The sequence below is a fragment of the Cricetulus griseus genome, chromosome 9 (assembly GCF_003668045.3).
Source record: "Cricetulus griseus strain 17A/GY chromosome 9, alternate assembly CriGri-PICRH-1.0, whole genome shotgun sequence".
Classification (NCBI taxonomy): Eukaryota; Metazoa; Chordata; class Mammalia; order Rodentia; family Cricetidae; genus Cricetulus; species Cricetulus griseus.
Genome location: NC_048602.1, coordinates 19046725 through 19104791, shown reverse-complemented (window position 1 = coordinate 19104791; position 58067 = coordinate 19046725). Strand labels below are relative to the sequence as shown.

At 45.8% G+C, this 58067-nt stretch overlaps 2 protein-coding genes across 2 annotated transcripts; one reads left to right on the top strand and one right to left on the bottom strand.

Moving 5' to 3' along the window:
- The first annotated feature begins 9274 nt into the window (after positions 1-9274).
- Positions 9275-30463, top strand: Ppp2r1a (protein phosphatase 2 scaffold subunit Aalpha). The gene is made up of 15 exons (XM_027398700.1): positions 9275-9433; positions 15562-15652; positions 18525-18625; positions 19605-19837; positions 20536-20683; positions 20787-20942; positions 22778-22892; positions 22998-23068; positions 23491-23625; positions 25245-25418; positions 25744-25804; positions 26422-26576; positions 27718-27860; positions 29790-29881; positions 30006-30463. The coding sequence occupies exons 1-15, from the start codon at positions 9356-9358 to the stop codon at positions 30020-30022; spliced, it is 1770 nt and encodes a 589-aa protein (XP_027254501.1). The 5' UTR covers positions 9275-9355; the 3' UTR covers positions 30023-30463.
- An 18468-nt stretch (positions 30464-48931) lies between these two features.
- LOC100773736 (vomeronasal type-1 receptor 4-like) lies at positions 48932-49855 on the bottom strand. Its single transcript, XM_027398654.2, is given in 2 exon segments — positions 48932-49456; positions 49459-49855. Coding segments are annotated over 2 exon segments (903 nt in total). The 5' UTR covers positions 49838-49855; the 3' UTR covers position 48932.
- Positions 49856-58067: the final 8212 nt, after the last annotated feature.

Here is a 58067-nt window from a genome sequence, read left to right as displayed (position 1 = left end):
TTTCATTAATCTAGTTGTAATTTTGTGTTATCTATATCTATTGAAAAAATCCAAATGAATATAGCAAAGACTATTTGACCTTTTAAAAATTTTAATGATTAGGGGCCTGGGGATGGCTCAGGGGGTTAAGACCACTGGCTGCTCTTCCAGAAGATCCAGGTTCAGTTCTCAGCACTCACACAGCCTCTCACAACTGTCTGTAACTTCTGTTACAGGGGATCTGTACTCCTTAGGCACTGTACACACAAGCCAAGCAGTACACAGACATACTTGCAGTCAAAACACATATACATGAAATAAAAATAAACGGTTATTTTAAAATGTTAATGATTGAATAGAGATCACTTACTATGCTACTTGTCAGGTGTTACCTGTTGTGAATATGGCTCAAGGTGGGACCTTGGCGGATAGTGGGACAAACACACCAGGCAGACATTACTTGGAAAGCTTTATTGAAGGAAGGGAAGGGAGTGGGACAGGGAAGGGAAAGAAAGGAGAGAAAAAGAGAGAGACAGAGACAGAGACAGAGAAAGAGACAGTGACCCGCCTCCTCAGAGAACGGGGGGGGGGGGAAGAGAGGGAAAGTAGGCGGAGCATGTCTCTTAAAGGGACTTTTGCACCCTGCATACACAGCCAGGGTACTGCCTGCCATGAGTAGAGAGGTGATGCACTGTGCACTCCTCGGAGAGGATCACAGGTTTCCCAGATGAGCTTCTGCATGCAAACCTCAGCCTTGGTTTGTTTCCCTGAGAAGATGAGCCATGAGCTGTGACACTCCCAACCAACCCATGCTACCCCACCTTATTTCTTTCAAGTGTTCTACACACCTTTCCCACAATCATACCTGCATATTCCATAAGGGTCCGGGAGCAGGACAGTTCAATGGTCCATGCCTATCACAGGAGGCCTATTGTGTGATCATTTTCCTGGGGAGACACTACATATATCCCTTATCACCCAAGACAGGGAAACCATGACAAACTAAAGTAATTATTCTACCAATGGCCAACTTGGTGAATCAGTGAGATTTTATTGGAGTTAGCTACAGAGTCCAGGGTTACTTTCAAGAGAAGGAATGAATCAAATGAAGCTCTGTCACCAAAAATCCCACCTCGATAGGGGTGGCATCTCAACAAAGCTACAGTCTTGGAGCTTCTGCACAGCTTGTAGGCACCTCCCCGGGTTACAATGTCTGGCATGGGTTGGTCTGGTCAGAGTCAATTCCCTCAGCAGATTTATAAGGCTTCTCTAACCCTGAGGCGGAACAGCAGTAAACCTTGTCAAGACTGTTTACTTCTAGAGTATCAAGAGTTTCCCAGGTACTACACTGAGCCAATGTTTCAACTCAGAGGAAATTGCTACACAAGGTCTCTCAAATGCATGGTGGCTTACTGTTCCTAAATTCCATTACACGGTATCCTCTGACACGTCCATAGTGTCTGTAACTGTGCAGGACAGGAGCCATGCCACAGGAACAGCCCGTGGTCTAGTGTCTATGGAATTATCACCATGTACCCATTAGCAAATCCTCATAACCAACACTGCTCCTCCTGCATCTCCTGCCGTCTGCTGCTTGCTGAGACACATTGCAGACTGATCTACAACTGACTGGAGAACTGTCCCAGGTACTGATTTATCTGCATACACTCTTCCCTATATTTTTATAATCATTATCAATTTTACATGAATATGAAAACAGATGTGGTAACTTATTATAAGTTCTCTGGTAGTGAATAACATCACCTCCCCTCTCAAAACAAAACAAAAATAAAAACAAACAGGAAAAAAAAAGTAGTTTAGACAAAAAAAAAAAAGCCAAACCAAGCGAGAAAGCACACAGACACATGGAGTCTTTTTTCTTTTTTCTTTTTTTTTTTTTTTTTTTTGGTCAGTCACTCCTTGCCATGGGTCCTTCATTGGAGCACAGTGTGGTTGACATAGGCAGTAACACTCCATCAGAGAAGACTGGTTTTCCCCTTCTCAGCAGGTATCAGTTGCAAGTGACTCTTTAGCTAGGGGCTGTGACTTGGTGTCACTCTCCTTCCTCCATTCTGGGCCTCTGTGTGGTTTGAACCTGTGCAGGTCTTTTGGGTGCCGTCACAGTCTCTGTGAGTTCAAGTGTGCATCAGCCCTGTTGTCTCTGGGAGTTCATGTGTGCATCAGTCTTATTGTCTCTGGGAGTTCATGTATGCATCAGTCCTGTTGTCTCTGGGAGTTCATGTGTGCATCAGTCTTGTCTCTGGGAGTTCATGTGTGCATCAGTCTTGTTGTCTCTAGGAGTTCATGTGTGTATCAGTCCTGTTGTATCAGGAGGACACTGTTTCCTCAGAGTTAACCACTGCCTGTATTTATTACAGTCTTTCTGCCTTTCCTAGTGTTTTTTCCACATAGATCCCTGAGCCTTTATCAGAGGAGTTTGATAGACATCCCATTTAGAGCCAGAGAGATGGCTCAGCAGTTAAGAGCACTGACTGCTCTTCCAGAGGCCCTCCATTCAATTCCCAGCACTCACATGGCAGCTCCCAACAGTCTGTAATTCCAAGATCTGACATCTTCACACAGACATACAAGCAAAACACCAATGCACATAAAAGTAAATAGATACGTTATTTTTTAAAAAAAGACATCCCATCCCCATGCGAAGAACTGAGTGCTTCAAAACCTCTCACTTTCTGCACATTGTCCAGTTATGTGTCTCTGTGTTAAATGCCATCTACTGCAAAAAGAAATGTCACTGCTTAAGGTTGAGTAGTACACTAATCTGAGTCCCAGCCAGGGACTGACTGGCAGAGGCATTCTGAGGACAGCTGTAGAAAATGACATCCTCCACTAGGAGTAAAGTTCAGGATAACCAACCTGCAATCCACAGCCCCAGAGAGGCTAGATAGCAATGAAGGCGCAAGGGGGGATGCATGGATTGCCCTGGGAAGGGGAAATAGAAAAGATCTCCTTGGTAAACTGGAGGCAAGGTGCGGAGAATGGGGGAGGGGAATTTGAGAGAGCAGGTTGGGCAGGCTGGGTACAGGAGGTGGATTAGGGTGGAGCTGAGCAGGAGAGTAACAAAAGAGACACCTTGATGGGGGGGGGGCATTTGGGGGTTAGGGAGAAACCTGGTGCCAGGGAAACTCCCAGAACTCCACAAAGACGACCCCATCTCAGGGTGCCCGAACTGGCCATCTACTCTAATTAGACCAGTGACTACCCTAATTGTTGTCAGAGAGCCTTTACCCAGTAACTGATGGAAGCAGAGGCAGAGTCAAGCACTGGGTGGAGCTCTGGAAATTCTCCTGAAGAAAGCGGGAAGAGACTGTATGAGCCAGGGAGGTCAAGGTCATGATGAAGGAACCCAAAGAGACAGCTGGCCTGAGACTCTGAACCAACAGTTAGGGAGCGACCTAGGCCCTACTCATGTGTGTTACAGTTGTGCAGCTTGGTCTGTTTGTAAGGTTCCTAGCAGTGAGATCAGGACCTGTCCCAGGCACTTAGGTGACTTTGGGGAACCTGTTCCCCATGCTGGATTAACTCGCCCCGCCTTGATGCAGGGGGATGGGCTCGGTCCTACCTCAACTTTTTGTGCCTTGCTTTGTTCAAGCCCATGGGAGGCCTGCCCCTCTCTGAATGGCAATGGAGGAGGAGTGGATGGGGAAGGAGGTAGATGGGGGGGTGGGGAGCAACAGGAGAACAGAGAATGGAAACTGGTTGGTATGTAAAATAAATGTTAATTAAATAAAATTTAAAAATTAAAAAGTATCTAGGAATAAACCTAAAAAATGAAAGGGAGGGAAGGAGGGAGGGAGGGAGGAGGGAGGGAGGGAGGGAGGGAGGGAGGGAGAGAAAACAACATCCTCACACTGGGGTGACATGGAAGAAAACAAGGAAGTTACCCCTGGAGAGCCCAAGCTGAACAAGCAGGATATTCTCTTCCTACCCGACCCCACTTACAGGTTCTCAGGTGGGCCAGATTGCTTTTTGAATAAGCAGCCAAGGATAAGCTTTAAGTTCTGATCCCATGTCTGTCTGTCTCTCCTGCTCTGGGATTGCAGGTGCCCACAACCACACTCAATTTTATATGGTGCTGAGGTTTCATAGATAGTTTTTTATGAACTTGAAAAAAATCTAGATAAATCTGGGAAGTGGGAGTGTCAGCTGATAAATTCCCTCCATCAGAATGGTCTGTGGAAATCTGTTGGGCATTTTCTAGATCAGTGATTGATTTAGGAGGGCCCAGCCCACTGTGAATAGAGCCACCAGTGAGCAGGTGGGCACAAGCTGTGTAAGAAAGGAATCAATCCAGCAGAAGTAAGCCAATAAGCACTACTCCTCCATGCATCCCATTTCAAGCTCCTGCCTTGGTTTCACTCAGTGACAGACTGTAACCTGTAAGCCAAATAATAAAACCTTTCCTTCCCATGTTAGTTTTGGTTGGAGTGGTCTATCAGTAACAGAAAGCTCACTAGTTAGGGCCTCGTGTGTGTTATGCAAACACACTAGTAACTGAGTTACATTCCTCGTCTATGGTCTTTACCTTTTAATGTTCTTTTGTAATTGTTTTTTTGTTTGTTTTTTCTGACAGGTGAAGATAATTAAAGGGTAAAGGGGTGTTACCAATCCTCATTGTCCTCTCACTAAGCAAGTCACAGAGTACTATTATTCATGGGTATTACTGTTATTCATGGATACTATTATTATTCATACGTATTTTGATTCATAGATACAATGGGCTTCTTCCATCCAACTAATGAAGGTTTGTGTTCTTTCTCTATCATTCATTTGGTGTGTGTGTGTGTGTGTGTGTGTGTAGGGTGTAGCTAATGCTCTCTTTCCTGGGAGAAACTCATAGATTGACTTATGATTCTCAAACTCAATTGAATTTCATCCACTGCTCCTTTACTGTGACAAAGATGAAAGGAAGAACAAAAGAAAAAAAGGAAACGAGGGAGGGAGGGAGGGAGGAAGGTGAAAGCCAGACTTTAACCTTTCTTTTCTTTCTTTTTATTTTTCTCATATGGAGCTTTGAACCCAGGCACATGAACATTCTAGGAGTACACAGAGACTGGAAGTTCTGAACAAAAGAGTGCTCCTCACTCCCTCCCCTACCCTTCCCTTCCCAAGCTTATTTATTCTGTAGAAGGATGCTAGGATGATGCTTGACATTTCCCTGAAAGTCTGAACCCAGAGTGTTTTATACAAATGCTATGAAGAAAGATGCAAAATTGGACTATCATCTGTACTGTCAAGGTGTCCTGTTCTGCTACTTGTATCTCTGATTTTCTGAACTGGTGGTTAAGAGAACAAATTCTTCTCTAGAGAGTAAAAATGCAGACGCTCCATCCCACGTGGTAAAAATAGTCAGAGAACCATGCATTGAAGGGCTGAGAATGTGGTTCAGTTGGTAGAGTGCTAGCCTTGTGTATATGAGTCCTGGGTTCCATCCCCAGTGCCACATCAATTGGGTATGGTGTTGCATGCTTGTAATCTCAACGCTCTAGACGTAGGGGAATCAGGAGTTCAAGTCCAGCCTTGACTACAAAGTGAGTAGTTTCATACAATGAAACCTGTCTCAGAGAGAAACAAGTATACAAACAAGCAAAAGAAACAGGTCACAGTTCATCCAGTAGCTGATGGAAACAGAAGCAGACACCTACAGCTAAACACTGAGCAGAACTCTGGAATCCAGGTGCAGAGGAGGACTGATGAGCAAAGTGGTCAAGACCAGGCTGGCAAAAACTACAGAAACAGCTGACCTGAACAAGGGCTTGCTCGTGGACCCCAGACTGATAGCTGGAAAACCAGCATAGGACTGTTCCAGACCCCCTGAAGGAGGAAGTCAGTTTAGAGGTCTGGACAATCTATAGGGCCACTGGTAGTGGATCAGTATTTACCCCTAGTACACGAATGGACTTTGGGAGCCCACTCTGCGTAGAGGGATACTCTCTCAGCCTAGATACACTGGGGAGGGTCTAGGCCCTGCTCCAAATGATATGACAGACTTTTGAAGATCCCCCATGGAAGGCCCCGCCCTTCCTGGGGAGCAGAAAGGGGTTGGAATAGGGGGTCGGTAGGGGTCAGGGGAGGAGGGGAGGGGGAGGGAACTGAGATTGACATGTAAAAGAAGATTGTTTATAATTTAAATAAAAAAAGAAAGAAAGAAACAGGTCACAGTATCCACCTTCAGTTCAGCCGTGAGCATTTAGAATCCTAGGAATGGACTGGCAGTTCTCTGGTATTTGAGGAGCCCTCCTGACTGCACTGGACTATGAAACAACGAGATGAGCTGCATTCCAGAGGAGAGGCCCAGGTTTGCATCACAGGGACAAAACAGTACAGAGAGTTCTTCTGGTAGGAGGGACAGAATAAAAGAGGGAGGCCTTAGTCTACATCTTACCATCTGCAAGTCCCACTACACACCTGAAGGCAACTCAGTCTCCTCTCCTCCACACCTCCAGTCTTGCCCTCCATCCTGTCATCACATCAAATACACACACCTGAAACTCTATTTCATCCCAAGCTACTCTGCACTGTCCGGAGAATGATATGCGGTAGCTGTGCTTTGGCTATGAATGTGTGAGTGCTCTGTGTGTAGCTGGCAATGTAAAAGAATACACAGCGGGGCTGGAGTGACCGCTCAGCAGTTAAGAGCACCGATGCTCTTACAGAGGACACCAGAGTTCAGTTTCCAGGACGTCAAGCCCCTCACAGCCATCTGTAACTACAGCTCCAGGGCAGGTGATGCCTTCTCATGGTCTCCATGGGCACCTGCACGCATGTATCATATACATACACAGGAATAAAGATAAAAAATAAATCTTTGCATATATATATATTAAAATATTCTTTTTTTTCTTTCTCCACTACCCTTTTCTTTTTTGTACTGAAACTAGGGCATTGTGTATCCTAAGCAAGCATTCTACCACTGAGCTACAGCCCCAGCCCTCAAGTGGGACTTTTCTTAAGGACAGAAGAACCAAGAACACATAGCTGGGTGTGGTGGTACATGTACTTGGGAGGCATATTTCTGTGAGTTCGTCCAACCCTATCTACACAGTGAGTTCCAGGCCAACAAGAGGTACACTATGAAATTCTGTCTCAAAAGCAAAACAAAACATAAACGTGTTAAGCTAGAACTGGGAGGCTGACTAATAATTCTACTGACCACTTGAAAGTACTAATCATATGCTTTCTACCTAATACGCAGAGCCTGCAATTATATAACATACATTTCCATTACTCATTGTATATATTTTGTTGGGTCCAGATGGTCTTCAATTCCTTTCTCAAGCATGAACCCTGACAGAGATGTGGTCTCCTGACTGAAAAACTGTAGGCATGAGATAAAGCCTAGGAGGAATGTGCACTGGGGCAAAAGAAGTCAAGGGCAGGGAAATGGGAAAGAAAGAATTCAGATGATTCAGCCAAAGAGACTGTTTCTCAAACTCGGCTTGCAATCTCCAGGTGCTAGTTAAACAACATATAAACAGCAATGGGGAAAAAAAATAAGAATTGCTCATTCTGGAAGTGAACCCAGGCTCTTGTGTCTCTGTCTCCCATCACCTTCTTTCCAGGACCCTGAAATGCCCAGGTGTGTTGACCATTGTCAGGAGCCAGCTCCGGTCAAATATAAAAAGTCCTTCTTTACAGAGGCTTGGACAGGAGACACCTGCCCTGGCCGGAGAGCAATTGACATTTATTCCTCCCCCCACTTCCTCTTTCTCTGCTTCCTCCTTTCTCTTTAAAAATCCCATTATTATCAATAAAATTTAGACCTTGACAAGACCACTGCTTGGTCTCGCTTCTTCTTTCTCGACCATTATTTTCAGGCTTGGTCCACCTCGAACCCACGAATTACCGGAGCCCCCCTGGCCGGGGCAGACCATGGCATAACTGTTTAACATATAGTTTCTAAATGTAATAATATCCTAAAATATAATCGTTAATCATATATAATTATGTATTTGTGACACATATGTCCCCAAATTCAGATCTATCTTTATATCAATGTCACTAGAAATTAAGGATTTTCAGCAGAAGAGATAAGGAGTACAAACAGAAAATCAAAATACTGCTAAGTGAAAACCTCAGTTTTTAATTCGGATTCTCACGATTTACATAAATTGATTAAGCATGCCAGTAAGAACTCATCGACATCTAAAAACGCCTATTCACACTAACCCCTGACAAGCCCAGTACCGGTTATCCTCTGGTAGTAACAAACACAACTTACGCGCCCCCACCCCATCTTGTGACTATAAAGGCATCCAGGATTTCCTAAAATGTCTAACCCAAGACAGTTCAAGAGGAGAGACTGGAAAAGCATCGCTAGATACGAAGGGAGACGACACAGGAAAGGGGAGAGGTTTCTACACAGATCATTCAACTCGGGAGGGACGCCTCGTCCACACAGCAGCGTTAGGGGCCACCTCTCCATACCTCCCCCGGGCTTCCCAGTTCTCGTGCCTCCACTCAGGGCCAGACAGAGACACACTTGGATCCCAAGGCACATCACGGATTACCAATGCCCACTCTCTCCGGAAGGGCGTTTTCTGTTTTAATTGTCTCTCTATTCTGAGAAGAGGGAGGGGGGAGGCAGGGAAGGGAAAAGCAAATTTAAAAAAAAATTACAAAAATAACCATGGGTCGCTAAGAGAAGATAATCTTCACAAGGCTGCAGCCAACCCTGCACCTTGCTCCCTCTCAAACGTGCATTTTTCAGTCTTAAGGGGACGTGACTGTGAGAATTCATAGGAGCCGGTAAGGGGGCGGGGGTGGGGGGGGTCCCAGCGCTGGGCGTACACCCGCAAATACCTTCCGGCTCGCTGACTTCTAACCAAAGAACTACATGTTCCTCAGCCGGATAGCAAGGGCTCGCCCAGTCCGCCCCGACCAGCCTGTCCTCCACTACGTCACTCACCGCTCTCCACACCCCACCTTACGCTCTCTCCGCACCGCCCCGCAGAGCCGCACCCCCGCCCCCCGCACCTCCCACCCTCGCTCCTCATTGGCTCAGAGCCCCGCTCGTTTCCGCGGTTGCCAGCGGTAACGCGAGGCGGGCACAATTTCGGTCGCTAAGACGCCCCACTTCCGCTTCCGATCGCCCGGCGGAAAGCCCAGCCCGCTTCGCCCCGACCAATGGAGCGTGGGAGGTAGGCGGGACTTGGTTGGTGTGGACCAAACAGACGCGACCCGGGGCGGCCAATGGGGGTGGGACGGCCCCTGTAGCGTGGCCCGGGAGCCCCCACGCCCTCTCGCGTCCTTCTCTCTCCCCACCCGCTCCCCCGCCCAACACGGCGCCGCCCCGCCCGATCCTGGATTCCGCCCGGCGCTGGCCGCAGCTTGACGGAGACGCCGGGGAGCCAAGATGGCAGCTGCCGACGGCGACGACTCGCTCTACCCCATCGCGGTGCTCATAGACGAGCTCCGCAATGAGGACGTCCAGGTGCGCCCGGGGCGCCCTGCCCTTAGAGCTGGGTCGTGGGGGGGAGACCGGGGACCTGCGGGGCGGCGGCGGAATGCGGGACGGACGGGGAGACAGAGAGATGGCTCCGGCTGCTCCGGGAGTGGCGGAAGGCAGCGGCGGCCAATCAGCAGCCGCGTCTCATCGTGCCGAGGGGCGAGACTCCATGAGACGGCGCTCCTGATTGGCCGTGGGCCCCAGCGGAGGGCAAGCCTCGAGGGTCCCTCCTGGGCGCGCGCGGCCGCCCGGGGAAATCTGTGCCCGGCGGCCCGAGATGGGCTGGGGCAGGGAGCCTGGGGCCGGCGGCCCGTCGGGTGATTGGCGGCGGCGGACTCGGAATGACCCCCCCCCCACCCGGGGGGGCGCGTGAGCCGCCGAGGAGGGGAAGCCCTCCTGGGTGCTGGGGACCTCGATTTCCCCATTGCTCCTCGGTGTTTTCCATCCTGGGCCCCAGGGGTGCTGATAACCAGGGCAGCAGCCCACTCCTCTCGGGCCTCCGCCTCGTATTGATGCAGGAGGAGGGGAGAGGAGGACGTGGAAAGGCATCCTCCTCTCCCGAAATTCGACTAGCCTAATTCAGGGACGGGTCACGTGTGCACACGCCACCCCACCCCACACCCCCTTCCCCAGGCTCGCCCCAGGCCGGACTTTTTGCCAAGGGAGGTGATAGTTCAGGTTGGCGGGAGAAGAGTGACCCAGGCCCAGGGGCTTTTAGTGGGTCTGCTGTGGTTCTGAAAAAAAAAAAGAGAGAGAGAGAGAGAGAGGTCAGACCTCAAGGCCTGAGGATGACCTTGTGTTCACGTTGTTCCATCGCCCCTGGCTTCCGTTTTCTACCAAATACCGGCTAATAATAGTCCTGGCTTACCCCGGTGGCTGAGGAGAGGTAGTAAAATAAAACTGGCCGCTTGTAAAGGCCCCGTAAATGTTAGCTGTTATATTTGAGGGGAGTGGCTTGTTGTGGTACCGTGCTCTGCGGCGGTGCCCCTGTTTCTCCTGGTGGTGCACTGGGTAACCTGAGGCTGCGCCCAGCCTCTAAGTCTCGTGGATATGATTCAGGTTCTGCTGCCAGACAGGCTGGAGCTGTATTTCCGGGCCTTGCACGTTTTGCTGATTGACCCAGGCAACCCAGTGTGAATCTCTTCGGTTAAATGGGAATAGCAACCTGGTTTTAGTGTCGAGTAAACACATGCGGTGTTACCAGGAATGTCATTGTTGGGGGCAGGCGTCGTGGTGCATGCCTGCAATCTCAGCACTCAGGAAGCAGGGGTGGTAGGTTCAAGGCTAGCCTAGTCCACATAGTGACACACTCTGTTGTATCAACAAAGAAACAGGCTGGTTGCTGCCCAGGAGCCAGGTGTGAAACAGGTAAAGAGAACTAAATAAATATACTACCACCTGTGAAAAGGGACGAGACCTGTCGGTGTTGCGATAATGAATCAGCAGTTGTTTGTTGGGCCTGTGTTCTGAGCTGTGCTCTGGGTGTTTGGGTACATCTGGGAGGAAAAGGACAAAAACTGGCCTTGGAAGAATCTACCTTGTAGTGAGGAGTGGCAGATTGTGTTGACTGTGAAAGGTTGTAAAGAGAAAAATAAGGAATATAGGGTGTATTGTTAGAGTAAGTGTGGAGAAGTCTTGTTGAAAAGTTGAGCCGGTACCTGCTTGTGGTCAAGGAAGGAATTGTGGGGTTCTGGGCAGAGTGCATAACATCTAAATGTTGGTCGAGGAATTGGACCAGTTCAGAGACTCCTTCCAGGATGCAATGCTTGAGAAGTTGGGGGTGAGGCTTACAGAAAGAGGGACTATACCTGTGCAATGACTGTAGTCCTCAGCTTGAAGCTATTTTTGCCACCAGGGATGTTTAGCAATGTCTAGGGATGTTTTGGTTGTCATAACTGGGAGATTGTTGCTGCTTTTAATGGGTATGCGTCAGGAATGCTGTTATACATTGTTGTTGTGTATAGGCCATCCCTCATGGAAGAAAAAAAGTCCCATTTAAAGACATTGGTACTAAGGTTGAGGGAAGCTCTTGGATGAAATATGCACCCAGGGATAGTAAGGAAGTTGGTTAGTTTAGGTCATTGTGCCAGTTTTGTAAGGCTTCTGTAACACTTTACCATAAATTTAATAGTATAGAGCAGCATAAAGTTTTATTTATGGTTCTGGAGATGAGAAGTCTGTCATAAGTCTCACTGGGTGAACATGACCTAAGATCTGGCAGCTGATTGATAACAGCCTAGCTTTGAATTCAAGCCACATGGCCTCACAGCTTTCTGCCTCTTCTTCAGCATTCACAGTGCCATCTTTCTGGGGGGGAAAAAAAAGGACATTGTTAACAAAATCAAAATTTTTGAGTGAAAGAACAGCTGCCCACAGGTGGCAGGGAAGCGCCATATTTAGGATCCCAATTCTTATGCATATTTGGTTTTTTGAGGCAGGGTTTCTCTGTAGCTCTGGAGCCTGTCCTGGAACTCGCTCTGCAGACCAGCCTGGACTGGAACTCACAAAGATCTGCCTGCCTTTGCCTCCCAAGTGTTGGGATTAAAGGCATGCGCCACCACTGCCTGGCTAATGCTTAGTTTCTGGTTGGGGGTTCATTGCTTTCCATAAAGTGTCTGCATCAGCATCCTTGCTTTTTAAAATGGCATTTCTGGAACAAAACCTCAAAGCAGAGTGTCGAGTGTGTTACTACACAGGGAGCAATCTGTAGATGTTATGTGCTGTTATTAGTGGCATTAAAATTATGACTGTGATTGCATCTGCTCCGTGATACCATCCATTGTTCTCAGGGCTGCTGTTCCCCAGTTGTGGCCCATGCATTTCCCATCGTCCACCTGGGAGATGAGCACAAACATCTGCATGCCTTAAACACAAAGGGGGGAAAGGAAGCAGGCTGCTAGGACAGCCATCCCTGTAGAATTTCATTGTAAAAATTGAGGCAAGAACATTGGAAAGCTAGTGCACAGGTCAGCAAAATACAGGCTTGGACCATATCCAGCCACTGCCAGCTTTTGCAAGTGAGGTTTTGCTGGAATACAAGCCAGGCCAGTTTATTTACATAATGTCTCCTTCCCATGGCTGTTGCTGTGCTTCGAGTTCAAGTTCAGTGGTTCAGCAACAGTGAGTGGCCTGTGAAGCTGGGAACATTTACTGGCAATTTAAATAACAATTTTGCTGGGTACTCAGCAGTGCACTGAGCACCTACAACCACAAAACTCAACAAAACCCATGTGGAGCTTATTGGGGAGGAGATCAAGGGGACTAGGTGCGGAAATGAAAAGGGGGGAACAGGTGGGAAGCACTTGCTTAAAAGGGAACGCTTGCACCTGTGTACAGAGTCCTAACACAGCCATGCAATGGAGGGCCCTTTGAGCTTTCTAAATGTCTGCCTGAACGCAGGTATGCTACCCTCCCTGGTGTCAGGGGGCGGGGTCAGCATAATGCCAGGATATCAGCAGCACCTGCAAACTTACTGCCAACATCTAGGGATTGTTAGTGTTTGCAATATTTGGTTTTTTAACCTTTCCATAGACCCCTGCATATCTTATAGGCCTTAAATAAGTTTTTCCGAACTTAAAGTCCTTCATTTATTCTGATTTTTTTTACTACCAAAATGAGATTGGGAGCCTCCTTTGTTGTTTCATTGCTCCAATAGCCAAGGTAATGTTGTTCTTTTTGTTTTTGTTTTTGAGGTAAGGTATTGTTTCGTAGTGCAGGCTGACCTGGAACACATGTTGTTTCTGCAGTAGCCTCTCAAGTGCTGGGGTCACAGGCTTGTCCTGCTGTGGTCAGGTACAATTTTCATCATAGCATTCTGTCAGATTCTTAGCATAGTCTGTGAGCTCAGAGATTGCCTCCTAAATCCCCTGATGCAAGAACCATACTTGTCCGGGATCACAGTCACTTGTAGACCTCTTTCCAGGTGTCTGGGGCCTGGAAAGGGAGCAGATAGAGAGAACCCACTCCCTCACCTTCCTCCGTCTGTCCTCTTTTCCTTCCAGGAAGAGTTCCCCTGTGTGAGAATGGTTTGTAATCCCTCAAGCATCGCCTTTTTCACAACATTATCTTGTTACATTTCTGGGACAGCTCTGGACCTGGGTAGAAAGAAAGCACCCTGTGGTGAGGTGGAAACAGACAGGAAAGTTGACATAGTCAGCTCTCAGGACTGGTCTAGGCAAGAGTCTCCTCTTCTGAGCCTCAGTTCCTGTCGGGTGGAGAGGCATGGTCACATGTGTTCTTCCCTAGGATGAAAACCATCAAGTGAGAACCTAGCATGTAAATACTTCAAGGCAGACCAGTTGTATGTGTTAGCCAGTCATTTGCCAAGGCTGATGTAGTAAATCACCACAAACATCAAATATATCCTCTGGAAGTCCTAAAGGCCAAAAATCTGAAAGCAGGTTGTCAGCGGTTCCTCTGAGGTTCCAAGGGAGGTCTGCCTCTTATCTGTCCCAACTTCAGGGAGCCATTGGCTATTCTTGGTGTTCTTGGCCTTGTGGCTATGCCACCCCGCCATCTTCCTCCGTTTTTACATGGCCCTCCTTCTGCAAATGCATCTTCTCTGTTTCGTTGCTTATGGGGATACTCACGGTCTAGGACCAACTCTGAATTGAGGATGGTTTCATCTTAAGATGAAGCACACTACTAGCAAAAATGTACTTTCATATTCACAAGTACAAGGGGTTAGGACTGGTTTGTGTCTCCAGCCCACATGCTGTGTGTTAGAAGAGCAAAACTGCTTGCTTTTCCTGAGCTCTCACACCACAATCTCGAGAGTTCCGTGATCCTCAGTGGCCCTTGGTTCACCCACTGACAAACAAGCACTCACTTTGCAGTGGCCCCCACCAGCCTAGTGCAGTTGGGATGCTGTCTACTAGGAAAGTGTCAGATCCTACAGTTGAGGTCTCATCCCAAGATTCTCCTGACCTTGAGATGCCAGTTGTAAGCCCAGGTCTTTAACCTGTGCTTCTTCATCAGCTGGCTATAAATCAGGGTTCCCAGCATACCCCATTTTTGTGATTGGCTGACTGAGGAAAACCTAGAGAGGTTTCAACATTCTTCTTGGCCTCTGCAGCATTACTTCTTCTGGGGTGTGGGACCCATTCTGAAATGGTATTTATAGTTGATCAGGATAAATCCTTTATGGCTACTGTAGTGACTGTGACTGGCTTTGTGCAAGAGACATTCTGGCTATTTCAACCTATGTGAGGGAGAAGCTACAATCCAGAAATAAGCAAAAAAAACACATACCTACATGGAGATAGCATATAGACCCCATATTGTGAGTCAGCCCCACTGAACTAGAGGAATTAACACTGTTAATGCTGGTCTTGCTTTTTGTTTTGTGTTTTTTAGCATACATTAACGTATATAATATGGTTTCATTATGGCATTCTCCTGCGTCTTATATGATGTATTTTGATCATAATCCTTTCTGGACCCTGCCGTTCTCAGTTGTCCACTTCTTCCCACAGTCTCCTCACTTACAGTCATCTTACTTAGGGTGGTTTATAGGAGTATCAGTGAGGCTTTTTGTTTTGTTGTTGTTTTGGGTTTTTGTTTGTTTTTGGGTTTTTTGTTTTGATGTGGGCTTGCTATGTAGTTCAAGATGGTCTCAAATTCAAGATCTTCCCGCCTCAGCCTTCTGAGTGTTGAGGTCACAGGGGTGTACCAGTGCGCCCATCTACTTCTAAATTGTTAGTTCTTGTTGCCACTGTTAGCCATGTTTGTTGAGATGGTTTCTCTTGCAGCTGAGGCTGGCCTTGAACTTGGTATATAGTCAAGAATGACCTTGAACTTCTGATTCTCCTGCTTTTTCCTGTTACCACCTCCCAAGTGTTCTCTGTAGTAATGGGAGGGGGACTGGAGGGGGTTGGTTTTAGACTAAACTTGGAAAGATCCAGGGGATTCTAGCTTCTGTTGCTTCCATTGCTGTTGTTAAATTTTTTTCAACACAGGATTTCTTGGTTGTATTTTACTGTTACCTCCTGTTGATCATTGAACATCTTCATGAATAGCTGGGGGGGGGGGCGGCTAACGGTTTCAGAGCTGTGGAACTCCCATGGGTTCAAAATTCACAACATTCTCCCTTCTTTTTCTGGTCCTTTTGTTAGCTTCGTCTCAATAGTATCAAGAAGCTCTCCACCATCGCCTTGGCCCTTGGGGTTGAACGAACCAGAAGTGAGCTCTTGCCCTTCCTCACAGGTAAGGATTTCTGCAGCCCAGGTGCAGCGAGGACAGTTGGGTGGTCCTTGCTAATGAGTAGAAGTCTCACTTTAGATTAATAAATTATAAGTCTTCCCTATGCCGCTGTAACAGTCCTCTGAGAGAATGGTCTGGAATGATGGAGCACTAGAACCTAGTTTAAACACAGCTTCAACTATAGCATTGACTTTAGACAAGTTTCTTCAACTTTGTTTTCATCTCTAAAATGAAGATATCTTCTCCACACTGTATTGCTGATGGGGGCATTAAAGAGCAATGAACATTAACCTTTATTACACAGGTGTGGCATGCCAGTTGGCCACAGGAGTCTCTCTAAGATACTGAGTTAGCGCTTAGCTCACACAGTGTTTATAAAAGTGTCTGCGCTTATATGTGCATCTCCATTGCCGTTCATCTCAGTCTCACAGCAACACCTTATAGCAAGGAGTGCTCCTGTTGCTGATTTGTACATAGGAACCTGACGCACAGAAAGATGAAGTAACTCTCTTCCCTGGCATTTTTCTGTCTGGAGGTGATCAAAGGGATTTTGTATTTAGGCTCCATAGCAGGCAGTATTAGCTAATCGTAAAGAGTTGTGATCTGGTTTTACATCTGCCTGTGTCAGAGGGTTCGTGGCTAAGACAGGCATGATAGTGTAACCCAAATGAAAACTAAGGCTCCTGTGATGAGCCGGTGACAGGGCCAGGTGTGTGGAAAGTGGGGCTCTCTTAGCTTTTACTAAATCCACAGTCTGCAGGTGCCATCTGGCACTCAGTACAGTGGCTGGCACAGTGTGGGTCACCTTACTAAATCTCTGCTGTCATTATTCTCATTTCACCGCTACTATATGCACTGTAGTCAGAATTGGAACCAAAGGTTTTCAGGACTCTGTTACTGACAGTGATTTGTATCACATCATCTCCTGTGGATGACCTGGGAGAAGTAGAAGGCCCAACCTTTTGGCCCTCTCCTATTTGACACATGGATAGCTGAGGCCTCTTGAGGTACAATGTGCTGTCCACTGTGGCATTGCTAAACTAAGTGTGCAGGTGTGACTGCACCCAGCCTGAAGAATAGATGTCTTTATCTGGCATGAGCAAATAGTCCCAAACCAGCAGTCTTCCTTTGACAGACTATCAGAGATACCCCCAAGGTTTTAGGATGTTGAGACAGAGGCTGCTCTTGGGACCGCAGGGTTACATGAATATATGATACAGGGGAAAAGCCAAAGATCCCTGGGTTTTGAAATAGGCTGTGACCTTACCCAGCTGGGAACCTGGAGATGCCCTCCAGCTCTTGGGCTCAGCTCCTAGGTTGAAAAGCTGTTCTGTAAGAAGTGTTCAGTAGGCACTGTAGGTGATTCTGAGAGGAGAGAGCTGTGCTTCTAATGAGAATAAGCAATGGGAGTGATTCGTGGATGGGGATGGGGTGACAAGGCCAGCAGGACCAGGGGGACTGGGGGAGCCACCTAGGTTATAATGGGTTACCTTTTCCCGGCTTTCTGTACTATATGGAGCCTCTTAGGGTTAACCCTGTAGATGGGCATAGATAGAAGGTGTGTGAGGGGAGGCAGGGAGGTAGCAAGCCTGTTGGAATGTCCAGGAACAAAGGCCCTGTAGTCAGACGGCCAGGGTTCAGGACTGCTTTGCTGTTTTCCTTCCTCTGCAATGTCAGAAATCACATAAGAGTACCACGACAATTCACTAAGCTTAGAGGGAAAATGCTATTTGGGTGTATTATTTGAAAATTGCATGTGGCATTTTAATAAACCAGATGGGAAGAACTGTGGGAGCCAGAATGTGCAGGAGACCAAAGACTGAAGAGGAGCTGTGATTCAGACAGATTTATTTTTGAGCTGCTGGAAATCTAAGTAATGTCAGATTTCTTCTGCTTTGGGCTCAGAAAGTGTTCAGAACAGCAAGCAGCAGGCACGTGTCCCGGACAGTGACAGTGTTTCAGAGAACATTCAGCTTTTTGGGGGGTGGGGGATCACTGAACTATATTAGTTTACTAGGGACAAAAAGCCTCAGACTGGACATCTTCACCAGCCGTGGTTTCGCAGTTCTAGAATCTGCAGCTGGGAGGTAAAGATACCAGTAGTGTTGACCTAGGTTTCTCCTGAGGCTTCTCTCTGCTTGGCTTCCTCGTGGCAAGTCCAAGGTCGAGAATGTTAAAATGCTGGCCGGTGAACAGCCAGCATTTCCCTCAGGAGAGCCAGAACCTGAGAGATGCCTTTGAGTTGGGCAGTGCAGGGAGTTTCCCTGTAGCTTGGTCGCTCATTCTTTTAACTGACAAGCTTAAGCACATGCTGCTGTTGGCTGTGTCAGGAACTGGAGCACGCCAAAGCTAGTCTTGGCTGCAAGTGATCACAGCTGCTGATAGGGTGCCTGGTAAAAGTGGAAGAAATGGGAGAGAGCGAGTTCGGGCAAAGGATCTGATTAACTCTAGCGGCTTCTTGGAAATTCTGCAAGCAGCAGTGGCTGAACCAAGCCCTAAAAGGTAGGAAAGAATTTCCTGGCTGGAGATGCAGGAGTTCCTGAAAGCAGGCAGTGCCGTGTGTTTTAGCTGCGCCCAGTCAGAAGTTCCACTCAATGTCCTGTGCTGCATACACGTGATTGTGTTTGCCCCCATTGAGAGGAAACCAAGACTGGGGCTTGGAGGTAGTGGTGACACTCAGTTAACACCCCCCACCTAGCACAGAAAAGGCAGTTGTGGGACTTGTGCTCACTCTGCTCGGCAGGTGGAGGGTGGTGAAGAAGGCAGGTGGTGAGATATGGTGCTGACAGCTAGGAGGCGGAGGGCTGTGTGCTTTTTTAAGCTTGGGTCACTGGTTCAGCTTGGGTCTTTGATGGACTTGCTCTTTGTCCCACAGACACCATCTATGATGAAGATGAGGTCCTCTTGGCCTTGGCCGAACAACTGGGGACCTTCACCACTTTGGTTGGGGGACCTGAGTATGTGCACTGCCTGCTGGTGAGTGACAGCTGGGTGGTCCCCAATCCTCTTCCCCACCTTGAGGTCAAAACTGTAGTTCTGCCCATGGGGACCAAGAAGGAGAGGAATTTGGAAGGCTGGAGGTTATCCTGCATTCTGTATACTTACCACACTAGGGCCAGCTGGCTCCCCACTTGTAGGCTTATGGGTTTGGCAAGAGTTCCACCACTTACTTATATGACTTTAAGAGTACTAACCTTTCTGTCTTGCCTATGTAAATTGGAGGCCACTGAAGTCTACCCTGATATCTGACTTAGATTGCCTCACTCAGGGAATATAGTGAGTACTCACAGTTAGATGCTGTGGTTGTCATGGTTGGGCCGGAAGATAACTTGATATATGAACCACATAGGGTGCCAGGAAGCTGAGCCATCCTGTCAGGGACTGGTAGCTAGTAAGTGGCAGAGCTGGGTTTTCAAGATTATTTGCCTGAGTGCACCAGGCTGTCCCTTGCCGTACCACCTGCCTGTGCGTCTCTGTTGGGTTACCCCTGGGCACACGGAGAGGACCCAATACTGACTGACAGGACCTGCTGTGCAGGGAAGGAGAGCCTATGGTCTTTTCAATCTTGGCTGGTAGCTGCTAGTAACTTAGGCAAATTATATAGCCTGTGTGCTTCAGACTCTTGCTCTTTGGTTAATGAGGACAGTGTCAAGACTGTTTCACAATGCTCATATAAATGAGTGACAAATATGTGAGCAATATAGTGGTGTTCCTAACACCCAGTACATGGGTGTTGCAGCCAGCATCAGCAAGGACTCCTGTACATTGAGAGCCACACACACATGGGCCTCCTTGAGAAATGGTTCATGGACCCAGTGAAGTTCTTTCAAGAATCCTTATGGCACGCTTGTGGTAAAGGGTGGGGTGGGGAGAACAAAGGAGTCTCATTAGACCAGCCAGGTGGTGGGGTTCCAGAGCTGTGACATTAGGGAAAAACACTGTTTTCTCACCACAGCCACCCCTGGAATCACTGGCCACAGTGGAAGAGACAGTGGTGCGAGACAAGGCGGTAGAATCCTTACGGGCCATCTCACACGAGCACTCACCGTCCGACCTAGAGGCTCACTTCGTGCCTCTAGTGAAGCGGCTGGCGGGTGGAGACTGGTTCACCTCCCGCACCTCGGCCTGCGGCCTCTTCTCAGTCTGCTACCCCCGAGTATCCAGTGCTGTGAAGGCAGAACTTCGACAGTGAGTCCTCACTTGCCCCTGGGTGGCCCGCATCCCTGTCACCTTCCTTAACGTTCCTGGCAGCCTCAGCCCCTCTGGATCTTTGCAGAACCTAACGCTGCTGCGCTCTGAGACCTGCTCCCTCCTCAAGGCCTGTCCCGCCTGACCTGTCTTCCCTGACATTCATTCCTGCCATTGGTTATACATGGCGTGCTCGGGACAGAATCCAGAACTCCATACAAGTGGTGTCTGGTGTTACCTGCAGCCTGCCCCTGGTTTAGACACCTCAGTAGACGTTCCTGGCAGTCGCTCATTGCCTTGTTTGTTACTCAGACCCGTGAAGCCCAGGTCCTGATCCGTCACTCCTTAGTACTAGATGACAGCCATATGCACATACTGCGATGTCTCCATTAGTTCCTCTGTGTCTCTAACTGAGGCTTCTCACAAGGAAGACCCGTCGTTGGCATTTTAAACAGTTTTACGGACATAGCCAGTCATTGGTACTTCGTTGTGCACTTTCACTGACACCTCAAGTCAGCTGCGTGGGGACGTGCCGTTGCCTTGGGCCCCATGTTTGTAGGACTGGGAAGAGAGGGCCTATGAATTGTAGAACAGAGTCACCATTGTCAGCAGCAGCGTCTAGAGCAGAGCCAGCTGGGCTAGGCTGCCAGCTGCTAGGACTTCCCAGGATCCTAAGGCCAGGCCTCCATCCATCCCAGGTACTTCCGGAACCTGTGCTCAGACGACACCCCCATGGTGCGGCGGGCCGCAGCCTCCAAGCTGGGGGAGTTTGCCAAGGTGTTGGAGCTGGACAATGTCAAGTCTGAGATCATCCCCATGTTCTCTAACCTGGCCTCTGACGAGCAGGTGAGTCGGTCCCCGGTGCTTACCATGCTCTTGCCTGCTCAGGCAAGAGATCCTCGGAGCTCAGTGCACCTCTGCTTCCCCACCCCACCCCTACTCTCCCCAGGACTCGGTGCGGCTGCTGGCAGTGGAGGCGTGCGTGAATATTGCCCAGCTTCTGCCCCAGGAGGACCTGGAGGCCTTAGTGATGCCCACCCTGCGCCAGGCCGCTGAGGACAAGTCCTGGCGAGTCCGCTACATGGTGGCGGACAAGTTCACAGAGGTAGGTTGGTATGGTGTCACAGGAGGAGACACTGAGGTTCTCTGAGGGGAGATGGGAGCCACAGTGTGGGAGCTGGCGTGCTTTATTGAAACGACCACAGTCCTCAGTCTCAATGAGCAGCTGAGAGTGCTAAGATGAGAGCCATCTGAAGCCGAGTTCCGACTCCACGACATCACGTTCCCTGACCTCACAGGGAAAGAAAGACACAGTGCGAGAGTCAGTTGTCAGAGCAGTGCCTTAAGCCAGACACAAGGGTCAGGATTGAAATTTCCTTACCTGACAGCATGCTTCTACCCCTCCACTCCACCAGCCCCGGTGCTGAGAGTTGATGCCAAGGCTTGACCCATTTGAGCCATGCTAGGCAAGTGCTCCACCCTGGGTTGTACTCCCAGGCCCATAGTTGTTAGCGGTGCCTTTGGGGGAGGGCCTGCAGTCAGTGAATTGCACACAATCCTTCCCTTCAGGGAGCAGGCCGAAGGTCAGCAGAAAGCGCTGATGGAGTGTGCTATTCTCTGTGCCTCCTGGCAGTGAGGGGAGGATGAGGAAGTGACATCTAGATAGGAATTGTGTCCCAGTAAGAAGATGGCCTGTGTAGAGGATGTAAAGCTGAGAGAATGAGCAGTGGGGCCCTGGGATTCAGTGAGAGAAGGGACGGAGGTGATGGATGAGAGCACCCCTTGGCCGGGCATTGGTGGCGCACGCCTTTAATCCCAGCACTCGTGAGGCAGAGGCAGGGGATATCTGTGAGTTCAGGGCCAGCCTGATCTACAGAGCGAGTTCCAGGACAGCTTCCAAAGCAATACAGAGAAACTCTGACTGGGGGTGGGGGGTGGGGGGTGGGCATGGAGCACCCCTGGAGACATGGATAAGAATACCCCCGGTGATGATGATCGCTGGGGTTGGCTAGAAGGCTCAGCCCTCAGGACTGTGTGCTTGGGTACAGTGAAGTTGTTTGACGTGTGGCCAAATGGCTTAGTGCCACAGTAAAGGCAAGTCCGATTCCTGCCCCTTCTGTCTCAGAGGGAAGCAGGCCTTGGAAGATGGGACCCTTGGGCTATGGAAGTAACAATTTGCCCACAGCAGACCACAAACATGGTCTTTGTTTGATTGTTACTTGTTTTTGAGTCAGGGTTTTTCTGTGTAGCTTTGGAGCCTGTCCTGGCACTCTCTCTGTAGACTAGGCTGAGTTCACAGAGTTCACAGAGAACCACCTGCCTCTGCCTCCCAAGTGCTGGGATTAAAGACTTGTGCCACTACCACCAGGCTTCAAAAACATGTTCTTAAATAACAGGTAGTATGTGCCCAGCATAATATGAGGTCCTGCAAGGTTTTTACTCATTTATTCTCCTAGCAGTGGTAAGTCATCCTGCTTCCAACTGGTCCTCCAAGTCGGTTAAAGCAGAACCACACACATCCTTTTCCTGGGTCCCTGAGAGTGGCAGGGCTCGGGTGTCTTCCTCTTCACTCTTCGTTCATTTTAATTACAAAAACGACTCCTGCTTCTTGTAGCGAATTAAATAAAATACAAATATGCTTATATTTTCATGTCAGATGAAACTGGGAGCCACTTAACTGTGTTTAGGTAATGGAAATCCAACCCAAGAAGCCTGAACAGTAAGTGGAAAACATACTCCCAGAACATTCCCTTTGTTTCTGAGGAGGAAGCCAGCGTGCAGAGATGTAGAGGTGCTGACTTCACCGGGGATCGTGTGGTGCTGGGATCAGGTCCCCAGTGCTGTGGCTTAGCATTGTCCCGGTGCCTTCACCTCAGTTTTTGCGTAAGCTCTGGGTGGCTGCCAGTCTCTCAGCGCTGCCCCTCTTCTCTTCGTGTACAGCTCCAGAAAGCAGTAGGGCCTGAGATAACCAAGACAGATCTGGTGCCCGCCTTCCAGAACCTGATGAAGGACTGTGAGGCCGAGGTGAGGGCCGCTGCCTCCCACAAGGTCAAAGGTTGGTGCTGGCAACCAGAACGCAGCTAGATGGGTGGATGTCGGAGAGGCAGCAATGGGATTGGGCCGTGGCGTCTCACCAGCACCTTCCCATCTCTGTCCACAGAGTTCTGTGAAAATCTCTCAGCTGACTGCCGAGAGAATGTGATCATGACCCAGATCTTGCCCTGCATCAAGGTAATGGCGTACTTGGGTGTAGGACTTGAGAATGCCAGAGAGGTGAAGATTTGGTTTTCAGTACAGTCCCATCCAAGCTAGATTTGCATCCTTCTAGGACACACAGGAACTGGGTTTTAACCATCATGGGTTTGGCTGTAGGCAAAATCGTGAGGGTTACACAACTGACCCTAAGGACCTAAGGGGTGTGTTTGCCCCTCAGAGGCCACCGAGTTCCCTCATCCACAGAGCTTGGGGAATGGGGCAGTGGCTGCTGGAAGCAGGGCTCACATAGCAAACAAGAGAGGACTTGTGAATAAGTGCAGTGCATGCCTGAGCTGCCCTGCCTATGTTACACGTGGGAGAGTGTGGTCTCCTCAGGCCAGCAGGGCTGAGGTCTGTGCAGCCACTCAGACACTGAGCTGCATCCTTCTCCTCCCCAGGAACTCGTGTCAGATGCCAACCAGCATGTCAAGTCAGCACTGGCTTCAGTCATCATGGGCCTCTCTCCCATTCTGGGCAAAGACAACACCATTGAGCACCTCTTGCCACTCTTCTTGGCTCAGCTAAAGGATGAGGTAATAGTACCAGGAAGGTTTTCAGCTCTTTGCAGAGATGACAGACTGCAGTTCGCCGGGTTGACCAAGAGTATTTTAGAGTCTTGGCACCACACAGCACACACCACACTCCCTTCTCAACGACAGGTGTGAGTGTCTGCTTGTTCACTCTTGTTAGACATGCTTCATGCGCCCTTCACATTGCACTCATCCTTCCCCTGAGTGCTGAGGGTATAAAAAAGACCAGGACAGTGGTGGTGATATTTACAGCCCCACAGAGTGTTCCCGTGGAGAGGAACAGACGTAGTTCCATTCAGATACTGTCGGTACTGGGAGAGGTGCGCCATGGTTTTTAGGCTCATGTGCCACAAAGCCCCTAATACAGTGGCATAGAAAGTTACCATTACTCCTCTCGCATCGTCCCAGCTGGTCCTGTGGTGAGGTATTAGCTTTGCTGGCCTGGCTTTCTTGGTCTGAGGTCACAGCTATAATTTTATCTCTTGGCTCATTGAAGGGCTTCTCTCTAGCTTGTGTCTTCTACATGTTCCATTGACATAGCCAGTCAGGTCACCATACTTGTCTGTGCAGGTGGCCTAGACCACAGAAAAGAAAAGATGTCACTGTGGTGACAGCTCAGGGAATTGGATTTGAATATGTAGACAAACGCAGTGGCTGAAAGAGATCTTTTTAGGAGAGTGTAGCCAGTATTAGGGAGAGGTGAGAGAAAGGGCCAGTGTTCTTGGGGTGCCAGCCCAGAGTGATGCTACCCATTCTAATTCTTTTTTTTCTGTTTGTTTGGTTTTTTGTTTGTTTGTTTTTAAGATTTATTTTTATTGATTATGTATAGTGTTCTGCCTGCATGTATCCCTGCAGGCCAGAAGAGGGCACCAGATCTCATTCCAGATGATTGTGAGCCACCATGTGGTGGCTGGGAATTGAACTCAGGACCTCTGGAAGAACACCCAGTGCTCTTAACCCCTGAGCTATCTCTCCAGCCCCCTTCTAATTCTTTAATGGAGCACTTTGATAGAGTACCCAGTAGCTGATTCTATAATGGCAACCCAGTTCCCAGGCTGGGACATAGATTTCCTCACAGGCTGTTCCTACTCCAGAAGTCTTTAGACAAAGTTAGTGAAGTCACTTGAAAGGTCTTAACATTCGCAGCTCTGGGTCCAGTTTCTATTACCACCACCATAGAAAAAAAACAAAACAAAACAAACTCTTCTGGGTTTGGGGTTTTCTGGAAAAGTTGCTTTCAGTGGCCTCTGTGAGGTCTATGCGTTTGTTCCTATAGATGTCTCTGCTCTGTGGCATGAGTGGGAATGGCTATGGACTGTAAATCAGGGTTCGCACTGCTTGGAGTCTGGCAGTTCTGAGACTCATCACATGTCCTCCCTGGTCTGGCATTAGCAGTTGAAGTGATGGGAATGATAGAGAATGGGTCCAGACACTAGCAACTCGGGCACATCGAGGGGCTCCCATTTCACTTTGCAGAGCCTCGGCTGCTGGGAGACTAGATGGCTGTTTGATTATTGCCCGTCACAGGCGATACCCAGAGGGGAGCTCTTGCCTGCTCCTGACACGCTCCTAGGGCCGCCGTATGTTTTGTGTTCTCTTAACCCGCCTGTCCTCTTCCCAAGTGCCCTGAGGTACGGCTGAACATCATCTCCAACCTGGACTGCGTGAACGAGGTGATTGGCATCCGGCAGCTCTCTCAGTCCCTGCTCCCCGCCATTGTGGAGCTGGCTGAGGATGCCAAGTGGCGGGTGCGGCTGGCCATCATTGAATACATGCCTCTGCTGGCTGGACAGCTGGTGAGTGAGGAGCCAGGTTTTGTTGGCCCTGAGGTGATAGATTTGGGGGTCTGATCTGGTCTGGTCATGGCCCCAGGACCAGGGCTGTGGTGCAGTTACTAGGGGCTTGAAGCCTTGGTGTAGGCATTGAGAGCTGCCTGTGGGGAGGACTGGACTCGGGAACTGGGCCCTCAGCAGATGCTGCATGGAGTTTAGGCAGAGGAAGAAGGCTGGTAGCTTTGACGGGTTCAGCATTGCCTGATTCTCTGGGACCCCTTCCTCCTCCCCTCCCTCAATTCCTTCTCCCTACCCCTCAGTCCCTTACCAATCTTTTTTTTTCCTGCAGGGTGTGGAATTTTTTGATGAGAAACTCAACTCTTTGTGTATGGCCTGGCTGGTTGATCATGGTAAGTACGCCAGCAACACAGTAGGAGGGGTTTGTAGCCATGGCAATGAACAGAGCTGCCATGTTTCCTTGCTATCAGTGCTCACTGGGACCCACTCTGTTGCTGTTAAAAAAAAAAAAAAATCTTGAGAGAAGTGAAGATGTGGGGTGGGTTATCTGGACTGGAGTTGGAGAGCCACCAAGCAGAAAGGCATGGATTTGAACCCTTCTCTTTGATGAAGCATAAGCAAGTCCCTTCCCATCTTGCAGCGTTACACTCATGTGTCTCTCCAGCCCTTGAGAGACTTGTTCCTAATAAGTGGATAAAAAAGAGTCACTGTTTTTTCTGTCAGGCAGTTTTAAGTAGTATGCATTAAATAACTTGAGATACAATTTGCACAAGCAGAGCCTCAGTTAGCATGCCTGAATAATGAGGCAAATGGAGTCTTTCTGTTTGGGTGGCCAGAAGGTGCTGTATGAGAAGAGACAGGGTACAGCGTAGCAAGCGCCGTTTCCTGTTTTGGGTCAGTTGACTGCACCTGTGTGTGGTCTGGCTGTGGGCAGAAACAGGTGTGACTGTCACCCCTCTCAGTCAGTCACTCACCCTGAATCACCCCCCTTGTCCTTTCCCTGCTTCAGTCTACGCTATCCGAGAGGCTGCCACCAGCAACCTCAAGAAGCTGGTGGAGAAGTTCGGGAAGGAGTGGGCCCATGCCACTATCATCCCCAAGGTCTTAGCCATGTCTGGAGACCCTAACTACCTGCACCGAATGACTACACTCTTCTGCATCAATGTGAGCACCCCAGCTGCCTATCGACCCCAAGTGACCAGTGTCTCCCTGAAACGAAGGTGGAGGGGGGCGCTTACCTACCCAGGTGTTGCCCTTGGAAACAGAAACATAACTTGGTGCCAGGGATGAGTCTCTGAGGACTGCAGGCCTGAGCCTGAGTTTGCAGTGTCAGTTCAGGCCTCTGGGGACCGGGGATTGCACAGTGAGAGATTGCAGGATTGGTGTGCTTGTGTGTTGAGAGCAGCGGTCTGAAGTTCTGAGCACCCTCCACTTGTTGCTGGGCAGCAGGGCACATGTGTTCACACGGCAGCACCTTGTGCTTGTTGAGCAGGAGAGCAAATGTGTAGCTCTGGGGTTAGTCCAGCTCAATTCCAGCTGTGCCACACACCAAAGGACCTGACCAGTCAATATCTTGGTTTGCTCGCCTTTGGGGATGTATGTTTATAGTGGGAAATTACCAATAGGGAGTCAGGTAGAAATGTAAGGGTATTTAAAAGGGAAAAGCCTTACTTACTGAGCAACCTAGCCAGAGCAACCTAGCCAGCCAGCGTGGCAACAATCTGTACGCAAGCCCAAAAGAGAAACCGAAAGCGAAAACGCAGTCACCCTACGTCCCCTGACCACGCTCTCACAAGCTTGCAAGGGCGTGGTCAGGCACATCTGTAGCCAGCCCCTAAGTGGGCGTGGCTACAGCTTCCCCTACATATGTTGGTGCTCACCAGGCTGTGAAGAGTAATGTAATAGAGTGCACAGAACAGTTGTGATTCTGTGTCAGAGTAGACTTACTCGTTCGTATTCATTAGCATTACATGGGCATACTGCTTTACTGACAGGTAACTCCTACCCAAACTAGAAACTAAAGGATGGGGTGCAAATGACTTTAGGAAAATATATTGCACATTTCCTCCATACTACAATTCGGAGACTCCTATATTAAGCAGGGATTTCAGGGGTTAGGAATCTAAACCACTCAAACACTGAGGATGAAGGAAATCCACACATAGAGCCCAGACCATCCCCAAATGAAGACAGGGAGTTTAGGGCTACAATCTGGCGATGACCCAGGTGGCCTGGTCAGTGGGGAGACATGGGGACTTAGCACTGACCCTTGAGTAACCCTGCTTCTGCCGTTTACTGGTCTCAGGTGCTGTCTGAGGTCTGTGGGCAGGATATCACCACCAAGCACATGTTGCCCACGGTTCTTCGTATGGCTGGGGACCCAGTCGCCAATGTCCGCTTCAATGTCGCCAAATCCCTACAGAAGATAGGACCCATTCTTGACAACAGGTGAGGTCTGGGTCTTGTTCTAAACATCTTATATATTTAAAGATGTAGCCCAGGGTTTGAAACCTTTCTTGTGACCCTAGCCTGTTCTTTCCTCTCCACATCTGTTTTCTCTATTTTAGAATGAGGATTCACTCCCACAGAATAGAATGAAGAAAAAGAGAGGGCAGTTGGTAGTTGCGGCCTTACACTGCAACAAATTACTACAAAATGAAATTTATGTACATAACTATTTATGTACTGTGTTTATGTAGATAGTTACGCTTGTGTCTAAAATTTATACTTGTACCACAGACATCAAAAACCAAAAATACATGTAATAAATTACACAACATTTCTGGTGAAGCTATTAAACAGTGCCCCAGGAAGCTTGGGGAAACATGTATACATAATTAACAAACAGCAAGGTGGGATATTCATGTCTTGCTGGAACATTTTCCAGAGCACACAAAACAGTAGATACCATTGTTGTTTGATGGAGAATTGTCCATTTTCTAAAAAATGGCAGGGTCACTCAGATGCCTGTGTAAAATAAATGAAATTCCTGCTGCTGCATAAAAAGTTAATCTGAAATTAGTTTTCAAACCAGAACCAGGATGATGAATTAAACTTGTAGAAATTATAGAAGAATGTCTTCCTGACTTGGGCAGGACCTAGACCAGCTAAGTTGTGAAAGAAGCGATTGGTAAGGTGGCCTTTATGCAGATGAAAAGCCATTTATCAGAAGCCTAACCCCTGACAGGGTGGAGACGTTCTTATGTGTAAAGAACTCATCTAGAATCTGATAGGAAGACAAGGAAACTTCAAGACACAGATGGGAAGAAGACAGAGGCAAGTAGGGCTTGTGGCATTCGAGTGGGGTATTGGAAGCTGGAAGGTGCAAGTCACGAGGAGAGAAGGCAAGTAGCCCATCAAAGCCATATGTGACAGCGTCGTGAGGAAGCCTCTGATTTTGTGTAACTTAAACATAGGATCTTCACATGCTCAGTGAGCACGTGAGGAGGTGCATCTCACTAGATGCTGAGCATTGTAGGGCATCGGTTCACTTCCTAGCATCCAGACAAAAACTCACAAGTGCTTGTAACTCTAAGTCTTAGGGTATCCAGTACCTCCTTTGGCTTCTAAGAACTGACACACACACACTGATGACTGTGAACTCCTAAAAGTGCACACACAGACATGTAAATAAATTATTTGGGGTAAAAGATCTAATAGCCAGGCATAGTGATACACAGCTTCCAGTAGTCCCAGCACTCTAGAGGTTGAGGCAAGAGGGTCATGAGTGGTAGACCAGCCTGGTCTACATAGTTTGAGGTCACATGTAACTATGTAGTAAGACCTGCCTCCTCAAAACAAACAAAGCAAGCAAGTAAACAGAAACAAAACAACTCTAGGTGTTAATGAGGCGGTGATTGTATGGAGAGAAGAGGAGCTTCCTCTAACTAAAGGGAACATCTGATGCCAGTATGTCTTGTCTCTGCTCCATAGCTTTACACCTTGGTCTCTGACATGTTCCTGCATGTCTCAATTTAATTACAGGACAGGCAGATCTCCCAGGTAGACGCCACTTGTAGGTCCCTTGAAACCATGAAGCCTTTGATTGGTCCTGTCTTCTGGTCTGGGCTCATCCGGAAAAGAGTCTAGAGCCATGCACCTTTGTATTCATACCAGACACATGGTGCCTTCGTGAATATTCATTTCGTCAGTAAAGGCTCTACTCAGATCCAAGATGTGTTGGGCTCTCCAGAGCTGTCCTTGTTTAGCTGACGCCGAGCCTAGGGATCAGGGATTTCTCATTTTTATATTTGTGTGTCCTTGTCCTGTACTCTGCCTTGTGATTTGGTGTGTCTGTCTGTCTCTGATGCTTCCCACCTGAGACCCGCTGCCCCAGCCTAGCCTGGCTCACCACCTTCTTTGCTTCTCCCTCTCCAGCACACTGCAGAGTGAAGTCAAGCCCATCCTGGAGAAGCTGACCCAAGACCAGGATGTGGATGTCAAGTACTTTGCCCAGGAGGCTCTGACTGGTAAGGGCCTGAGAATATAGAGTCCCTGGAAGGGGGGTGGGGTCCTGGGAAGGGGGCAATGCTGAACAGTGTAGGTAGGGACTGTGGTTCGGTTCTGAGGCCTGACTGTTCCTTGTTTCCCCAGTTCTGTCTCTTGCCTGATGCTGGAAGAAGAACCATTGCCGGCCTCTGGTGTCCACTCTCCAACCCCCACCATGTACCTCCCATAGGGAGGTGGTGGGGGCCATGACTGTCACTCCCTGTGCATGGTCTGACCCCAGGCCCCTCCCCCCAGCACGGTTCCTCCTCTCTGTAGCCTGGAGAGACTTATCTGTCCACCTCCCAAGGGGCTGGGGCAGTGCAAGTTGGGGCAGGGCAGCGGCCTGAAAGGAAGAGCTGGCTGTTCCTGCCCACACTGGGAGAGACGGAGCATCCTAGGTCACTGGCTCCTGCTGCTGTAATAGGGAACCCTCACCCTCTACTTACACCACCACCCTTTCTCAGACCCCCAACCATGGTTTTTTTGTGTGTGTCAACTGTGCCATTTTTATTTTATTCCTTTCCCTACTCTTCACACAGAGAAATAAAAGTGTAGAAATAGTTGGTCCTCTCTCTAGTCTTAGTCATCAGAATGGAGGAAAACTGCACTCACTGCCTGGGGGCTGTGCTCTTCATGTGAAGACTGTCCTGCAGCTAATCACTCCAGCTGTCCTGGAGGGGAGGAGGAGGACTTGGGCAGAGACCCCAGAGGCTGCTTGGCAGAGTCCTGGGATGAAGTTTAGGTTTTCAGGCACCAGCAGAGTTCTCAGGTTGGTGTGGTGTTAACTGGGTTACACCTGTGATGGAGTCACAGACCCATTGTGAGCCCTCTGTGGGGTAGCACTCATAAGCTCTGTGGGCCACTTGCTGTGCAGTCATGTTGGCTGGGGAATCCATGTGTAAGTCTGAGGGCAGACCTTCATAGGAGGAGGTTTGGTTAGGGCTCTGTGAGGAGTCTGAGGACATGGCTTCGAAGTGCTTTGTAGGCACTTTGTATGGAGACAAGATCTGCCTTGCCCTTTTTGGGGGGCGGGGGTTTCTTTGTATTGCTTTGGAACCCGTCCTGGCACTCACTCTGTAGACCAGCATGGCCTCAAACTCACAGAGATCTGCCTGCCTCTGCCTCCCGATTAAAGGCATGTACCACCACTGCCCAGCCTTGCCCTTAATTTTTAAGATTGATTTTTTGAAAGTTTTTTTGTTTTTTCAGTTCTATTTATGTGTGTAGCCATGTGTGTGCAGGTACCTCCAACGGCCAGAAGAGTGTTAGTAACATGGGTGGTTGTGAGCCTTGTGATGTGGATGTTGGGAACCAAACTCCCCCCTTCATGTGGAAGGGCTGATTTTCAGCTGGCTGTATAACTCCTTTGGTTCAAAGCATTTTTTACTGGAGCATGTAATGGTGTGACTAAATTCCAGTCAAAATGACATGGGAAGAAATAGAACTCACAACGTACCCCAGGGAAGGCATGATCGTCCTCTCTGTTCTCTGGAATGTAGCCCAAATGTCTGGATTAGGGGCTGTCATCTCAGACCAGGGAAGTCATGGTGTAGGCCAGGCAAGGCAGAAGCGTAAAACAGCCTGGATCCCTCACACTGAACAGCCGGCCGTTACTGGTGACTGGGGAAGTGTTAACTGACTGGAGTCTTCTCTTGAAGTTCACCCCAATTCTGATAAAAGGAGAAGGGTAGACCAAAAGCCCCCCAAAAAGGAACATGGGACTTAGAGATACATTGTATACTAGGGTGGGTCTCACAGGAAGTGGCACTTGGGTGACACGTGACTCACCTGGATGGGAAGCAACTGTGGTGACTGATTTTATCAGTTCTGCCCTCGTGTTCCTGAGCCCTTGTTTTATTGGCGCTTGTGGGCTGTGGGGGCCAAGGACAGGATCCTGCAGCTGTGCTGCATGCCCTTGAATGGAGTTTCCCTGGGTGAGCACTGGGCTAAGAGTCTGACTTTAATCCAGTCCTTACCACTTCTACAAACTGACGCACACAACTTGGGAGTCTGGATACTTAGCACTGATGAAAGCAAGTTAGAAATTCAGGAACACATTTAATGGGGTTTCCAGGGAACTGTCTCTAAAATAATATTTGTGTGGCGTCGCCTTAAGCACTATCACTCAGCTTTCCTTTCTTGATAGTGACTTTAAAGACAAGGGACATACCACTCAGAAGTATCCACTTGGGCGAACATGTACACAGAGCTGTAGGATTCACTGGCATTAAGTGTGGCTGATCACCAGGATAGGCCTGGTGGAGGAGGATGTAACCCTGGTCATGAGATGAAGATACTGAAATCCTAGCAGGGGTGCTTGGTGTCTGGTTCATGGGTTAGAAGCAGCTAAAGACTGCTGAGAGGCCCAGCACTTAAGAGTGTTGTTAGAAGGGGCAGGAGAGGCAGCTTCTCTGTCCCTAGAAGATGCCCTCTCATCAGGGCAGTGTTAGGCCTGGATGAAGCTTTGCTTCAGTGAACCTGTTTCTCTGGACCTTGACCCTGGAGCTGGTTCAGGGTACAGACACTATGTGGAGCTAAGATGAGCTTAACCACCCCACTTTCTCCTGTGAGTCTTAGTCTCCAGAACTGCACAGTTGTGTTCTGGTCCTGTTCATAGCACCATTCATGGAACACATGCAGAAGTTTTATCTTCTTTCCCTGTAATTCCGATAATCTGGCTCTTCCAACATATTTTGCCAGCATCTTTTTTGTACTCATCCCTTCTACTTTGACCCAAGAAACCCAGGTTGCAGGCAAGGGTGTGGCCATACCTTTGACTAGTGAGTAGGTTCGGGAGTCGTGCTAGGGTTATAGTATTTTCACCTCCCACCTCATACGCTCTGCTGTATGGGCTGCAAGGAGTTCCAGGGAGAATTACCATGGCTCTCCTGTTGGATGAAGACACGTGACACACATTCACGAACAAGGACAGAATCCTGCTGCTCATCAAGATGGATGTAAGACATCAGGCCGTCTGTTCCAAATGGCAACAACAGGTCAGGAAACCTCCTCCATCAGGCCATGCATTTGCCTATGGTAAAGCGTGTGCATGCCTCTGCAGGGTGCTCCAGGATGGTGTGGATCCTCACCAAATAAGGTCGAGAACAGTTTGTGTCCGGGAGTTTAGCTGAGGCTGAGGAAATCTGTGCTTGTTCACCTTGCTGACAGATTTCTCCCCTTTGTTCACTTCTGCTCACTCTACGCCAGCATCACTCACTCTCCCTGTTTCTCCTGTGGCAGCCCACAGTTGCCCCACAGACATCAGCACATCAATGTTTGCACTTTGTTGACGCCATCAGGCCAGGGACCATCTAATCTTTGCCAGCAGGATGCCTAGGCAGGTGGATCTGAATTGTAGTTCAGCCAGGACTGCGTAGTGAGACCCTGTCTTGAAAAGATTTGTCTTCTTTCTGTTCTGCGTGACTGTTCAGGAAGTGTAATGCGTCTCACATGCGGGAGCAAGCGCCGATTCAGGCAGGATAGTGCTTCCTCAGCCAGCACTTCCCTGCTCTAACGTAAGATGCTTCCATGGCTTCCATATTCTCCAGGTCAGCACACTGTCATGCATAGGGTAAAAGGGGCCAAGGAAAGAACACCCTGCCTTTGACTTGACCCCAGGACCAGGACTTGAAATCCGACCAATCAGAGTCACCAATCCCAAGCCATCCTGGAACGCTCCGCCAACCCCACCAAGAAACCCTACGTAGTTCTGTACTATGTTCAGTTTTCTGTTGCTTTTCACCCCAGAGGCAGCCACCCTCCTGGATTTTTCTCAGTGAAGTCTCAAGTGAGGTTTGTTATGCGGTATTATACTTTTTGCTAGAGGCCAACTGTAACAACTTTCCCTGGAGCTTAGCAGAGCTATAACACTTTCTCCGGGGAAACTCCCCTAGAGGAGCAGGGCAGAGATGCTGCTGTGCTCACAGTGACTTTGGTGTTCCTTGGCTCCCAGCTGACAGGATACCTTTCCATCAGAGCTGCAGCACTTACGTCATCTTCAAGGCTTGGTCCAGAATGTAAGCTTCACAGCCTAGATGAAAAGTATCCAGCAGTTCTGGAGCCAAGGAATACCACAGAGTCACAAGCATTGCAGGTCTGCAGGGAAAGGTTTTTCCAACGGAAGTGTTTCAACTCTGCACCTTTTGTTGGGGGGGAAGGGGGCTCCCCAGGAAAAAAGTGTTACAGCACTGCTCTGCTCAGCTCCACTCTGTTCTGCTCCACTGAGTGGGAAGTGTTAGATTTGGCTCTGGTGAAACTGTTGCACCACACCATACAAACCTCCCACAAAAGATTTGTTGGAAGAGAAAAAAACCCAGAACAGTGGCTGCCTTTACTCAGGCAAGAAGCAGCCGCCAGTGAAAGCAGGGCTTTCTTTGGGGTGGGGGGTGGGGGGGTGGGGGGGAGAATTCAAGTCCTAAACTTGGAACAAGCTCAGTGATTGAGTTTTCAAATCTTGAGCTTGGTGGGATTCTGTGGTCAGACTCGAGGGCAAACTCAGTGATTGGTAGGATTTTGTGCTCAGGGATTGATGGGATTTCAAGTACTTTGCCCTGGTCAAGGGTAGGCTGTTTTTCCTTGGCCCAGGTCTCAGGGTCAGGGTGTTCTTTCTCTGGCCGTTTTTACCCTACAGAGAAGCCTCTATTCCTGAAGGGAGTTTTCCTTAGTCGTCTATGGAGCCAAGGAATCATTGCCAGGAGGATCTACCTCACACAGATGGAGAGCTCTGGGCAGAACCTATCTCTTTCTCTCTGATTTCTGTCTTCAGACATGTTTTAGTGTCTCCTGAGATCCACTGTCTATCTCGTGTCAACATAGTAAATCCAGTGTAACAGGAAGGACTTCAAGCAAGTGTTTCTGGGGCTTGCTTACCTGACTTATGTCTCCCAATGTTTCAATATTGAGGAAAATACATTGATCTCTGTGGTAGAGAAACCAGAAACCCCAAAGCATCCTTTAGATAGAAAATATCCATGTTGTCACTTAGATGGAGTTCTGCCTCATCTGAAGAACTCTTGTCTCAAGCAGCCTGATGTGAGAATGCCTAATCAATTTAGAATTCCATGTCATCACAGAACAGTGGAACAGCTCTAGAGCTGTAGACAATTCCGAAACAGAAAGGAAGAACACAAGAAAGAGAAAGTGAATCTTCAGACCTGCCATCTTCTTTGACTGGGTACTCCCTCTGTGGCTCTCCATGTTGTCTAACCCAACCTTTTCATCATATTTTGCGAGGACCTCAGAGCAGCTCCCTTGCTAGTTCATAGAAATCAGCTGTTTCTGTCTTTATTAGAAAGTTTGACTCTCAGCACACCCCACCAGAAGTCAACAGGCTTAACAGTCGAACATCTTCCCAAGAATCTTTGCCATTCCCCAGGTCGTATTCTTAGGCTCAACACTGCACTCACTGTAGGCTTTTTGCAAAATTTATTTTCACTCATATCAACTGCTACACTTAAGACTCCCAGGGATCATTACAGAACGTAACATTTATAAACACTAATGGTACAGGAAGTTTGCGATGAGATTGTGTCTTCTAGAAACTCAAAGAAGCTACACCCATAAAGTCTCATCAATGTGGCTGACTAAACAAGCCCTAAACAAAAATGGCACCAATGAATGATTGCATGGAAAGGAGAGAGCTTATGGGGTCTCAGCCCTAGAGAAAGTACACTATGAACTGATGAGTGCTGAGAGAAGAACTGGTCTTCACCAGGGGAAGAGCATACCAATTTTTCATTCAATACAAAGTGGTCAGTGCTGAGATCATACACAAACAGATAACACTATATGGACTCAGCCAGTTGAATTGATATTTTTGGCAGAATGGATAGATAGATGATAGAGTGATAGATCAATTATATAATGAAAGGAAAAGAGGCCATGCATTTGAGAGGTAGCAAGCAGTACACAAAAGTGGAGGGAGAAAAGGGAAGAAGAGATTATTGATGTAATAATAAAGTAGGAAATGCAGTGAGACACAACTGTTCCTGGCACACCAATTGTGTCAGGGAGGAGGATGGGCATCGAAGAAACTCGTTACGGAGTTTGCTTTCAACATGGCAAGATTAGCCATTTGGGCAAGAAACTGCTCTTTCCTGGACTGTTTGTTGCTGTATAAACTGGACATACAGGACCCACAAGAAAGTGACTGCTGAACTTACAAAACAAGAAGTGTGCCAGCCACACTGACCTATGGGCTGAAGATGGATGCCCCAACGTTACAGAGGAACTTTGGGTGACCAGGTAGCGAGATGTCCTGTCAATTCTAGAGTATATATATTATCCTTCTGTGATCTTTGATAGAGTTGAAGACAGTTATGGTTATAATTTTCTTCAGTTACTATAAAAGATAAGTTATCCTTTTTATTTAGACAGAAAAGAGGAGATGATGGGGGAAGTACTTCTGTGTATGTTTATCTTATTGATTGTTAAATAAAATACTGTTTGGCCAATGAGACAGCAAGTTAGATGGGACTAGGAGTCAGAGGATTCTGGGAAATGTTGTAGAGAAGTGGTGATCCAGGCAGGAAGGGACATAGCAAGGAGACTCATATTTAAGCAAAGGAAACAGTAAGGGTTCCCTTTTTCCCCTTCCTCCTCCAGTGGCGCCATGTGAGCCACGGGCAAGAGAGGGTGCCAGCGAAAGGCATCCTCTATAAGATAAGTCTTATAAAATATATAGGCTTATGATAATTAAGACTGAGCTAACAGATGAGAATCCTAGTCATTGGCCAAGCAACATTTGAACCTAATACAATTTCTGTGTATTCATTTGGGCCCTAACTGAGGCGGGCGGCTGGTGTAAAGCTCACACGTGGCGGTAGGGCTCGGGCAGCTTTGGCGGAAAGATTTATTGTAACATAATGATTGATATATATATATATATATATATATTTGGTTTTTTCGAGACAGGGTTTCTCTGTGTAGCTTTGGAGCCTATCCTGGCACTCACTCTGGAGACCAGGCTGGCCTCGAACTCACAAAGATCCGCCTGCCTCTGCCTCCCGAGTGTTGGGATTAAAGGCGTGTGCTACCAATGCCCGGCCAATTTTTAAAAATATAGAAAAATGTGTGTTAAGTATGTGGAGGCCAGAGGTAAACATCAAGTGCCTCCCACAGTTATGTTGAAAGACCCCTCAGAGGCTCAGGCCCCCAGAATCTCAGTCCAGGACCATGACTACCCCAATCACCAGGCGGAGTCGAAAACTTGATGCAAACAGCACAAGGCTTTATTGTAGTTGTTTAACGAGCTAACCCCATGTTATCTTGGGCCTTTCATCCATCCACCATGGCAGATGGCTAGGAAAGACAGTTCGAAGCGTCTGCATAGAGATCTTACAGGGCAGCTTAAGGGGAGTGTCTAGGGGTACGCACAGGCTCAGGATTGGTGTACTTCCAGGCTTGGAGGGCTTGCCCTGTGTTGATTAGTCAACTGGTTGTTGTGGCCTATAGGCCCTCCCAGGGTGATTGCTATGCTCTGTGCATCATTGCTGTGCACTTGTCCATAAAGCACACCCAGAGCGGTAAAGCATAGCACTACCAGCTAACTTCTGATTGGTTCCTTGCCACGAGGCAAGCATCTGACCTCCTAGTGACCAAGGCAAAGTCAGGCAAGCACGTGTTCGATTGTCATGGCTGCCAAAATGGGGAACTGGTCCCTTCAATGTTCCACCTTAAAGTTTTTATTTCACATGTTATGTATGAGTGCCTACAAGTATGCATGTGTACCATTTTCATGCCTGGAAACTGCAGAAGCCAGAAGTAGATATACAGGAACTTGGAAAGATCCCTGTGGCTTGGAGAATCACACTCAGGTCCTTTGCAAGAGCAGTCAGTGTTCTTAACCATTGAGCCATCTCTCCATCCCCACATTTTGCCCTTTCATCTTTGGCTATTTATTTATATTATTTATAATTTCCCTGACACATATTGCAAGATGGATAATGCATATAATGGCACGTTCATGTATCTACATAGTACCTATCATCTATATCTGTCTATATGTATAGAGACAATTACATCTATCACATCTATAAACATTTTCATAAACAACTATCCACATGAGAATTTAGTGTTTTACTGTTCTGAAAATGTTACTGAAGAAATAAACAAGAATTATCCAGAAGCTTACAATTAACGCCAGGAGAATTTCCCATTCCTAATGCAGCCATGACAACTCATTCAGAGAAAGGCTGATCGCTTGGAAACACAATAGAGACCATTAGACTTGTGTTTACCAGCAAACAGCTGAGATGATACATAAAACCCAGGAATGTTTGAAGACTACAGGAGAGCATGGAAAAGCAGACACAGGTGCTCACAAGGAGAAAGATGGTTTTGGTAGCTCTGGAGTCAGGGCAGGACCTGGAGGTGACCTTGCTCTTATACATCTACTGCATTCTCTACTTGTGTCTGTACAGAAAAACAACCATGGAGACACTGGCCCCAAGCATGAGTCCCACCCACAGGTTTTCAGAACGTGACAGGTTCACTACATGTGGCAATATACCAATTTTGTGTGTTTGTTGCATACAGCAAAAATCCAAAATCCTGCAGGTACGTATTATTTCTGTTGCCCAGTCTCCTAATCACATAACAACAACAAAAATGTTTGTAAGGATGTGGAGAATCCATACCAGATGAGCCAGGGAAATGAGAATTTTCTTTAAGCTGTGCCCGCCAAGCAGTACTAGAGTTGATGTTGATGGCCTGGAAGAAACTCAGGATGTGGGTACTTCCAAAGGAGACACCCCGCCTATCTGTGAAGATAGAAAAGCAGTTTCCAAATACAGTCACTGAAATAAACCTTCAATCCAAAGACTGCCATTGTCTGGGGTACCCCTTTACATAGATAGGAGTGTGAAGAAGTTAGCTGTAATTATGTGCTTGAGATTTAGATCTGTGGACTTCAACTGCACCCCATAACATAAACAGGTAATGATAGAGGAGAAAGGAGTTCCCAATAACTCCAGCCACAGTGTGGAAAAAGAAAATCGTTCCAACAGCTACCTCATTGGCCCCCCCACCATCTTGTCTGTTTTCTGCTCTGTGAGTCTGAGGAGACTGAAAGGGAAGGGTGAAGGATAGATTTCATGTTCCAATCACCTCGAGTCCAGTATTCCTTATCCACGAGGATCCTCGGTTGGGATAGTTCTGCTAGATTTTCCTTTACTAAGGAGCTCCTGAGAGTTACATTGTGAGTTTAGATAGCATTTCTGATGCACACAATCTCTATAAATGAATCACACTTCCTCACTCTTCATAATCCATGATACTAGCATGGTATACATTAATTACAAAGATGAGAAAAACTAAAGCTGTATTGAGAGATTAAGCATTTGTATGTTACAGCTTGCTTAAGGATCAAGTAGACACTTGAAACTGGCTGAAGTTTAACAAAGAACAGGGTCCACCAACCTCCCTGACAGCTAATTAAGTGGGTTCTCTAAATGGAGTAGTTGGATATACAGGTTTGTTTTATAGACATTCCTTTATGCTCTAAATTAGAGGCATATAACAAGTTTTGCTGCAGTAAGTTTATTTTCTTATAAAAATTTATTGTGTAATCCAGTATCAGTTACAACTGAATATTGAGTTATTTTTAGTTTTTTTATATTTTATGTGCATGAGTGTATCGTCTGTCTGTGTGTGTGTGTGTGTGCACTACGTGTGTGCCTGCTGCCCAAGGAGGCTAGAAAAATATGCTGGATCCTCTGGAACTGGTTGTAAGCTACCATGTGAGTAGTGGGAACCGAACATAGGTCCTCTACAAGAACAGCCACTGCCTTAACTGTCAAGCCTTCTTTCTTTTAGAGAAAGTTCACAAGGGAAGACAAATGTATCAGAAATTTGCTTCATGAGAGGCTACGCATACTGAACGACTTACCTTGAGGGTGGCCTATGAGTCACTGGCATCTACATTACAAACAAGAGTTCTGGTACATCCATCTTATGAATCAGCCCAATAACCGTGTGACCTGCCAAAACCTTAGCACACCTATTACCCTCACCTGGTAAAACACGGCAGGTAATAAGTAAAATTCTTACTGCTTTAATTTCACATGATTAGCTAAAGTGATAAGGAATATCTGAATTGAGTAAAACCGATTACTGACTGGTATTATAACAGACATAAGCAAACTGGTAAATGTATAACATGGACATTGAAATAATTGAAATTCATATTAGGATTTCATTAGGTAGTACACATTTAACACAATTTATTATTTAAAGCAATTATAGGTTTATAGTAATGTTGTGCCCAAATTCTGAACCCCAAAATCACCAAGAGGCCCATTTCGATGCAAAAGCAATGAGTCTTTTATTGCAGTTGTTTAATGAGCTAAGCCCATTAGCTCGGGCCTTTCATCCATTCACCATGGCACATGGCTGGGAAAGACGTCGAGAAGCCACGGCATAGAGATCTTATGGGCAGCGTAAGGGGAGTGTTTAGGGGTACGCACAGACTGAGGATTGGTGTGCCTCCAGGCTTGGAGGGTTTGCCCTGTGTTGATTGGTCAACTGGTTGTTATGGCCCATAGGCCCTCCCAGAGCAATTACTATGCTCTGCACGTCATTGCTGTGCACTTGTCCGTAAAGCGCACACAGAGCCATAAAGCATAGCACTACCAGCTAACTTCTGATTGGTTCCTTGCCATGAGGCAGGCATCTGACCTCCTAGTGACCAAGGCAAGGTCAGGCAAGCACGTGCTAGGCTGTTATGGCTGCTGAAATGGGGAGTTGGTCCCTTCAGTAAAACTGAACAGACAATATAGTTCCCATGTGCCCATGTACACTTTTAGACTCTTGTTAAATTCCTTACAAAGGGTGGTCTATTTTTAGACTCTGGAGAATTCAATGAACGAGTGGAAACAGGTGATGCTTCTGGGAAGGCTCTTGTTAGGAAGTTAGGGTTGCCAGGCTTGGTTTTGTACGCCTTTCATCCCAGGACTCAGGAGAAAGAAACAGGTAGATAGATCTATATATCGAATTCCAGGCCCACAAGAGCTGCATAAGTCTCAAAAAATGTCAGGCTGATGATGGTAACTTTTAATAACCGGCATTAACAGGAAGAGCTTCATCATAACCAAACAATGACATTTTCAGGGTAGAGTCTATTTATCTCTACAGTGAGCACACTCTGTGACCAGAGTGAGAGTAGCCATTCTCCTCGAGCAGTTTCCATTTCTGTACAGACTAAGTAGATCCTGTTGGTTCGTCATCTTCATAAGCCTGGGACCTTACAGACACCACTCTGAGAAATTTGAAAGTTGGGGATAGAATCGGGGGGTGTAGTGTGTGCTGGAGGCACAGCAGCAGGCTGATATTAATGCAGCCACGGTCACCTTCAGCATCGGCTCTCATTTCCAAGTAGATTTTGTGGGAATTTGTCTTTGTGGTCCTTCAGTCAGAACCAGCCAACTTGCCAGGTTTGTACCTGAGAGGGGGAGTGTGGATTGAGAAAGGGCAGGTATGGACACAAAGAAGAAGAGAGAGAAACAGGATAGAGTCAGGAGGGCAACCCAGTGAATACTGAACTCCCCAAGTTTATTCTTGAACATTCTTAAGTACCCCAACCAAGACTTCCATTATCATGTATAAGGAGCAAGCAGACTTTCTTCCCTTAATCCTCCAAGCATTTGGTAACCACACCTGTTGAGGTGAGTAAGTACACCTGAGCCCAAGTCTGTTGTTATTTAGATAAGACATCCTCTCCCAAGACCAAAACATCCCGCAATAGCCAAGCCTTAGACCTTAGGTCTTTTGACTTACTAAGGACAGTTTTGAGCTCTCTGACCTTGAGGCAAGATGAAGAGGAGCCATCTTTAATTTAATCCCAGCAAACACTGTCAGGGAGGAGTAGCATTAAAGGAGAAAACATCAGGGTTTGGGATGTGTCTGGGACCCCTTTACTCTTGCTGTCTGATCCCATTCATCCCCAGTTCTCCTGCTTCCTGTGTGCCTTTGTCATTCAGTTGTTTTCAATCCAGCATCTCATTTTTTTTTTTCATAAGAACACTTACCCAGATTCTAGACACAGATTTCCTCTGTGAATTCACCCTTCAGACTGTACCTGAAAATACTCACCTTGCTGTTTGTCTTTGCTGAAATGGAGATTTTGATGCCATGGTCTTTTCACTCTGGCACCTGGAGAAGTCCCTTCCTGATGTGTATGAGATCTTAACTTCATGAAGACTGTCTTGCCATTATAATCATTATAAGCACAGAAGTGTTAGATGATAATCATTCATTAAATATGAGAATAATATTTTCACATTTTTTTATTCCGCTAATGACTTCACATTCTTGGTTTCCACACAACATGAGGGAATTCTCATGATTTCATACTATTCTTTCTCAAAAGCCCAAATTCAAGGTGAACATACTGGTTGGCAGTAAGTCTGAGGATTTACCTTGTGGTGAAGGGACCAGCTCCCCATTTCAGCAGCCATGACAGCCTAATATGTGCTTGCCTGACCTTGCCTTGGTCACTAGGAGGCCAGATGCTTGCCTCGTGACAAGGAACCAATCAGAAGTTAGCTGGTGGTGCTATGCTTTATGGCTCTGAGTGTACTTTACGGACAACTGCACAGCAATGACGCACAGAGCATAGCAACCGCCTTGGGAGGGCCTATGGGCCATAACAACCATGATGATGACTCTATCATGAAAACATTCAAGCAATCACATGGAAGGCCATAATACCATGGAAAGTAGGACCAATACATGAATAGAATATAAAATCATCAAAACTCATAGGAAAGGGCATGGAAAGATTGTAAGAGCCAGAGACATTGGATGACTCTAAGGAGACGGTATTTTCTGCCTACAACAGAGTAGCTGCACATATGAACTCAGTGTGGTTGATAACATGTACAACACATGTGTAAGCTCAACTCAGATAAAATTTTAGCATGGAGAGAGGAGTTAGGAATGCACTCCCACCGTTAGTTGAGGAGCTGTTGACAACTGATAGCTGCTGGGAGAGTGAGAGTCAATACACTTTTTCTAAGAGTGTAACTCCTGGGCAAGCCACACACCCAGTAGTATATGAGCAACACAAATTGGATTTGATAGGCAGAGAGAGAGAGAGAAAGAGAGAGAGAGAGAGAGAGAGAGAGAGAGAGAGAGAGAGAGAGAGAGAGAGAGGCAAAGTGACAAAGGCAGACACACACACACACACACACACACACAGAGAATACAAGGTTGGGTTCATAAGGAAAGGAGGTGAGATGGATTTTGGAAGGAGATGAGGAAGGGGTGTGGATATGATCAACCAAGTACAAAATCTTGAAGAGCTTATAAAATATTAAAAAGAAACAAAATAATGACACACTGAAGTGCTATTAGTGCAATTAAATAGCTCTCTTTCCATTGAAGCAGCATTGCTGATATAACCGTGCATACAAAAAAAATTGGTGTGTTTATGGTATGAAGTTGTACTAGTAAAAATTTGAAATCAAGGCTGGAGATATGGCTCAGCAGTTAAGAGCACTGACTGCTCTTCCAGAGGACCTGGGTTCTAGTATCAGCACACACATGGTAGCTCCCAATGTCTGTAACTCCAGTTCTAGGGAATCCAATCCCTATTCTGACCTCCTCCGGCACTGCACGTACACGGTTCACAAACATACATGCAGCCAAAACACCCACACATAAAAATGAGGCCTCAACTACACACACACACACACACACACACACACACACACACACACAAAATGACAGATGATTGAATAAAGCTGTGAGCTTCATCCCACACATGGACTTGAGAACATGTACGGAAAGAATACATAGTCTTAGAAAGGTCAAACATCCAGTCTAGGATGCCACAGGTGGGGCAGGAGCAACAGACTTTTTCAAAAACCTTTAATCAGTTAAAAACAAGCCTTCATTCCCTCATATTAAGTCCTAACAACTGTTAGTTGGGAGCCTTCAAATGAGAAGCAAGGTTATCTGTGTGATCAGGGCTCCATGTTTCTTTACTGCCTAAACTTTTCCTCAGGAGTTGCCATTTCCTCCATGGCCTTGTCATCAACCTGGTCTGATCCCAAGTCTGCTGGTGTGGTCACTTACCAAGACTCCTGACACAGCTTTCCCTTATGTTCTCCCCATTTCATAGACTCACCACCGACTTTTTCTTGTCTGGGATCCTGTTGTCGCTTCCATGGTCCCTGTAAACACTATGTGAGCTGGAGAGAGGCATCCAAGCCTGAGATATGGACGGGTCTGTGATTCTGTGACCTCACCTCCCCTTGGACCTTCAACTATCTTTTCACTCCAAGTGGCGAAGGGCATGCAGGTGGGAGTAGCCAAAGAACTCTTCTGAGAACTGTTCGTCTAGAGTGAAAGGGAAATAGAATTGCTATTTTCTTTCTCTCTGAAGAGAATACTGGAGGTGCAGATGGTGGTTTTTATAGTTCTTGATCCCAGGTGGAAGACGATATCCCACCGGAAGGGAGCAGGAAATAATGAGGTCTGACATATGAACGACAGTGAGCTACGGAGGCCCCATTGCAATCTTTTTTCCCAGGAGGAAGCTTGCTTAGTTATATCCTATTTGTGAATTAGGAGCAGTGGTTTTCAGCCCATGGGTCATGACCCTCTGGGGGTTGAATGACCCTTTCACAGGTGTCACCTAATACCATTGGAAAACACAGATATTTATATTTCAATTCATAACAGTAGCAAAATTACAGTTATAAGGTAGCAATGAAAATAATTTTATGGCTGGGGGGGAGGGTCCCCACAGTATGAGGAACTGTATTGAAGGGCCGTAACATTAGGAAGGTTGAGAACTACTGCTCTTGAGTGACACCATCATTTAAGATACTGGAAAAAAACAAAATTGAGACAAATGTATGATGAGGATTTTAATAGATTTGTATAAAATATGTGAATAATCCACACAGCCAGTGTACAGTCAGTGACTCCAAACGTTCATCACATTCTGTTGCCAGCTGGTACTTAGCTTTTATAGCAAAATGCACTTGACCATTTGTACTGCTGTTAGCTATAAGCAGAAAACCTAAACTATATTAAAAAACAAAAACAAAAACCCGGAAGGTTCTGAAAGCCTGAGCAGTAAGCCACAGCATTAGAGGCTGATGTTATCACAGGTCATGTCCTCCTCAAGCGCTGACTAAGCCTTGGTTTTAGATTATCCTGTCCTTCACACTGTGTCCTCCCACACCCGACCCAAGACCCCACTTAAACCTTGTCACCTCCCATCCCTCTGTTGTCCTAGCCTGTGTGTCACACCGTTTACACTTTCATCAAGTCTTTCCCATCCGCCATGGGCCCATAATCAGTTCCACGTTTGCACAGACATTCCAAATTCCATAGACAAATCTCAAAATTCTCAGCTCTGACCTTCACATAAGGGGGAGCGGGCAACATTAGTCTTCCTGAGCCTTAGCCAACTCACTTGGTGTAATGCTTTCCAGATTGATGGAATGGATTCGTGAGCACCTGTGTTAGCTCTTCTATATGTTTGGAAGGATTTACAACGACACCATCTGGGCCTTGCTTTATTGGGAAGCATTCTCCTAATATTCCAATCTCATTCCAAGTTTTGGATCAGTTCAAGTTGCTCATATTTTCTCTCATGATTTTATAAAAAAAATTAAATACATATATAGAATATGTTTTTATCAAATACACTCATTTTCTCTCACTCCCCTACTCTCCATACAATGTTTCCCTGCCAACTTGACATGCTCTTTTCTTTTTATGCTCTCTGATATAACAGACTAAGAAATCATGTAAATAATACCATTCACAATAGTCTCACAACATTCAAAATACCTTGTCATAAATCTAACCAAGGAAGCAAAAGACTCACACAGTGAAAACTTTAAGACAGTGAAGAAGAAAATAAGATGATACCTAAACATGGAAATAACTTCTATGCTCATGGTGGGATTAATATTATGAAAATGATCATCTTACCACAAGAAATCTACAGACTCAGTACAGTTCCCATCAAAATTCCGTGAAAGTGTTCTTGGCAGAAATTGAAAAAAAATAAACCTTAAATTTCATTTGGAGACACAAAAGACCCAGAGTTATTAAAGTAATCATGAGCAATACAAAAACTGCCGGAGATTTCACTATCCCAGATTTTGAATTATACTACACAGCTATAGTAATAAAACTAGCAAGGGACTTGCATGATTGTAGACACACTGATCAATGAAATAGAAATCAGGACCCACATATAAGCTCACACTCCTATAGCCACCTGTCTTTCAAAAAATACTTCTAATTAAAATTATTTTATGCGTATGTATTTTGCTTGCACCACCTTCATGTATGGTACCTTTGGAGACCAGAAGAAGGCATCGTATTTCATATAATTGTAGTTACAGACATCTGTGAGCCACCTTGAGGGCTATGGGGTTTGAACCGAGGTCCTCTGAAAGAGCAGTCAGTGTTCTTAACTGTTGATCCATCTCTCCATCCCAAGCTACCTGGTTTTTGACAAAGAGGCCAGGAATGCACACTTAGGAAAAGAGAGCATCTTCAAAAACGTGGTGCTTGTCAAATTATAGAGCTATGCATTGAAGAATGAAACCAGATCCTTATCTCTCACTCTCCACAAAACTAAAATCTCCAAATGGATCAATGACTCCAGGATAAGACCTGATACCTTTACCTTGATAAAGGATAAAATAGGGAATATGTTAGGCTAACCATACTGTCACTGATAGCAGAGAGGTTAAGAACAACAACTAGTAGATGGGACCTACTAAAAATAAAAGCTTCTGTACAGGAAAGGACACCAACATTTAGGAGATGGAGCAGCCTACAGAGCATAAAAACATCCTTACCAGCTACACATATGACAAATATGTGTGTCCAGAATAGGCAAAGAAACAAGAAAAAAAAAAAACAAAGCTTCAAGGAAATAATTCAATTTATAATTGTGATGTTTGAATTTATTGCAATGTGAGTTTTCAAATTATTCCTAATTCATTTGTATCTATTTTCAAACAAAATTCTATTGTAATTTCAGTAATTTTTGTTTGCTTGATTTTGTCCTTTCATTAGTTTGCATTAAGATTTGCCAATCTTATCTATTGTCCCATGGAGCCAATTCTGTTTTGTTTGTTTTTTTTTTAGATTTATTTATTTAGTATTTATACAGTGATTTATCTGCATGCCTGCATGCCAGAAGAAGGCATCAGATCTTATTAAAGATGGTTGTGAATCACCATGTGGTTGCTGGGAATTGAACTCAGGACCTTAGGACCTCTGGAAGAACAGACAGTGCTCTTAACCTCCGAGCCATCTCTCCAGCTCCCTGATTCTGTTTTTGATGATTCTTTGTATCATTCTTTTGTTTCAGTTTCATCAAACTTTTTCCATCCTTTATTTCAGATAGGAGAGAGAGAGAGAGAGAGAGAGAGAGAGAGAGAGAGAGAGAGAGAAAGGGACGAGGGAGAGAGAGACTTGTTTAAGTCACCCAATAGTGTAATTAAGCTACTTATTCGAAACCTCTATAACTTTTGTGAAAAACAGAGTAAACATGGGGTAAAAGAGAACGTACATTAGATAACAGTCATGAGTAACCTATGTGTCTGAGAGAGTGTGTCAGGCATCGTGACTGGCTCTGTTTGATCATGAGCTGAGTTCATGGTTTAGATGATGTATGACAGATAATTGACCAGGGCTAACAGGCCATTCTTCAGTGACAGGGTCATAAGGGGAAGGTGACAAGGAGATGAGAATATAAAGAATATAGAAAATCTTGGGTCTGTTGGCCTTGCATAAATAAGCTATGTCTTATGCCAAACAAGTTTGTTAAGAAGTAGGGTATCATATATTATTTGGAGGGGGGAAATGGGACAGAGTCTGCAGGTCTGATAACTTCAGATGCTTCATGGGGTAAAAACAAGTTCCAAGATCTGATACTTAACTCCTTTGAGGCCCTGACCCCTAACCTCAGACAAGACTTTTCCACATGTGCTCCTGAGAAAGAACCCAGAGCTAGGTTCCTTTTGTCCTTTCATTAGGGTATCTGAGAAAGCTTTGGAGAGATCTGGTTCTCAACAGGTGATGCTAAAGCATTTTGTGTTTGGGGGACACAGAAGGCTGGACAGATGGGCTGAGACACTGAATCTGGAGGAGCTTGCTCAGACAGGAGCAGATGGAGCTTAGTCTTGGGGGGACACCTTAGGAGCATCAGTTGTAATTCCAAAAGAAGACAGAAAAGAGCATAAGATTCCCTAGAACTGGAGTTAGAGATGGTTGCCAACCACCATGTGGGTCCTGGGGTTTGAGACCAGAGGAAGCAACTCTAAGGATAACAATTTTCTGTCTCACTGACATCAGAGTTGCATACAAAGAGAGGCACAATTCATGAAATCTCAATGAGCTGTGTACTAAATGCACATCACTTATAAAAAACAGGAAAAGGCGGTATTGCATAAATAAGTTTCCCAGACATAATCAATAGAGAAAGAAAAAGATAATAATACAAGTGCCAAAAAAACCCACTCATTATTTCCTGGAAAACTGTATCAAAGCTTCAACCATATTTAGATTGCCATGAATGATTAATCTTTGGAAATTCCCTCAAATAATGGTCACTACCATATGAAACAAGTATTTATTGTTTAGTTGTCAAACACTATTATGAACAGGTTTATGAACACTGTTCATGGGGACAAAAGGGAACAAATGTGTTTCACTATATGTTTTTTTTTTACAACAGAAGTAGTTAAGAAAAAGTACATTTTAACCAGTTAATCAAATAAAATTAAAAGATAATATCAAGATTAATGTTACTTTATTTTTGTTTTATTAAGCATGGCAAACAATTCAACTAAAGACATTTCTTTGCTCACAAAAAGAATAAAGTATACAAATGCACACCTGATACAGCACACACAATTTACATGCATGGTTTCACACAAGAGTCACACTCACTTTATAATGTAATAGATTCATCAATTTACTGAGACCCTATGGCTGATAGAATGACAACTAAACGTTGACCAGAAACAAATAATTTGTATGTTGACCAAATGACTAGTACTTTCTATTCCTTGCACACTGAAAACAGAGTGAAGATGCACAGGAGTTTTGGCTCATCATCAGAAAGGGACTCACAGTTGGGAAACACACAGAGACAACTGCAGCAGCTTTTACCAAGAGCCATGTGGGACGATAAATGAGAGCTAACTGAATATGCACGAGACAGGAAACTGTGTAAAAGCAGACAAAGGTGCTCACCAAGAGCAGAATGGTCTTTGTGGCTCTGGTCTCAGGGGAGGGCCTGGGGGAGAAGTTGCTCCTATGAATATGCTTCATTCTCTGCTTGTGTCTGTAGAGGGTGCAAACCATGGAGCTGCTGGAACACAGCATCAGACCCACGAAAAACACATCAGGACTTGAGTGTAATACTGCATAGAGGATGTCACTGACTTTGTCGTTACGGACAACGGAACAGTATTCAAACTCTTTTAGACTTGTGATGTTTACGTTGCCAAATTTTCCAGTCATGTGCACAGGAAAAGCAACGTTGGCAAGAAGGGAGAGGATCCAGGTCAAAGGGAAGAGCCAATGTATCTGGGAGCTTGGAATTTACACTTTGCCCATGTGGAGCCCATGGGACTGATGGCAATGGCCTGGAAGACACTCAGGAAGCTTGTGCTGCTGATGGATACTGTCCTCCCCACCCTGTGAAGATAGAAAACTAGTTTGCACCCGATATCCCGGAGGAAGTCTTTCATACCGAAAGCTGCCATTGTCTGGGGCACTCCTGTACACAGCAGACTTAGGAAGTTTGCTGTAATTAAGTGCTGCAGGATATAGTCTGTGGACCTTAACCTGTACCCCAACAGATAATGGTGGAAGAGGTAGGAATTGCCCAGAATTCCAATGACAGTCTGTGCTAAGAAGATCACTCCAATAGCCACATCTGTGGTAGCCATACTGCTGGTTCTCGTGGTCTCGGCCCAAGGATCCTGCACAGGAAGATGAGGTGTGGGTTTTATGTATTCAGTGAACTCAAAAGGCTCCCTCCCCAGTTAACCCCTTTTCAATATTTCCTTCACCCTTGTTTTACTAAGAGGCTTCTAAGAGATCACCTGCTAGTGTAGGAAGCCTTTATAGCTGACAAGCTCACACTGCAGGACTGCACATCATAACAACCTATTCAAACTCTCTGCTAGTGGTCTAGAAGGCAGGCATGACTCTAATTATATTTGTAAATTTAGAATTCCAAAGATGCTAATATTGGGTGATATGGAAGGGTGGAGTATGTAAGTAAAAAGATACATGAATCATGAAACAGTATAGAAAAGTAAATTTTTTAGATTTAATTTCATTGCAGTTCATGTGTAAGAGTGTGTGTGTGTGTGTGTGTGTGTGTGCTCGTGCGCACACGCTAGCATGCATGTTGGGTGGTGAATTCAACTCTGTTAAATTGAAGTAGCAAGAACCATCTTTTTTTTTCATTTAAAAGGAATCCAGAACGTATTGTCCATTTGAGGGAGTAATTGTGAAAGTTGGACTGAAGTAGAATAAGGTAAAAGACCAAATATTGGATATTTATTGACTGATTTTATAATGTGATAGATTCATCAATTTACTGAGAATTGCTTATCTGCCAAGAATTACTTCATTGACACCCGGAACAGAATGACCTGGAAAAATAGCCAAAACAACATGCCGTTGCTCTTAACAACCAGCTAGCTGCCATGTAGGCTTCTATAAAATCTCGATGGCTTGCCTGTTCCACCTTGTGGTTTGATATTGAGAACTAGACCTAAGATCAAGGGCTTGATGGAGTTATTCTGGCTTTGTTCCCCCTGGTGACATCTTCTCTCTTCGGTATTAAGGTGATTATTCCAGGATGATTCCCAAACAAGACTTTCTTGTAAATACATTGATCATTAATGTTACAGGAATCAGACAAGTTTAGTCCATGAATACATTTGTTGTACTGGCCCACTTAGAAAAACTGTTATTTAAAAAAGTTGTTCAGATGGGACAGGTTTTGTAAACAGAAAGGTTTCTCTTTTTTTTCTTCCTTTGAAAACTATCAAATAGCATTATTATTTTATAGTAATAACTGATGTATAAAATGTTATTCAAAGAAATAATAAAGTGTGGTAACTGTCTGGGTTAAGCCTTTGAGAGCTCATGCTTGATAAATGGGAAAATGGAGATTTGAAAGTGTCTGAGCATGGACAGAGAACACAATGAGTCAACACCCTCACTACAAAGAGGTACATGGATTCCTCAAGCATCAACTCTGTGTTTTGTTTTTATACATTCATATGATCCTCCAACAAGCATCATTTTACATATTTGATGGTGGGAAGTATCTTTGTGTGTGGAGATATTTATTACATAATCAGTGAACATCCAGGTATTTTAATTCAATAAGGAAGATGACGAAATAGTTCTGAAACCTGACCCATAGTAGACACTGAACATTTGTATACAGATGGCTCTGTCCTAGGACCTAATAATTTGTCTGTGCTAATTTATATACCGAAAAGCACTTGATAGAATGATTTGATACTGTGTTCAAAGAAAGAATCTAGTTTTCACACAAATATCCAGAAATCTATGACAAGAATCTATCAGTCAACACATGCTGTGTCATAACTTAAGAAAAAAGAAGCCACATACAGTCATAAAGTGTGAGACATGAGCAACATTATTATTGATCTGATGATATGCTTATGAACTTATTGATACCTGAGTATCAGTTTCAATGAAGCAAGACAGGTGAATAACACAACCCACAGGGCTATCATACTCACAGACATGTGTTGGCCAAGAGTTTGTTCATAAGTTGAAAACGTCTCACTTCCTTGATGTATAATAGATATGGCTTAGAACAGGGTTAGGCTCTCAGTCCTCTTGCGAAGTTCAGGAAGAGAACTCCAGATGGCTCTACACACTCACCCCAACCTCCTCTACCAGACCACCACACTAGATAGGTATATATTTTCTACAATAAGGAGGATGTTTTTAGACAATTAGAAACAACATGATACTCACCTTAGTGCTGGCTTAAGAAGCATGTAATATCCATGCTAGCTTCTTTCTTAAAGATTTCTTTTCAGGCTTTCTAGAAAGGAAACAACATAATTATAATGAAAAGTGATGATGTCAGGGTAGAGATAATTTGTCTCCATTACCTACATCATGTGTCAAAAGTTAATGGAAACTGTCTACTCAAGCAGTTTCCCTTTGCATATTTTTGTCCACAACTACAAGCTTCCTCTACATACTTTGCGCCTTTTACACAATGCGTGGGGACAGCATAGGATCAAATTAGGGAACTCAGAATTCAGGGCCAGATTCCTGTAATGGAAGCTGAACAAGCAGACAAACTATGTACCTAAGTATGATAAAATACCGTTTCATTGATATTTTGATAAAGCAACACCCACCATTGTGACGGACAATGTCTGTGTGTCAAGGGAAGCAGCTATCATGCGTGAGTCTAAGATCACATTGTTTGTTTGTGCCTTGAACACAATTACCAGGTTCTTCTCTGTGTCCTATGATGCTGGGCCATCTAAGCAGATTCTACCTACAGATCTTTTTTTCTCTTATAAGATCACTTACCCAAATGCCTGGCATGGTTTCCCCATCCACACTTTGATCCTCCCATGACAGTTGGAAAAACTGTCCATTCTTTTTGTCTCTGCCATGGTTTCTCTGTAGAAAAGAAGACAGTGCCTGAGATATGGGTCTGTGATTCTGTGACCACCCTTCCCCTCAGACCTGAAATTATCATTTTATTTTTAGTCGCAATTGGTACACAGGTCTGGACAAGAATGTTTCTCAGAGTCAGCTTTCTCCCCAGGTAATGGTTTTAAAAAAACAATTACAAGTTTCTTGCTAGGTTGTCTTAAGAGACTATTGCAAACTGTAAAGAGGCTCTCCATGATCATTGGAGGCAGGCTTATGTGTGTCCAGGGAAAGGAAATCCTAAAGTCTTTCTGGGACCCATCAGAGAGTTGCACACTTGCCATCCAATTTCTTACTTAACTGGGGGGTTGCTTACACAAAATCTATTTTTTTATTTCTTCTCAGTAAACACTCCACTGTTTTCTATTTTAAGGGAAAGTGAATAATGAAGCATAGCTCAGAGAAAAAGAACAGAATGCAAACGATTGGAAATACCTTTCACTATCAAGGCCTATGGAGGGAAATCAGGAGTGTTTTTTTTTTTTTTTTTTTTTTTTTTTTTTTTTTTTTTTTTTTTTTTTTTTTTTGTAGGGTGACCTGCATATATGAGACACAGACAGGGAAGCATGAGCTCAAGACTGATAGGACATAGAAGAAAAGGGGATAAAAGACTATGAAAATAGAGTAAGTTGGAGTGTTGTATAACTACTTTCTTAGAATTGGAGCATTTGGTCTTAGAGGAGGGAGAGACATAAAAGCCAGCAAAGTCACAAGACTAAGGAAGGATGAAGGACAGTAGTGCTTAAGAGAGTGGGGGGTGAAGAGAGAGAGCATAGTGGACTTAGCAATAAGGAAAGCAGAACTATGGGCCCTGAAGATGACGCAAGTAGACACAACCTAAAGTTAGCGTAAAATTATGAGGAGGAGATTAAGTCACTGGGAGGTGAGTGGTATGATCCAAGGAGAAATCTAACCAGTGAAAGAGCTAGACAAGTCTAAGGGCATGGTTAAGCTAAATAACCCAAGAAACTCATAGAGAAATAAGCATTGGGTGTATGGGGAGCTATATGGAGGTTAGATTAATGGAGAGGTTGGGAATGTCTCTGAGTGAAAGCTGAAACATTTCCTTCTGTTGGATGTAAATGCTCAAGAAATGGACAGAGACATCAGAAGTACAGAGTAGTCTTTGTAGATGTTTTAAGACACTCAGAAAATCAGACTGAAATTCCTAAATTAGACCAACCTATGTGGCAGCCGTATCATACTGTGTAGTACAAAAGGGCTGGAGATATAACCTCCCAGCTTTAAAGTTATATTAAGAGTGACTATAAGATAAACAGTATGGTACTTAGATAAAAACAGACTCATTGATCATGGAACAGAATTGAGAAGCCCACACTCCTAAAAGCACCTGTTTTTCTTTTTTTCTTGACAAAGACAACAATGAGCAATGTAGAAAACACATCATCAACAAATGGTGCTGCTCAGGTTGAAGAACATCATGTACCAGAATGAAAGTTGACCATTATCTACATTGTTTTGTATTTATTTGCATTAAATTTTCAACATGATGTATTTTGATTATAAATGTTCCCCTCCCTCAGCCCCACCAATCATCTCTCCATACCCCTACCCAGTCAACTTCATGTTCTATCTGTCTGTCTGTCTGTCTGTCTCTCATCTGTCTCTCACTTTCTCTTTATCTGTTTCTCTCTGTCTCTCACTCTCAAAAATCAAACCCAAAATATCAAAGCAAACAACAACAAACCCAAAAGACACGTAAATATTAATCCAAAATGAAATTTTAAAAAGGCAAACAAAAGCATGGAGTACACTTGTGCTGTCCAAGTACTTCTGAGAACTTGACCTGTACTATAGTGTGGCCGATACCATTCCATTGGAGAAAACCAATTGTCCCTTTTCTGGCAGTCATCAATTGAAATCAGCTTCTGGCTCATGGACAGGACCATGTACCAACAATCCCTTAAACATGCTGGGATTCTGTCTGGCTTGGACTTGTTCAGGTCTCCTGCCTGTTTTGTTCTTTGTTAGATTCCTATCTCTCACCCTGCACAAAACTCAGTGGCAAAGGATCAAGGACCTCAACTTAAGCCATAACATCCTGAATGGGAAAGAGAAGAAAGCAGAGTAAACACTTGAATTTATAGGCACTAGAAGGGTCTTTGGGAGCAGAACTCCAAATAGCAAAGGCATTAACACAAAAAATTGACAAAAGGGTCACATGAAACTAGGTACCTGCTGTGAAACAATGAAACCATCCAGAGTGTCAAGAGACAACTCCCAGAATGAGAAAAAAAAGAAGTTTCTACCAGTCATTCGTCTGACAGATGGTTGGTATCTTGCAAAGACAGTGAACAACATAAAAAGAAAAAAAAAAAAAAACTAAAGAGGAACAAAATCCAATTAAAAATTGGGCATTATATTTTTTTCTTTTTTAAATTTTTTATTTGAATTAGAAACAAAATTGTTTTACATGTCAATTCCAGTTCCCTCTCCCTCCCATTCTCCCCTGCCCCCCCAACTAACACCCTACCTATCCCATACCCTTTCAGCTCCCCAGAGAGGGTGAAGCCATCCATATATTTGGGATAGGACCTAGGCCCATCCTGTGTGTCTAGCCTCAGGGAGAATCCCTCTATGTGGGATGGGCTCCCAAAGTCCACTCCTATGCTAGGGATAAGTACTGATCTACTACATGGGGCCCCATAAATTTCCGAGGTCTCCTCACTGACATCCACATTTGTGGGGTATGGATCAGTCCCACGCTGGTTTCCCAGCCATCAGTCTGGGGACCAAGAGCTCTCCCTTGTTCAGGTCAGTTGTTTCTATGGGTTTCACCAGCCTGGTCTGGACCCCTTTCCTCATCACTCCTCTTTCTCTGCAACTGGATTACAGTTCAGTTCAGTGTTTAGCTGTGGGTGTCTGCTTCTACTTCCACAAGCTGCTGGATGAAGGCTATAGGATGGGATATAAGGTAGTCTTCAATCTCGTTATCAGGGGAGGGCATTTAAAGTAGCCTCTCCTCTGTTGCTTAGATCGTTAGTTGGTGTCATCTTTGTAGATCTCCAGACATTTCCCTAGTGCCAGAATTCTCTTTAAACCTATAATGTCTCCCTCTATTATGGTATCTCTTATCTTGCTCTCTTCTTTCTTCTCCCAACTCAAACTTCCTGCTCCCTCCTGTCCTCCTCACCCCTCCTCTTCTCCCCTTCTCATTCTCCTAGCTCCCTCTCCCCTCCTCCCTCCCCCCCAATGCTCAGGAGATCGAGACCCTTTCCCTTTCTCCAGGGAACCATGTATGTCTCTCTTGTTTCTTAGCTTCTCTGGCAGTGTGGGTTGTAGGCTGGTAATCCTTTGCTCTATGTCTAGAATCTACATATGAGTGAGTACATACCATGGTTGTCTTTTTGTGACTGGGTTACCTCGCTCAGAATGGTTTCTTCTAATTCCATCTATTTGCCTGCAAATTTCAAGATTCTGTTGTTTTTTTCTGCTGAGTAGTACTCCATTGTGTAAATGTACCACATTTTCTCTATCCATTCTTCAGTTGAGGGGCATCTAGGTTGCTTCCAGGTTCTGGCTATTACAAACAATGCTGCTATGAACATTGTTGAACACATGTCCTTGTTGTATGAATGTGCTTCTTTTGGGTATATGCCTAAGAGTGGAATTGCTGGATCTTGTGGTAGATTGATTTCCATTTTCCTGAGGAATCTCCATACTTATTTCCAAAGTGGTCTTACAAGTTTGCACTCCCACCAGCAGTGGAGGAGTGTTCCCCTTTCTCCACATCCTCTCCAGCATAAATTGTTGTTTGTGTTTTTTTGATTTTAGCCATTCTGAAAGGAGTAAGATGGTATCTCAGAGTTGTTTTGATTTGCATTTCCCTGATGGCTAAGGATGATGAACACTTTCTTATGTGTCTTTCAGCCATTTTAGATCCCTCTAGTGAGAATTGTCTATTTAGTTCTGTACCCCACTTTTAAATTGGATTATTTGGTGTTTTGGAGACTAGCTTCTTGAGTTCTTTGTAAATTTTGGAGATCAGCCCTCTGTCGGATGTGGGGTTGTTAAACAGAGCTCTCAAAAGATTAAAACAAACAAACAAACAAAACACATGTTCACCATCCTTGGCCAACAAGGAAATGCAAGTTAAAACTACTTTGATATTTGATATCTTTATCTTACTCCAGTCAGAATGATTAAGATTGAAGAAAAAAAATGATGACAGATCTGATGTGGAAGGGGAAGGAAGAACACTTACTGCTAGTAGGAGTACAAACTTGTTCAGTTAGTATGCAAATTAGTGTGGAAGTCACTCCAAACGCTGCAAATAAAGTTACTGTAGGCCAGCCTAGAATCCACCCCGCTAGAGAGACTGGGAAACAGGGAGGACCCTAAGAGAGACATGCATGGTACCCTGGAGAAGAGGAAAGGGACAGGATCTCCTAAGCAGATTGGGAGCATGGTGGGAGGGGAGAAGGGGCTGGGAGAAACAGATGGGGAGAAGAGGAGGGGAGAGGAGGAAATGGGGGAGCAGGAAGGTTGAGTTGGGGGAAGAATAGAGGAGAGCAGGATGAGAGATATTGTAATAGAGGGAGCCATTGTAGATTGGAGGAGAGATCTGGCGCTAGGGAGATTTCCAGAGATCTACAAGGATGATACCAACTGGCAATCTAAGCAATAGTGGAGAGGCTACCTTAAACACCCTTCCCCAATAATACCTTATATGCCACCCTAGAGCCTTCATCCAGTGGCTGTGGAAGCAGAGGCAGTCACCCACACCTAAGCACTGAACTCAACTCCTGGAATGAAGATGCAGAGAGAGAGAGAGTGATGAGCTAAAGCGTCAAGACCAGGCCGGTGAAACCGACAGAAACAGCTGACCTGAACAGGGAGGGGGAGCTCATGGACCCCAGATTAATGGCTGGGAGGTTAGCGTGGGACTTATCCAGACCCCCTGAATGTGGGTGTTAGTGAGGAGGCCTGGACAATCTATGGGGCCCCATGTAGTAGATCAGTACTTATCCCTAGGGTACAAATGGATTTTGGGAGCTCATTCCACGTGGAGGGATGGTCTCTCAGCCTGGACACATGGGGGAGGGCCTAGGCCCTGCCCTGGATGATATGACAGTCTATGAGGATTCCCCATGGAGGGCCTCACCCTCCCTGGCAAGTGGAGGGGGAATGACTTGGGGGGTTGGGGTGTGGGGTAGGAGGGGACGGAGAGGGAGCTTGGATTGACATGTGAAGCAGGCTTGTTTCTAATTTAAATTAAAAAATGGTATTAAAAAAAGAACTCAGCCAAACCACTCCTGGTTTATTTACCCAAAAGATTCCATATTCTATTCCAGAAATACCTGCTCACCCCTGTTCACTGTTGCTTTATTCTCAATATCCAAAAGATGAAAGTAGTATAGATGTCCATCAGCTGATCTGTTGATGTTTAAAGTGTGACATGATTACACTACGGAATATGATTCAGAT

Bases quoted from the DNA above. Each gene is read 5' to 3' on its own strand.
- Ppp2r1a (XM_027398700.1), top strand. From the start codon at position 9,356: ATGGCAGCTGCCGACGGCGACGACTCGCTCTACCCCATCGCGGTGCTC. The intron at 20,684-20,786 runs GTGAGTCGGTCC...TACTCTCCCCAG, and splicing joins ACCTGGCCTCTGACGAGCAG to GACTCGGTGCGGCTGCTGGC. The intron at 25,805-26,421 runs GTAAGTACGCCA...TCCCTGCTTCAG, and splicing joins GGCCTGGCTGGTTGATCATG to TCTACGCTATCCGAGAGGCT.